This window comes from Aotus nancymaae, unplaced genomic scaffold, assembly GCF_030222135.1.
Source record: "Aotus nancymaae isolate 86718 unplaced genomic scaffold, 86718_ANA_hifiasm-v0.15.2.pri h1tg000043l, whole genome shotgun sequence".
Lineage (NCBI taxonomy): Eukaryota > Metazoa > Chordata > Mammalia > Primates > Aotidae > Aotus > Aotus nancymaae.
In genome coordinates, this window is record NW_026988457.1 from 8,896,463 (window position 1) to 8,955,646 (window position 59,184).

At 41.8% G+C, this 59,184-nt stretch overlaps 1 protein-coding gene across 2 annotated transcripts; it reads right to left on the reverse strand.

Annotated features, from left to right (window-relative positions):
* Positions 1-10,128: 10,128 nt before the first annotated feature.
* Positions 10,129-55,807, reverse strand: SMAD9 (SMAD family member 9). Of its 2 annotated transcripts, XM_012465580.3 has the most exons (10): positions 55,749-55,807; positions 54,847-54,984; positions 50,520-50,602; positions 49,955-50,036; positions 49,274-49,871; positions 42,992-43,249; positions 37,836-37,946; positions 35,700-35,921; positions 18,796-19,052; positions 10,129-13,784 (listed from the first exon to the last, which is right to left on the reverse strand). In XM_012465580.3, the coding sequence occupies exons 5-10, from the start codon at positions 49,683-49,685 to the stop codon at positions 13,641-13,643; spliced, it is 1,404 nt and encodes a 467-aa protein (XP_012321003.1). In that variant the 5' UTR covers positions 49,686-49,871; positions 49,955-50,036; positions 50,520-50,602; positions 54,847-54,984; positions 55,749-55,807; the 3' UTR covers positions 10,129-13,640. The 2 variants fall into 2 exon arrangements, with proteins under 2 accessions (XP_012321003.1, XP_012321004.1); XM_012465581.2 differs by lacking the exons at positions 37,836-37,946; positions 55,749-55,807 and having other exon boundaries at positions 54,847-55,083.
* Between the last annotated feature and the right edge of the window lie 3,377 nt (positions 55,808-59,184).

The window sequence follows — 59,184 nt, forward strand, 5'->3', positions numbered from 1 at the left end:
TTTCCCCCATTACCCTTAACAGAGTACTCCATCCTCCAAATAGTTGATTGGATTATTCTAAAGCATTGGAAGTGACCTTTTTAAAAAATCTGCAGCAAAATAAATCTTTCCTCTTCAGAGTTTTACCCTAGTAGCAGAAAAGGATGTAGCCTGTTTTAAGATGTATTCCATAAGCACAGATGCTGATTTTTATGAGCTATCTGAAGCTTGGGCTTTAGAGGACCCAGGAGTATATGCAGCATGAAAACAAAAACAGAAAGCTGAGGGAAACAACCAGAAGATAACTTATGACTAGTGGGATTTTCTGTTTCTTTTCCTCCTATAACTGCACCTCAAATGATTTACTGTTCTTAAATTGGAGACCACAGTCAGCGCTAATAAGATTTTATACCAGTTGCCTTTGAAAATCTAATAAGCAGCAGGATATGTTAATAGTAATATATTAATTAGCATTAAAATTGTGTTTATTATGGTAATATAGTTACATCGTTAAACTATAAATCCACACCTGCACTTCACCATCATGCTGATTAGAGTCATCTGCAGACACTTGTTGGGGGCACAGTGAGGGTAATTGTGACAGCAATACTGTTTTTCAGAAAATGAGGGAAACCAGCCACTGTAATGGCTCACACCTGTAATCCCAGCACTTTAGGAGGCCAAGGCAGGCAGATCACCTGAGCCCAGGAGTTTAAGACTAGCCTGGGTAACATGGAGAAACCCTGTCTCTACAAAAAATACAAAAATTATCTGGGCTACTCAGGAGGTTGAGGTGGGAGGATTGCTTGAGTACAGGAGGTTGAGGCTGCAGTGAGCCTTGATCCTGCCACTGCACTCCAGCCTGGGTGACACAGCAAGACCCTGTCTCCAAAAACAAACAAAAAAACAAACAATGAAGGAAACCAAGTATTAAAGAGATCAGTATTTTTCTAAGAAAACCTAAAATTGTCTGCCAATATGGAAACTCAAGTTTGCTTTATAGCAACTTGTGTTGAGACTCTTATTTTGGGGTTCTTCTTATACTTGAAGAGCTGGCCTTTTTTTTTTTTTAATTATCCATCATGACATGTACACCCTGTCTCTTGTGCTAGTTAAGTGGAACTTTTTGGCCAGGAAAATGCTTATCCAAGAAAAACCGAGCATTGCCGTCTTACCTGGGTGCCCTTCTCTGGGTAACATGCCCAAATGATATATTACTGTGTCTCCTCTATTTCTTGTTCACCTCTTTAACGCCAACAACAAAGAATCAATTGCCTTTTGCAATTAGTCCCAGACATTTGCTACCTTCAATGAGTTATAAAGTCCACCCAGTATCTCACTTTCCTCAACATGTCCTGCTTTGTTAGCAAATGAAAGTGACTCTGGCCCCCTGTATCACTATTATTAACACTAGCAGTGAACTATTACATTTCCCAGAAAGGGCACAGTGTAGGTAGTCAGGCAGAACTGGCCTCTGAGGACACTGCTGTTCCTGCCACTGCTGTGCTTGGCAGTCACCACAGTGGCCCCAGTATCTGACCTTCAGCATGCAGTCAGAGAGACACTCAGGGATTGGTGATCTGCTGCTCAGAAAGCGCTCAGCACTCAGCCTTCCTCTCCAAACTGGGCCCCTGAGAGTTGCTCTAAGTGTCTCAGTTTTTCTTCCGCTTCAGAATGGGCTAAATCTGGGTTCTTGTCTCATTGCCAGGAAAAATTAGGCACATTGAAGGGCAAGGAGAGCAGAATTTATTAAGCTAAAAGAAAGCTCTCAGCAAAAAAAACCGGGGGAACTTACCAGCAGGCTCCCATCTCACAAATTGAATAGCAAGCCATTGCAAACAAGCTGAAGACCAGGCTCCTCCCCTGCATGAGGCATGAATTCCTGGTAGCTACGCCCCAGTCCCTCAGTGCACATTGTGGGCCCTTAGTTGAGCCACTCCACATTGATTTATGTTCCTTACTGCGCACGTGTTAAGGGACAGAATTTTTTACTATGGGCATGTTTAGGCAAGCCCCCCAAGCACAATGACCTGGACGAGTCAGAGGTTCTCTGGGAACCTTTTCCTATCTGCCTTGGCAACTGGCTGTCTCCTGCCTCTACTGATAGGAGGTAGGAAGTGATGGGTTCATTTCTGGCAACCAAAATGGCAAGCTTTCTCACATAATCTTGGAAAAGGAAGTAAGAATTTTAAACAGAAATCTCTTCAATAGCTGACACACAGGCATAGCAAGTTGAACAAGCTATTGATCAGGACCAGAGTAGCAACCATATAATGAACTGCAGGTGCTGCCTGTATTTTGTGATAAGCTGCTTACCTGTGGCCTCTTGACGAACAGCAGGCAACGTTTTATCAAAATTCCAAACACCTGAATGATAAGCACAACTACAGGTTTGGGTACTATTTCAGCGTGTTAGATAAATGAAAAGCCCCAGAGCACAGTGGTTCACATAACAACCATTGTTTTTTCTTTTTCCTCACAATGTTGTGAGTTGGCTGAGCTTAACAGAGAGTTTCTTCTGAGAGTCTTGCTTGGGGTATCTCAGGAGGCCACATTCAGATGGGATGTGGCTGTGACTGGACAGTCAAAATGACCTCCCATCCTCCAGAACCGGAGGCTTCAAACCAAAGGCCCCTGAGCAAATCCAACCCATGCTCAGTTTTTGTACTGCCATGAGCAGTAGTTTCTACATTTTCAGTAATTAAATCGCTTTTACATTTTTTAATCATTGAAAAAAATTCAAAAAAATATTTTGTGATATGTGAAAATTATATGAAATTCAAATTTCAGTGTCCAAAAAGTTTTATTGGAACATAACCACACCACGCTCATTCGCTTATGTGCTTTTGCATTACAGTGACAGCGCTGAGTGTTTGTGACAATCACAGAGGCCACATGGCCCACAAAGCCAAAAGTCCTGACTGTCTGCCCTTTAGAGATTCTGCTGGCCCCTTCTCCAGGGACTCTGTCCACAGACATCTCTCTCTTTGTTTTTTTTTGTTTTTTTGAGACAGAGTTTTGCTCTTATTGCCCAAGCTGGAGTGCAATCTCGGCTCACTGCAAACTGCCTCCTGGATTCAAGTGATTCTCCTGCCTCAGCCTCCCAAGTAGCTGGGATTATAGGCATGTGCCACCACACCTGGCTAATTTTTTTTTTTTTTAATTTTTAATAAAGACTGGGTTTCACCATGTTGGCCAGGTTGGTCTCAAACTCCTGACCTCAGGTGATCCACCTGCCTTGGCCTCCCAAAGTGCTGGGATTACAGGCATGAGCCACCACACCCAGCCCACAGACATCTCTTCATCCAGTATTCTAACATGGGGGCTTGCTCTCAAGAGTGATGTTCCAAGAAGACATGCCCCATTCTGCAAGTACTCATTCTTACCTCTGCTTGCATAAAGCTTGCTAACATGCCATTGACCAAATTAGGTCACACAGCTAACCCAAAGTCATGTGGGTGGCCATCAACACTGGGATGTGTGTGGCTCATTGGAGGTCACTGAAGTAAAACCTACCATAGTTACTCAGTAAGTCTGTCAAATTCTTGGTTTATTGGACAGCTGACAGCTGTAAGAAGGACCCTGTGTTAAAGGAAATGGATACAACCTAACAACATTAACAATAAATGGATTTTAACCATTAACTTCCATTAATAATGGTTCTGATTAGAGCACAAGATAAACTAGTGAAATGAGAGTTCCCTTATCCCCCTTGCAGGGCATGCAACAGGGGTATGGCTCACTCCTCTGGTCTCCCTGTCCTTGCTCAAACCCCTAGGGGGAGCATGCAGACAGGCAGGTGCAGAGGCCGTGGGGAGTGCTTTTGGGCTCCGGCCTCATGGCAGCATCTAGGGATGGGTGTCTGTGACTCCTGAATCCCAAGTGGGCTTGTGTTACGTGTACTCTTTTCAGCTTTGCCATCTTCAGACAGATTATGTTAATCAGCTCGATAGACCCTCTATCTTATTGCAAGGGCAGTGGCCAGTGTGACAACTTTCTGTATCCCAAGTTCTTGCCCAGTGTACCGGAAGAATTGAATGACACGTGGGCTTGAAGGATGAGTGCAAGGTTTTATTGAGTGGTGGTGGCTGACAGCGAGATGGATGGTGAACCAGAAGTGTTGAGACACCTCTTCCCTTCTCTGCCGTGCCTCCCTGCCACTCCCACTCTTTGTCACTCTCTGCCACTCTCTTTCTCTGCTCCTCTCAATGTTCAACCGCTTGTGTCTGTGCTTGCTAAGGTCTCAGATTTATATCGGCACAGGATGGGGCATGGCAGGTCAGAGTGGTCTTGGGAAATGCAGCATTTGGGTGTGAAAACAGGAATGCCTGTTCTCACTTAGGTCCATGGGCACAGGCCTGAGGGTGGATCCTTCACCAGGGACCCTGCCTTTCTCTACCCAGCACTTCCCTGCCTCCCTCCAATATCAGTAGTAGAGACTTGTGATAGGCTGGATAATGGCCCCCAAAGATATCCATGTACTAATTCCCAGGACTTGTTGATGTTGCTTTATGTGGCAAAAGAGACTTTGCAGAGGTGCTTAAATTGAGGATTCGGAGATGGAGAGATCAACCTGAATTATCTGGATGGGCTCTAAATGTAATCACAGGTGTCCTTACAAGAGGAACGCTTGCTTCCGGAGGAAGAAATAGGAGATGTGATGATGGAAACGACAGGTTGGAGAGATTCAAGAAAAGCACAGCCAGTCAAGGGAATGCGGGCAGCCTCCAGATGCTAAAAAAGGCGAAAAACTGATTCCCCCTAAAACTTCCAGAAGGAACTAGCCATGGTGCCACCTTGTCATCCCAGTGAGACAAATTTCAAACTTCTGGCCTAAAGAACTGTAAGAGTGAGAACTGTAAAATATATTTATGCTGTTTTAAGCCAGAACATTAGTGGCACTTTTTTACAGCAGCAACAGGAAATTAATACAAGTCTCCCAGTGTCAGGGGGTGAATCTCATCACATTTCCATGCAAGCACTGCTTAGTATCTTGCTTATTTAAAAGAGAAATTTAGCTAGCATAAACAATAGTTACCAGCTAGATTGTATGCTATAATAATTGTAACTAAATGTAAGAAAAATTATTGCATACCCTTTTTTTGTTTGAGACAGAGTCATGCTCTGTCGCCCAGGCTGGAGTGCAATGGCACGATCTTGGCTCACTGCAACCTCCACCTCCTGGGTTCAAGCCCTTCTCGTGCCTCAGCCTCCCGAGTAGCTGGAACCACAGGCTCACACCACCACACCCAGCTAACTTTTGTATTTATGGTAGAGACAGGGTTTTGCCATTTTGGCCAGGCTAGTCTCAAACTCCTGACCTCAGGTGATCCACCCACCTCTACCTCCCAAAGTGCTGGGATTACAGGCGTGAGCCACCACACCCAGCCAATCACATACTCTTCGAATCAAAAAACCATTTCCCTCGTTAGAATATTCGATATTTATTGTACATTGAGTGCCCTCTACTGGTTACCTGAAGCTTTCTAAACCTTACCCAAACTCAGAGATAAACGCAGTGGGATAATTTCGAGCCTTAAACTCCCAAATTCTGAGATGTCTTCCAACACGATTTTCCAAAGCAATCTGTAGCATGTCTGAAGCAAGGGTGCAGGGGATCATGATTCAGGGAGCCCCAAGGAGGGTCTATCATAGACTGTTGCTTTTTAAAGTAACTAGTAGCAATGCTTTAAATTGTCTTTGTAGATTTAAGGACCTGTGGTCCAAATGTCGCAGTTTAGTATGCAAAACCCTTTACCTCCAAGCTCCCTCCTATTTCTGCCTCTGTCCTTTACTTCAAGGTATCACGATTTACATAGCATAATGCTAATGGCTGTTTCACAAAAGCTCTTTCCATTCCTTTTAGTTCTTCTCCACTCCTTCAGCAAGTTGCAGAGCCCTCTCTAGGCCCTCAGCACTAAGCTTTGTGTTTCCTTTTTATGCCAAACCAGGAGAAATGAATAGTAGCTTTGCCAACTTTTCTCTGCAAATCCCTTTCTTAGTAATCTAGAATCACACAAACTCCCTTAGAAAAGACATAATCGATTTAACATTTTTCATGATATCTGAAAGAAATGACTTTAAGTTAGAAATATTTTTATTGTGTATCATCATGTTTTAAACATTGTACTATAATCATTTCAGTATACCTTTAAATATTTATATTAAGACAAATTTGACTTTCCACATTAATTTAGTGATGGGCTATATTTAATTTGTTTTAAAATAATTGGGTCAGGAAAACCAAGTGTGTTAACAAATGAGTTGTAAAAATGGTATGATTGTATTTAGCTTGAAGACTGAATGTGTAAGAAAGTATATACTGTTATAGCATCAAGAGACAAAACACTTTCACAGTATGATGTTCAGAATATTTGAAATTATGCTTAAACATCAGTGGATTCTTTGATTATTTATTTATTTATTTATTTATTTATTTATTTGAGACAGAGTTTCACTCTTGTTGCCCAGGCCGGAGTGCAATGGCGCGATCCCGGCTCACTTTTGAACCCAAGCGGCAGAAGTTCAGACACCTCTTCCCTTCTCTGCCGTGCCTCCCTGCCACTCCCACTCTTTGTCACTCTCTGCCACTCTCTTTCTCTGCTCCTCTCAATGTTCAACCGCTTGTGTCTGTGCTTGCTAAGGTCTCAGATTTATATCGGCACAGGATGGGGCATGGCAGGTCAGAGTGGTCTTGGGAAATGCAGCATTTGGGTGTGAAAACAGGAATGCCTGTTCTCACTTAGGTCCATGGGCACAGGCCTGAGGGTGGATCCCTCACCAGGGACCCTGCCTTTCTCTACCCAGCACTTCCTTGCCTCCCTTCAGTATCAGTACAAACCTCTGCTGCCCGGGTTCAAACAATTCTCCTGCCTCAGCCTCCTGAGTAGCTGGGGTTACAGGCACCCACCACCATGCCCAGCTAATTTTTGTATTTTTAGTAGAGACGGGATTTTGCCATGTTGGCCAGGCTGGTCTCAAACTCCTGACCTCAGGTGATCCACCTGCCTTGGCCTCTCAGTGCTGAGATTACAGGTGTGAGCCACCGCACCTGGCCTATTTTGATAATTTTTAGGCTTTTTCCTTCCTAAATGATGAGACTAGAGAGAAGTCAGTCTGCCACTTGGAAACATTCTCTCCAAATAACACATTGCAGGTGTGAATTCTGTTTGGCTTCAAAACCAAACTGAATATAATTTTCCTTATATTTACTCCATTTACCATTGGCATTTAGATTAATAGAATCATTCTGAGGCCACACCTGACATTTTTATCAGATGCATGCAAATAATGGAACCATCAGTGGTCATGCAGAGGTAAACTTTCAGAATTAGTGTCTTTTTGTTAACTTGGTTTTATAACACCAAAATTCTTTACACTTCTTATACTCAAATTCACATTGTCAGAATAAATTAAGTGCTTAGAATAAAAGCAATTTTAACCATTTCTTGCTACTACTATGCAGCTGGATAACTGTTTCCAAACTGAATCACAAGCATGCTTCTCTGATTCCTATCTGCTGTGCATGGTTACTTGATATGCAGTTGGAGGCTTGCAATGTTTTGTATTCTGAAAGGGAGAAGCTAAATACCTACTGATATGTTTAAAGAAAGAATTAAAAACAAATACCATTTCTGCCTTTACAATGTGATCCCAAAAAGCCTTTCTAAACAAACAAGTAGCTAGAAAATGCCGAAAATGAATAAATAGTATTCCTGTCCGTAAAGACCTCCCAGCCTGGTAGAGAGATGGGTAAGTAAACAGTGTGGTGCAGGAACTGATACTGACCATTGATGGGCACAAAGTATTATGGGAAGACAGAGAGCAGGCACTAACCTGCTTTAGGAATGCCCAGGATTATTTATTTACTAAGAGAACTGACATGAAAGATGGCAACTTGGATCGGCCCAGAAGCCTTGCCTGGTACTCACCCAGAGCCTGATGTAGATGTCACTCGGGGGTGCCTAGCAGCTTGTCACAGCTGACAGCACACTGCTTATTATTGGTTTACTTGTTCATCTTTCTCCACAAACTGGTAAGCTCTTTAAAAGGAGGAACTTATGGAACAGAACAGAGGCCTCAGAGGCAACGCCACACATCTACAACCATCCGATCTTTGACAAACCTGACAAAAACAAGCAATGGGGAAAGGATTCCCTGTTTATTAAATGGTGTTGGGGTAACTGGCTAGTCATGTGCAGAAAACAGAAACTGGACCCCTTCCTGACACCTTACACTAAAATTAACTCCAGATGGATTAAAGACGTAAACGTAAGACCTAGCACCATAAAAACCCTAGAAGAAAACCTAGGCAAAACCATTCAGGACACAGGCATAGGCAAGGACTTCATGAATAAAACACCAAAAGCATTGGCAACAAAAGCCAAAATAGACAAATGGGATCTAATTAAACTCCAGAGCTTCTGTACAGCAAAAGAAAAAACAATCATTAGAGTGAACCAGCAATCAACAGAATGGGAAAAAAATTTTGCAATCTACCCATCTGACAAAGGGCTAATATCCAGAATCTACAAAGAACTAAAACAGATTTACAAGAAAAAAAGGCAAACAAACCCATTCAAAAGTGGGCAAAGAACATGAACAGACACTTTTCAAAAGAAGACATATATGAGGCCAACAAACATATGAAAAAATGCTCATCATCACTGGTCATTAGAGAAATGCAAATCAAAACCACATTGAGATACCATCTCATGCCAGTTAGAATAGCGATCATTAAAAAATCTGGAGACAACAGATGCTGGAGAGGATGTGGAGAATTAGGAACACTTTTACACTGTTGGTGGGAGTGTCAGTTAGTTCAACCATTGTGGAAGACAGTGTGGCGATTCCTCAAGGACCTAGAAATAGAAATTCCATTTAACCCAGCAATCCCATTACTGGGTATATATCCAAAGGATTATAAATGTTTCTATTATGAAGACACATGCACACGTGTTCATTACGGCACTGTTTACAAAGACCTGGGACCAACACTTGGCCCCCGAAGTGGGGGGAGTATCACACACTGGGGTCTGTTGAGGGGGACTGCGGGGGGACAGCAGGGCGTAGGGAGGTTCAGGAGGGATAACATGGGGAGAAATGCCAAATATAGGTTACGGGGGGATGGAGGCAGCAAACCACATTGCCATGTATGTACCTATGCAAAAATCCTGCATGATCTGCACATGTACCCCAGAACCTAAAGTACAGTAAAAAATAAATCTATATTAAAAAAAGGCAGGAACTTTGCCAGTGTCTACAGTGCCTGCTGATGCATGCGAACCGTAAGTAAATATTAGAAGGAGTCTGGGATGACGAAAATACGTCTTCTCTAAGATGGCTGATGTTTAAAGACAGTATTTTATGTCTATACCATGATATGTTTAAAGCATGTGTATTCGTGTTTGAAATGCCAGTACCAAATATTAGATGCAAGCATAGGGTCAGGAACCATGGGAGATGCAGAGACAAACAAGACACAATCACTGCTCTCCAGAAACTTACAGTGTAAACCGGAGGCTTCGTGGTCCCCACCTGGATCTAAACTGGCACATCTTTCATGTGTTTATAGTTTGGAGTTCCATGAGATACTTTTTTTGAATAAAGGGCTCTGTTTCTTTTTTTAAAAAATTGACAACTCTGATCAAGTATATAAGAAAGCTGTTTTCTAGATATAGAGATTCCCCCCTCTTTTTAAGATTAGAAGGACATTTAAGTGAAAGGAATTGAGAATTTACATTTTTAGATGTGTTCGTATTTCTTTGGATTTCATCTTAGTTTTCCCTCAACAGTTGCCTTTTAGCACCTTTCTAATAGGCAATCTGTAGCAATGTACAGATGTTTACAATAATAAAAGTGTTCATTCTTTCCTGTACACTGCAATATCACATATTTGCTACTATCCAGAAAAAGTTTCTACATATATCCTTTCTAAAGTTACTGTGAAGTATCTTCAAGATCTATACTTCACGACAGTTATTCTAAGATGTTTAATTCAAAGCCACTACTGAATTTCTCTATAGCATGTGGAACTTAACATCCCATTTTCAAAATAGAATGGTTTCAAATTAATTGACTTAAGGAGCTGCAGACCCATATACAGTGAATTTTTCCATGAGGTTTACAGGAAAAATGAGCCAAAAGACATATAGGTACAGTATTCTTTATTATAAACAATCAGATAACAGTATCAGTGTGCATCTGATGGATAACCGAAGCCAAGTTATTAAAATAGAAAGCATAACTTTGCTCAAATAGAAACTTTCTTTGTTGTTGTTGATCTGTTTTACATTAATTTGAATTTAACATATGCCAGGATCACCTAAACTTGTCATATATTTCTGCTATTAAAATCCTAACAGGGAAAGACAAAATGTGAAATGCATGTTATATTTTATTTGTTGAATATACATATATACATACACTAAATATTTGGGACACATTCAAAGTTAAGCAGGCACTCAAAGCCTATCGAGTGATATTTATGAAATGTTTTTGTTGCTGTTTTGTTGCTGTTACAGGAACATCCATATCCTTAAAAGACAATACAAAGGAGGATTCTAAATGCTAGGTGGTTGGCTAACTTTTCCTGATTTATACTGAGTTGAAAACAAAATGAAACAAAACATAAAGCATATGTGTTAAATAGTGACATCTTTATAGTTCCCAAGCACTGGCAACTATAAAAAAAATCATCTAGCTAAAACAAACTTTTCACATCTTAATTTTTTAACAGAAAAACAATAAACCAACAACAAAAACTGGTAAACGTTCTGGGTCTTGTGAGCAGATCAAAATGTTACTACAGTGTTCTCTATTGCGTGATCCTTGTCCACTGTCTGTGGCAACCTTAAACATGTGCTGCAGTGCTGATGTATTTACAGGCTTAGCATGTCTGCTTTATTAGTGATCCCGGAGAGAATGCTATTTATTTATTTTTTATTGTCTGCCTCAAGAAATGAGTGCTAAATGACCACATTTAGAAGCCTGAAGTCAAATACTGCATCATTTTTTGAAACGCTTGGTAGAAAAAAAAAAAAAAAAAAAGCTGATTAAAATATGATGATTATGTTACAGTGACTAAAGGGTTAACTTCTCATCAATTCTAAATTCTTCAAATTTTACAAGCATCTTAAGGCTTTTGATGAGACATGATATGATGATCATATGTGCTAATTTAATACTTTATTTGTCACAGAAAATTCAGGTTCACTGCAATATTGTGTCCTGGCTTCCGAAAGCCGCATAGAAATACAAGTTTTTTGTTCGATTTTTGTTTAGAGGCTAGAGTGTCTTCACCCAGGCTGGAATGCAGTCATGTGATCATAGTTCACTGCAGCCTCAAACTACTGGGCTCAGGTGATCCTCCTGCCTTGGCCTCCCAAAGTGCTGGGATTACAGCCACTGCAGACTGTTTTTTGTTTTTGATGTCATTTATGAACCACCAGTTTAGATTAATTAGGTAAAGGTGTAAGATTACCAGAGGATAAGTTAGATAACTGGTCAAGAGATCATGAAAGCTATGTTTGACCTCTGAAGCAAAAGCTATGTTGAAGTTCTCCCATGGAATGGTTCCCATATGAGATTCACCATATTAATGTCTTTTCCAAGAACAAGGGAGATATAGAATTATTGGAAAATAGGGAAGCAAGAGGAGAAAAAAAAAACAACTTTGAGACATGGAAAAAAAAGTAGCATTTATACCAGGAATCCATTACCTGGTTTTGCAGAAGAGTAGGGGGAAAAAAAAGCAGAGATAAGAAATCAATTACATTCTTTCAAGCAAAAGACAGACTGTATTATTTTGTTTTGTTTTACAAGTTCTGAAACATGAAGACGTCTGTGCAAACAGATTCACTTAGATTCTTGGCTCCATGAGGGCTGGGATGTCTCTTATTTACATTTGATTCTACAGTACCTAACATTGTACCTGACACCTATAGGTAGGTGCACAATACGTAGATGATGAACCAATAAACTACACGTTTTTCTAAACACTACATGTGCCACCTAGTTTCAATGTAAAATGTAATAATTCTTTTCTATGTGAATATATGGAAGTTTCTATTAGATAACACTAGTCATTATAAGAGGTGACAGTAGTAGCTCAATTATATATTTTTATCACATGATCATTTCTACCTTGAATACAATTTAATGAGAAAAACTACCATGTGCACTAAAGCTAGAAAGAGTTGAGACAAAATGTATTAATGAAGAAACTTCTTGGATTACTGAAGTGCTGTCTGTTACAAGCATAACTGCCATCTTAAATTATACGTTTTTTAAGAAGGTGTGAAATATTTTTCCAAGCAATGTAGTGTTTAGTACATGGCCAATATATATATATATATATATAAGTACCTAGAAATTTGGGGAATTTTCCTCCATCATCTAAAGTAAAATAAGAACAAGTTTTTAATATTGTGTATATTTTTAAAAGATGTCTTATTATTCGGTACCACTGCTTCCCAGAAATTACAGATGATTATAAAATTATTATAACTTTACTTGGGAATTTATTTCCGGGTATGAGACTTTAGATAACTTAATCACTAGAGATACTAGGTTAAATAACTCTTTGATCCAATAATGCATCTAGATTTTCTCAAAGTCTTTACTGTTGCTTTAGTAATCTGCAGAGTTAATAATTGCCAAAAGGCAGAAAAACGTGGCAAAGGAGTGCCTTCCCCAGGAGACTTGAACGTGGGAAGATGAGAAAGTGTAAGTCGATGTGTGATACTTTTCTCCAACCTTTGGTTTCACCTGCTTCTTGACACAGGACTGAAACACATGCTATTCTGGCACGCTGTGCAGACTCAAAGTTTGCAGGACTGCCTGACACGAACAACCAGGACAACAGGAATCCGATCTCCTCTGTGGAAAGCAGGTGTCTCCCTGGGTGGCTCTTGGACCAAGTTCTGGTCTTATCTTGTAATTTGGGAAACAGCATTTCATACTATTTTCATATTTATTTTTCCATATTAGACTCTGTTTTTACAGTGGTAGACTGAGGGAACATGACTTTTTGGCTTCACAGTTTTTTTCTTTTCTGATCACAGTTTGGTTAAAATGTACCACTGAATATCAGCACAGGAGCCCAGTTATGGGTATGTCAGCCTTAGAAGTAAAGTTTCTATGACTTATCTCATATAATTCATTGTCCAAGCTTGCCTTTTTTCTTGCCAATGGCACTAAAGTGACATCATTTAAACTGTAGGGGTTTCACTGCTTTGTTTCATCTGAGTGTTATTTGCTCTAGTGCCGCTAATTCCTGACTTTTGCTGTATAAACAGTTTCAGTATTTCTGTGAGGCCACACAACATGCTTTATGATGACACAGCTGACTAAAGCTGCCTTTTCTTCTGCTAACACCCTTCAAATACTTTTGACAATATTGCCCCTCAATTGTTTCCTCACACAAAAGTTGCCAATTATAGCACAGGCACAAATGGCCTGCTTTTCCAATCGCACTGCACTGGTATCAGGTTAACTAGAAAGCACAAAACAAATGGTGATTAAAAAAAAATAGGAATAGTATACCTTCTATGTATTTACACGTGTTTTTAGAAACTTCAGTTAGTTGCAAATCTGAAATGATACAAGCCACTCCCTGCAATAGCCTCTATCCTATGGAAACACAGCTTAAGACATGACTGTTAAGACACTGAAGAAATGGGGTTATGTGGAGAGCCCATCTGCGTCAGAACTTTGTCCAGCCACTGCAGCGGCCCATGAAGATGAATTTCAATCCAGCAGGGGGTGCTGGTGACATCCTGGCGATGATACTCAGCGCCCCAACCCTGAAAAACAAGAAAGAAGCTGAGTGATGGTGCCACACTTAAACTCAGCCTCCAGAGCCCCACACAGAGCTCAGTGGGGGCAGAGCCCACACCCCAGGGTAGCTCCTGAGACCTGAGAGGAAGAGAACACGGCCTCTACGTTCCTGTAAACACAGGACAACTCGTGCACCAACCAGAAGCCTTCGGATGAATCCAAATCAGTGCACTCCCTCAGGGTTCACAACTGAATATCTGGACCTGGAGAGGTTCTGGAACTCCAGTCACATGGGAAGCACTGACAAATAATTTTCCTTTCCACAAAGGAACAAACGACCTTTTGTTCCCCTCTTCATGCCTAGGACAGTGTTTTACACAAAATGGCTACTGTAGACCAGTGAATGGACCTGAAAGGCGTAAAAGAGAGAACTGGAAGGTGCGTTTGGATTTTCAGGGCTAATTATCAAAGCTTGCTTGTCTTCTCTCTCTCTCTCTCTGGCTCACTTGGCAATTTCCCTTTTATCACTATTCAAAGAAGAGACAGTAAAAATTTTTTAAAATTTTTGCATATTTTTCTCTGTATGTTATACATCAATGAAAAGATATTTTAAAATGAAGGGAGATCACAGCCAAGTAAATTAATTTTGTGACTGAGAACAGTGATTCTCTGCAGAGTTTTTTAAAACTTGGATTTCAACACAACCTTGCTGCCTGATTACATTTTACTTTCGTGACTGAGAACCTCAAGTGAACCTGTGATGCCCCCAGCACACAACCACAACCCACCCCCCAGTCCCTTCTCTCACGACCCCCTCTAGGTGACCGCTCCTCCCCACCAAAACCACCAACCCCTTTATCCCTGTCCACATCTGCAACTGATGGATTTATTTTGTATTTTAATGAGAAAAATGAAGACATCAGAAATGAGTTTCCATAGCGCCTGCACCCACATACTCGGCCTTTCTACCTCTTACCACAGATTAATTGTCTGTGTTTCCAAATAAGCTGGTCCACCCATTTATGCACTCTCAGACCTGTCTTCCTAGAGACATCATCCCAGCAAGTCTTCCCCTTGTCTCCTGCAATCTACTATATCAGTCCCATCAACATCTGAACACGCTGAAATATCTTCCATCTTCAAGACACTTCCCTACCCCCAGCAGCTACTGCCCTATGTCTTTATCCTGCTTCCAGCAAAAACCCTCAGAAGAGATATCCATACTGGTTGTCTCAAATTATCTCCTTCCATTCTCTCTTAAATCTATTCTGATAATCATTTCACTGCAGCTGCCAACCAAACTTTTCTTATCAAGATCAAAAAAGACCTTCATATTGTTAAAATGAATGATCCGCTCTCAGTCTTTGTGTTATGTGGGCAGCATTTGATTTAGTTCATCACATCTTCTCATCAATGCACTGTCTTTTCCTGGCTTCCAAAGCACCATACTTCTTGGTCTTATTCTACCTCACTGGTTGGTCTTTCTCAGTTTTCTTAGCTGATTCTTTCTCTTCTGTCCCATCTTTAAATGTTGAAGCGTCCCATGGCTCAGTCCTAGAGCCCCCTGTCTTCTCTGTTTATTTATTTATATTTATTTATTTATTTATTTATTTATTTTGAGATGGAGTCTGACTCTGTCACCCAGGCTGGAGTGCAATGGTGCAATCTTGACTAACTGCAACCTCTGCCTCCCATGTGGTTGCCAGGTTCAAGCGATTCTCCTGCCTCGGCCTCCCAAGTACTTGAGATTACAGGCACACGCCACCACGCCTGGCTAATTTTTGTATTTTTAGTAGAGATGGGGTTTTACCATGTTGGCCAGGCTGGTCTTGAACTCCTGACCTGAAGCGATCCACCCACCTCAGCCTCCCAAAGTGCTAGGATTACAGGCGTCAGCCACCATGCTTGGTCCTCTCAGTTTAAACTCAAACCTTTGGTGTTCTCATCCAGACTTAGGTAATTAAATATTGTCCTTTTGCTGACAATTCTCAAATTTGTATTTTGAGCCCAAACCTCTCTCCCCAAATCCAGACTCTTATATGGAACTAGCTACTCACAACCCCACTTGAATGTGGACGCACATCTCAATATACCTGCATCTTCTCCATCTTGACTGAAGGCAACTAACTTCATCTTCCTAACTCTTTCTCACCCCTGCGTCTAATCTGCCTTCACAATTCAGAATCCTTCCACTTCTCACAACCTGTACTGGAACCCTCCAGGTGGGAGCAACTCTCACCTGAATATTGCAATAGTCTCCTGACTGGTTTCCCTACTTGCAACCTGGCCTGTATAATATCTATCCTCCACACAGAAGGCAGGGCAATCCTTTTAAAAACAGAATCAGATCATGAAAATGGTTGCTCCAATCCCAGCAAAAGCTCACCAGCTCCTTAGAGTTGCCGCTGAACTCCCGGCAGTGGCTCAGGAGGCCTCGCTGTGGTTCTCCGAGGCTGCTCTCATCTCACTCCCCCTGCCCATTAGGCCCCAGCCATACTGCCCCTCGGAGTCTCCAGGCATATGCTCTTGCCTTGCTCTTCCCTCTGCTTCTGCTCTTCCGCCAGAGGCACCTGGGCCTAGCTCCATGTCTCCTTCCAGGCTCCGCTGACCTGTCACCTTTTCACTGAGGCCCACCCTGATGTGCAGATGACTCCACTGCCCAGTGCTCCAATTCCCTTCACCCCTGCCTAGACTTTCTCTTTCCATCCACCTTCTTTGTTATGGCTGTTGTTTATTATCTGTCTCTCTCTCCCAGAATACTGGTTCCCTGAGGCCAGAGATCTGTGAGAAATCATTGGTATGTCCCACGGCCTGGCCTGACACATGGCAGGTGCTCAATAAATATTTGTTGACTGACTGAATGAGTCCTAGAATCAGTAAAAATCAGAGCTGAAAGAAACCTTAAAGAGATCTGATGTATCAGCCTAGTGGTACCCACCAGTGTTTGCTCATCTACAATTTTTTTTTTAAAACTTACCATCTATAGTTATATTTACTATGGATTTATTTTAAATTTCCTGCAGTATTAGGAACAGTTTGTCTTCCGTATCAACTGCGTAGCTTTATGAATTTAAATGCTGCCTATCTGAGAAATGTATCTAGTTATCAGGAAAATCAGATTTCTATATAAGCTTATATTTAATTATAGTGAAATAACTACCTATGAGATATTGGCATTTCATCCTAATTTTAAAAACACAGACCCGGGAAAAAAAAAGCAAAACTGTATGATTCAAATGATGCCCTCTGCTGGTTCTAAAGCAACAGAATATTTTAAAAGATTTCCAAGTTATCTGTCAATATAACTTTATAATATATGCTTTTAAAATATTAAATTTGAATAAAACTGCTTTGTCACTATGAAAGAGAAATGATTTCAAGCAGCTGTTTTTTAAATTAGAAACTATTTTGTTCTGGGCCGGGTGCGGTGGCTCATGCCTGTAATCCCAGCACTTTGGGAGGCCGAGGCGGGTGGATCACGAGGTCAAGAGATCGAGACCATCCTGGTCAACATGGTGAAACCCCGTCTCTACTAAAAATACAAAAAATTAGCTGGGCATGGTGGCGCGTGCCTGTAATCCCAGCTACTGAAGAGGCTGAGGCAGGAGAATTGCCTGAACCCAGGAGGCGGAGGTTGCAGTGAGCCGAGATCGTGCCATTGCACTCCAGCCTGGGTAACAAAAGTGAAATTCCGTCTCAAAAAAAAAAAAAAAAAAAAGAAACTATATTGTTCTTACTTTTTAAATAATTACTAAGATTATAAACAATAAAAACATAATTTATAGAAAATTATTTATCATGGTAATTTTAAAGTGCAAATAAAATTTACTTTGGAAAAAAAAATGCCTGGACCAAGCCATGCTGATTCCTTGGATGGATGCATGGCAGTATGAAAACTGTCACGTATACCCAGGTAGTCTGATAAACAAGTCTAGATTTTGAAATATTAGACTGATTTGTGAGTACTTTGCAACAGATAAAATAGCAGGTGATGAAACTGAAGGCTTTTGCTTCCGTATACAAACCCAGTTGTTCTTCCTTCCCACTAAGAAACTACCTTGGTTCTCCAGCCTTCATAGCAACCTTAGTAAGATTCAATATGAGAAATTCAACAACCACTTATCAGCAGAACACAAACTACTCTCAGAATTAATCACACCCGCCTGTTGTTTCTATTCCAAATTATTTATACCTTTATAAGAGTACTTAATTTATTGTCTTGTATTAGAGCCAATCCTGCCTATTTTGTAGCTTATTCATAAACATTATCTACCCCATGTGCCTGAATGCTTTTTTTTTTTGAGAAGGAGTCTCATTCTTGTTGCCCAGGCTGGAGTGCAATAGCACCATCTCAGCTCACCACAACCTCCGCCTCCTGGGTTCAAGAAATTCTCCTGCCTCAGCCTCCCAAGTAGTTGGGATTACAGATGCCCATCACCACGCCTGGCTAATTTTTGTATTTTTAGTAGAGACAGGGTTTCGCCATGTTGGTCAGGCTGGTCTCAAACTCCTGACCTCAGGTGATCCGCCCATCTCAGCCTCCCAAAGTGCTGGGATTATAGGTGTGAGCCACCGTGCCCGGCCTGCCTGTATGCTTTCTAAGAATAAGGAGAGTATCTTACTGAATTCAGATAAATTCACCAACATTTACTAAGTGATAATAGTGCTTGGCAACTTGAAGGACGGAAAAATCTCTGTTGCATTACTCCTATAAAATTGCTGTTGTTACATAATGTCATCTGCATTAAAAACAACCAGCTACCTTACTTGTTTTTCCTCAAAACAATTTTCATATAACTACTAAACAAGAATTTTCATATAACTGCTAAACAAGTTACACGTAAGAATTTTCATATAACTGCTAAACAAGACAGTTCATACTCAAAGAGGAACTCCTCCTAAAAACAACAGAATTCAATAAAAATTGGTTTTGTCTATCTGAATTGACTGCAGAACTGCCGCATCAGTCAGGGTGCTTTTTTGTTTTGTTTCGTTTTTCACAGAACATTTTATAAAGTGGTAGCACGCAGTCCTTACCTTAACAAAACTCATCCGGATAGTGCACATCTTCGTCAGCTCATACACAACTTCAAAGCCGTGGTGAACTGACTGGGCCAGGAGCTGAGCGAAGAGCTGGTTGTTGAAGACCTTGAGGCTGCAGCCGCTGGGGATCTTGCAGACGGTGGCTGGGTGGAAGCCGTGTTGATAGTTGCAGTTCCGGCTCTGGACAAAGATGCTGCTGTCACTCACGCACTCGGCATACACCTCTCCCCCGACATAGTACAAGTGCACACCTGCAGACACAAAAACACTGCCTTCCTTCACTGCCCTTTCATAGCGTGCCTCCCCCACTGATTCCTGAAACCCTAAGAGATGTGACTCCCTCTTCTTAGGTTGGTTGTCAGATCACTGATCGCATGAATGACATGTGTGACCTAAATGCCACTTAGTTTAATTGTAATATGTGCTTTTTCCACAAATTCACTTAAAAGTGGATTGCGGCTGGGCACAGTGGCTCATGACTATAATCCCAGCACTTTGGAAGGCCGAGGTGGGTAGATCATTTGAGGTCGGGAGTTCAAGACTAGCCTGGCCAACATGATGAAACCCCTCCTCTACTAAAAATACAAAAATTAGCCAGGCATGGTTGTGGGCACCTGTAATCCCAGCTACACGGGAGGCTGAGGCAAGAAAATTGCTTGAACCTGGGAGGCGAAAGTTGCAGTGAGCCAAGGTAGCACCACTGAATTCCAGCCTGGGTGCCAGAGTGAGACGTCATCTCAAAAATATAAATAAATAAAAATAAAAATAAAAAGTAGATTGCAACCTATGTTAACAATCACTCCCAAGAACCAATCAGTAATGTCTCATATACTATTCCTCCTATCACTCCTGTTTATTCGTTCCAAAAATAAGGTTTTATAATATTAGAAATGAAGTGAACATATCATGCAAAAAATCAAATAATCCTTTATGTACATATACAAATTTTAAAATTTAAAACTGGACACAGTTAATATCATGAAAATGTTACTTAAGTGCACACATTAAACCCACTTCAGAAGAAACAATGATGCTTTAAAAATTTACCAATACTTATAAATCTGTTTCTCTTAACAAATACCTCAGAGACCTATTTCATTTACAAGTTTGTCATCCACTAATATAAATCATATAAATAGTCTATTTTTAATTTGTGAACAGTGAAATTTCTACCACATTTTCAGATACAGTAATATAAAAACTCATAAGCAAAATGTAGCCTTTATCACTTTATCTAACATTCTTGGAATTAAAGTTCAAAAGAGCATCCTGAGGCTGGACGCTCACACCTGTAATCCCAGCATTTTGGGAGGCTGAGATAGGTGAATTACTTGACATCAGGAGTTCGAGACCAGCCTGGCCAAAATGGTAAAACCCTGTCTCTACTAAAAAATACAAAAATTAGCTGGGCACAGTGACACACACTTGTAATGCCAGCTACTCAGGAGGCGGAGGCTGCAGTGAGCCGAAATCACACCACTACTGCACTCCAGACTGGGTGACAGAGTGAGAGACCATCTCAAAAAAAAAGAAAAGAAAAGAAAGAAAGAAATGTATCCTGAGAATGTTGTTGCTCCTACTAATTTCCATGACAAATTAAATTTTAGTTGATTCTTTCCCTCCAAATGTCTGGGTTTGAGATTTAATATAAATGTATATAGCAAAGGGGCTGATGTTTGAAAAAAATGAAGAAACTCTAGTCTAGTGAATATTAAGTATCAGAACAATTTTACTCCAACTTTTGATGGGAAAAAAACTCTCCAGCACTAGAAGTCAAATGATTATACATAGAATCACCATCCAGTTAAAAGGTGTTTGTAGAAACAATCCAGAATATACTTACACATTTGGGGTCTCCTCAAAATGAAACTGTGAAACTTTGAAAGAACAGAACTTACAGGCTTCCAGGGCTGTTCAGGGCCCGGTGTGCGTAACTTTGAATTTAGGAAACATTACTGATGGAGCTGCTGGGAGTTTCTTTGGTCAGGTCCTAAGTAGCACTTGAGGCAGTTCTGCATTATATGTGACTACATCCCACCATATTTATTGTTTCCTTTTCCCTTAATAAAATCTGAGAAAAGAATAATTTTAAGTAGTATGTATCCCAGCCACATCACTCTGAAGAAACTGACCCAGCGGTGCACAGCTAAAGCACAGCCTGTATACCCAGGCCACGGTTGTCTTGCCACTGCCTCTCCTCTTCCTCAGCCAGAGGCTGGCTCCCCGTCTCCGCTTCCCTCAGCCTTCCTCTCCCTTCTCTTTCTCCTTGCTGTTACTCTCCTGAATGGCCTTGGGCCCAGGCGGTGGTACCAGAGGGCAAAAGGATGGTCCTAGCTGGCTGGGAGAGTTACTTGGCTGGGCTCCTATGATCATAAAGAGAATGCTATGCTGGGGCAAAATGCAAGCACCGCTTCCTACAACAACCCCTGTGGGCTCCAAAGGGGAAAGGCCTGCCTTGTGGGGGTGGGTGGAGGATTTTTCAAGAGGGAAAGTAGAAGGAGCCAGAGTGGAGTACTAAGGATTTGGTCAGTATTAGAACTGAATGACTTTCAAATATATAATCCTCTTAAAACCTATTACATAAAATAAATATGATTTTTTTTTATTATGAGTCTGGTCTTTGGGGGGTGGTTTTCAATCCTGTTAAGGGCATCTGCAACTACAGCCCACTTTGGCAAAGCTACCAAGGCAGAGAAGAGCCTAGGCAGGTAGGCAGTCGTCCAGCATCCTGAGAGAGACGAGCAGAGCCAATGGGACGAGCACACGGAGTCCTCCCTGAACACCAGGAAAAGGCGGAACCCAGCCTCAGGTTGAAGGAGGCCAGATTCTGGCTAGAGACACCAGCATCGGAGGAAGAGTCAAGTAGCCCAAGGATGTGATTTGCATCCATTTGGTAGGCTAATAGCAGTTTTAAACTCTAGTATCAGATTCAAGATCACCACAGAGTAGAGCAGTGGTTCTTAAACCTTAGCTTGCACCAAGACCACTTGCAGGGCTTATTAAAACAGATCATGAGTTCAGTGGGTCCAGGGTGAGGCTGGACGACCTACACTTCTAATAGTTCCCAGGTGAGCCCAATGCTGTCTCACTGCACCACTCCCTGGAAACTACTGGATTGATGCTCAGGCTATGTTTACAGACCAGCTCGGGAATCGGAAGGGATGGACAAAATAAGTCTGTGATACTTGGCAACTACTATCAGACAAAAGTTTCAAGAAATTCAGTATCCCACTCTGCTTATAAATAATAGTAGAAGTCTCCTGTGTTTTCATATCTATTTCAGAATTTCACCTTCTGGAAGGTCATTATTTGTTAACTTTATGTTATGTGATATTCCTTTTTTTATTTTTGGACAGGATCTCGCTCTGTTGCCCAGGCTGGAGTACAGTGGCGCAATCTCAGCTCATGGCAACCACCTCTGCCACCTGGGTTTAAGCAATTCTCGTGCCTCAGCCTCCTGAATAGCTGGGACTACAGGTGCCCACCACCACACCCAGCTAATTTTTGTATTTTTTTTAGTAGAGAGGAGTTTTCCCATGTTGGCTGGGCTGGTCTCAAACTCCTGACCTCAGGTGATCCACCCACCTTGGCCTCCCAAAGTGTTGGGATTACAGGCATGAGCCTCCGTGCCCAGCCAGTAATATTCCTGTAAGGTGGTACAGGAAAAGCATGAACATGTGCAGATTTTACTGCAGCCTACATTCTGACAGTTCTGTAAGAAATGTTTAGAAAAGACATCACATCTATTATTGTTGCAATCAAATATGTCATTAATCTGTTCATTATTGTAATTAAGAAGCATTAGAAGTGGAAGGCAACGCTAGTATTACAATCCTGCAGCCTGTTCTAACTCCTAGCAATAAGGAATAAATGCTCCAAAGGAAGTACTACCTGAGATCACAAAGAGAACCCTGGCAATGCCGCGCTCAAGCAAGTTCTGCCCACATCCTGGATTACATATCTCCTTGGGCTGCACCTTTCTTTATCTAAACTTTCCATTTGTGTGTGACTGCCACCCACTTTTTAGGAGATTAGGGAGTGTGGAGTCCTGTGTTTGTGGTTAAGGAGGACCAGAAGAATTTTGGATTTAATTTGGGTTTGCTGGGTTGAACTACAAAAGTGTGTCTTTAATCCTCTTCTGTTGTCTTGAATGACAGGAAATGACTGGGAAGAGGGCAGGTTGGGCAGGCCAGTGAGGGTGTGCCAATCTCTGGAATCTACTAACAGAGGAGGAAGTCGGTGTCTCAAAGTGGAAGGAAGGTGCAGGGATACCCTCCTTACTGGGAGGGAGGCGAAAAGATCGCCATAAAAGGCAGAGTGTCCTGCACAGAGAATGCCGAAGCCTCTCCACTCCCCTCAGGATAAAACCTAAAGGTCCCAGCACAAGCGCAATGCCTCCTCTCAAGTTTGTAACTGATCTTCCCCTTACCTTTGTTGCCTTTTCTTCTGCACAGCTATTTTAGAAGCTTTAGGAAAATACAAAAACGGTATTTTTACAAATTCCTTATATAGTTAGATACAAACTCCAATAGATGGGAGAAAGGATATGAAGCTTGAGATTTGCTCTAAAATATTCTAGCAAAAATATCGTAGAGGGATAGATGAAAAAGAATGGCACAGAATATGAATCTTTATTGAAGCTGGAGATAGTAAGATGAAGACTCATTACCTTACTCTCTCTGTTTTTGTGTCTATTTGAAATTTCCCACATTTAAAAAAAAAAATGTTTTAATGGGTGGTTAAAAATAGTAATAATATAAAAGTACAGATTTCCAGATCCACACCAGGACCTAGGTCAGAGGATGGAGGTAGGTCCTGCACAGGACTGTGCCTAGGGTTGTGCACTGCACAACCACTGCAAACCAGGGTTTGCCTCCTAGTCTGCAAAGCTTTGTGTAATTATTACAATCCTTTCCCAGCAGATGGCAGTAATTTCTCTTGAGGAAGAGGCATCTTTTCCTAACTCACACAGAGCCACCTCTGGGCTGATAGCAAGGCTGGTCCTCCAAGACTGTCCCTGTTGACTGAGTCTCTCTGGACAATACAATGAACAAGCTTGTTTGGGTCCGACTGCCCTACAAGGCATGTCCCATCACTGCCATGCAAACACGCAGCCACTCTGCCCGGGCCGCAATGTGAGGCATCTCCCTTACCACTGCTGCTGCCTTCTAGGGCACCCTTACACACCATGCCCACCCATCCTCACAGGATCAAGAACGCCCTCTATAGAAAATTTAGAAAATACAGACAGAAAATAAAAACCAGCCACAAATCCACAGCCCAGAAATAATCAAAGCTAATATCTATTATGTATCTTTCAGTCTTTTTTATGTGCTTTTTTTTTTTTTTTTAATTTGAGACGGAGTTTCGCTCGTTACCCAGGCTGGAGTGCAATGGCGCTATCTCGGCTCACTGCAACCTCCACCTCCTGGGTTCAGGCAATTCTCCTGCCTCAGCCTCCTGAGTAGCTGGGACTACAGATGCATACCACCACAATTGGCTAACTTTTTTGTATTTTTTGTAGAGACGGGGTCTCACCATGTTGCCCAGGCTGGTCTTGAACTCCCAACCTCAAGCAATCTACCCACCCTGCGCTCCCAAAGTGCTGGGATTATAGGTGTAATCCACCGTGCTCAGCCATGTGCATTTTTAGGAAGAAAATTGGGATCATACTGTACAGGAAGTTTTAAAACTTGTTTTCAGTTAATAATATCTTGTGAACATTTTCTCAGGATATTAAGTATCCTGCAACATCAAGTGTAATGACTGTAACAGTGTGACATCGCACCCTATGTTAAAATGTTTTTTAGGATTTGCTTTTATTAAGATGAAAAGCCTTCCACCTGTTCAGAGGCAGAACAAAATGACTATTTTGAAACAGGGAATGAAATCCACTGGGAAAGGAAGCAAGCCAAATACCATCTGGACATGCAGACCCTCTGCCAAAGGTGTTTGAACAAAGCAAGTCCGTCTTGAGTAGAGGCTGGGTAAAATAAGGCTAAGACCTACTGGGCTACATTCCTACACGGGTAGGGATTCTAAGTCATAGGATGAGACGGGAGGTTGGCACAAGATACAGGTCATAAATACCTTGCTGATGAAACAGGTGGCAATAAAGAAGCCAGCTAAAACCAAGACAGCGATGAAGAGTGACCTCTGGTCATTCTCACTGCTACACTCCCACCAGCACCATGAGTTTACAAATGCTACGGTGAACATTGTAACCTCAGGAAGTTACCCTATATGGTCTAAAAAGGGGAGGCATGAATAATCTACCCATTGTTTAACGTATAATCAAGAAATAACCAGCAAAATGGGGAACCAGTAGCCCTTGGGACTGCTCTGTCCATGGAGTAGCCATTCTTTATTTCTTTCCTTTCTTAATAAACTTGCCTTCACTTCACTCTGTGGATTTGCCTCAAATTCTTTCTTGTGGGAGATCCAAGAACCCTCTTGTGGGGTCTGGATAGGGATCCTTTATTGGTAACACCTCTGCAAGGAGCTGACAGATGAAACCCTTATGTCAGGATAATTTCTTTCATCAAGCAAGAAGAATTACTAGAATTCTACAGAACTTGAGATATACAAGAAAATAAAGATCCATAAAAAGATTTAAAAAATCTAATCCCAAAAACAATGCAATGACTTTGAATATGTGATCATTATTTTCAGGATACACTTGATCTATCTCAGAAAGTTCAATAACCAGGGTTAATGGTTATCATTTTTTTCTCCCACAAAAGGAGAAATTTTTTTTTTCATTTTTTCTCCCACAAACGGAAGCACAGATGTCAGGCAGGACAAATGCCACATGTCCACGTCAGCAAAAGAGAAATGGTCCAGTCTTGCTCAAAGTGTTCTTGCATACCAAGAACCCAGCACAGGCTCATTGTAAGAGTTACCAGAGCTAACTTCAATGACAGCAGAAATTGTCACTGCTCAGAAATGTTGTACTATTGATTATGATTATATTAAGTCATGAATATCCAAGAAATATAATCCTACCTGAAGTTCTATGTTCATGCAGTCAACTCAAAGCTGTGGTTTGTATAATTATCTGGAAATTGAGGCCATCTTAAAAGCCAGTCTAAAAAAGCAGGCACATGTTATCCTCCAATTATCTAGACTGACTATTACATCATTCCCAGATCATGGGGAACTTGCCCTTTGCTTTCTTTTGTGCTGTCACGTATCTGTCATATCAGTATTATACATCAGTGGTTCTATAACCTTTTTCTGGAAAGATCCTTACAATCCTCCACAGAGGTACTGGAGAGCTCCTTGTAATTCTTTGTGTAGTACTCCCCTTCTCACACAATATTTTTGTAAGGAAAACATAAAACTGTTGTACTGGCTAGAGCACAGAAAGTCAACACCAAGACAAAAGTATGCCAAATTGCAGGGTCTTTATTGCCTGCGGCCACGGAGGACTCGCGTCTCTCCAACATGTGGCCCCGAAAGGAGGGTGTTAAGACCTTTTATACCCGTAAAACCACCTCGGGAGTGAGGGTGAGGGGCAGGGGTGGGGGTGACGGGCTTCAGATGTTCTGAGGGCTAGTGGATTCTGTAAATCACCTCCCGGACGGAGATGAGGGTGAGGGGCTCCGGACATGCTGAGGGCCAGGGGACGTTTGACATTCTGATTGTTACTTAAGTGGTTCACAAAAGTCAAGATTAGCATTTGTTTACACATTGTCTGGGTAGAGTGGAAACTACAGTCCTTAATTACTTATTACAAGTTGCAGGGGCCAAGATGGCATGGGTTTGGACTGCTTGCCTGTCACATTTGGGTTACAGAGAGCAGTTTCAATAGAAAGCCCAGGTATGGTTGAGGTATGCAGTTTTATGGGGCTTTTACCATGTCACAAAACCTTCTCTGATTTTAAAAGCAAAGTCTTGTAAAATTTCGGTACTTTATTATCAGTTGGGCCTTCTTCCAACATCGCAGAGTTGATTATGGCACACAAGGGCTGTGGCATATGATGGGCATTTTCACTCCATACTGAAAGATTCAATTCTACAAACAATGAACTATGAGCGGCACCAAGATAAAAGGGCAGGAGGGTCCGTCCCCTCTAGCAAAGGGGAGCAACTGGGCCTGAGTTCTCAGGGTGCAAGTTCCTGGCATCACTTGTGTGACCATGTATAAGCTACTGAACTCACGGCACGGAGCTTTAGCTGTCTCATCTGTCAAATGGAACTGATAAACCTAACTTGTACAATTACTATAAGGATTAGAAATTACATATAAATGCATACCAGCGTGTCTCTTACATATTAGGTAATCAATGGGGGGTGTAGCTATCATCATCATCATATTATTATTATTATTTGATATGTCATTGGAAAGAGCTCTGGTGATCTGCCTAGTTTCTTTTTTTTTTTTTTTGAGACGGAGTCTCACTCTGTCTGTCACCCAGTCTGGAGTGCGGTGGCGCGATCTCGGCTCTCTATAACCTCCACCTCCCGAGTTCAAGCGATTCTCCTGCCTCAGCCTCCTGAGTAGCTGAGATTACAGGAATATGCCATCACACCTGGCTAATTTATTTTGTCTTATTAGTAAAGACGGTGTTTCACCATATTGGGCAGGCTGGTCTTGAACTCCTGACCTTGTGATCTGCCCACCTCGGCCTCCCAAAGTGCTGGGATTACAGGCGTGAGCTGCTGCACCTGGCCACCAGTCTGCCTAGTTTCTAAGGAAGAATATGGATAGGTCCCACACTGGAATGCAATGTTCCAGGCCACTCAAGGTATTGCCTTTGACATTTAAGTGGTAGCTCTTGGTATGCTAGTGCCAACTGTTAGTAGCTATTTAACTTGCTAGGAGGTCAAAGTCATGGGTTCAATCCCTTTGTACCATTTACCTGCTGCATGGCTACCAATAAATGCTTTCTATGAGCTCCTCCACCTCACAGAGCTACCCATTAGATGGAAAGTGGGGTGAATCAGCACCCATCATCACCACTAGCGAAACCACGACTCAAAGTGCACAGACTGCTGACAGGGTGGCAACACGACCTTCCTTTAGCAGGGCCAGCCATCTTAGCTAATGTAGTCACTAAACAAGGAATACAAGCCAAAAGTGACTTAAAAGATAATTGATATTTACTGAGTAGGGGAATGGCTCATCATTAACTGTTGGCCTCCATATGCCAGCCGGACCCAGAAAATCTAAAGTCCTGCCAGCCTCGGCTGATCACTGCCCGCCCCGCATTCTCCATTATCCCTGATCGCCCAACGGAGCTTCCCTAGGACATCCACCATCAAGGGACCCTGCCATCTTAACTGTTCTTATAATAATGTGAATATTCTGCACCCCACCCTGCCATCTTAACTACTCTTACACCTTACCCCACCTGCCACTGTCACTGAATTTATGGTAATGTATATTCCTTGACCCTACCCCCACCACAGGAACTGATCTTACTCCATAACACCACTGCCCCCTCCCCAAAAACTTTGTCCCAAAGCTATAAAACCAACTCCTATCCCACCGCCCTTCGCTAACGCCCTTTTCGGCCTTAGCCCACCTGCACCCAGGTGAATAAACAGCCATGTTGCTCACACAAAGCCTGTTTGAGAGGCTCTTCATTCAAAGTGCATGTTTTTAACATTAACTATAATTTAAAAAAATTTTTTTAATGATATCTTCAGGCCAGGTGCAGTGGCTCACACCTGTAATCCCAGCACTTTGGGAGGTGAAAGCGGATGGATCACCTGAGTTCAGGAGTTCGAGACCAGCCTGGCCAACATAGTGAAACACTGTCTCTACTAAAAATACAAAAATTAGCTAGGCATGGTGGCATGCACCTGTAATCCCAGCAGCTACTTGGGAGGCTGAGACAGGAGAATCACTTGAACCCAGGAGGCGGAGGTTGCACTGAACCTAGATCACACCACTGCACTCCAGCAGGGCAACAGAGCAAGATTCCCATCTCAAAAAAAAAAAAAAAAAAGATGTCTTCCATCCTTGCCCATCACGGTCTAATTAATCTCAAAAGAACAGCTAGGGGATCTTTTCAAAGTGTAAACTCAGATCATATTGTAAACCAAAAATAAAATTTTAAGGCCCCACAACCGGTTGAATGGATGCCCACCTCAGCCAGGGTGCTCTAAAATTTAACCTGAAAGACTGGTTCAGGCCATGATGGAAAGTGGGGGTTGGACATGCCTCATTATATCTTTCCAGCATAAACATCAACACAGAGCTAGAGTCTGATAACGAACATTTACAGTCTACTTTCTCTAAAGCCTGCTACCTAGGGGGCTTCATCTGCATGATAAAACCTAGGTCTCCACAACCCCTTATGAAATCCAGACATTCCTTTCTATTGATAATAACTCTTTCAACCAATTACCAATCAGAATATGTTTAAATCTACCTATGACCTGGAAGCCAACCCCTCCTTTAAGTAGTCCCACCCTTCCAGATCTAACCAATGTAAATCTTACATGCCTTGACTGATGTATTATGTCTCTCTAAAATGTATAAAAGCAAGGTATAGCCCGGCCACCTTAGGCTCAGGCCGCCAGGACCTCCTGAGGCCACGTCACTGGCATATCCTTAACCTTGCAAAATAAACTTTCTAAATTGATTGAGACCACTGCTGGGTGCAGTGGCTTATACCTGTAATCCCAACACTTTAGGAGGCCAAGGTAGGCAGATCAGGAGTCCGAGACCAGCCTGGCTAACATGGTGAAACCCTGTCCCTACTAAAAATACAAAAATTAGCTGGTGTGTGGCGGGCACCTGTAATCCCAGCTACTCAGTTGGCTGAGGCAGGAGAATCAATTGAACCTGAGAGGTGGAGGTTGTAGTGAGACAAGATTGTCCCATTGCCCTCCAGCCTGGACAACAAGAGCAAAACTCCATCTCAAAAATAAAATAAAATAAAAATAAATAAATTGATTGAGACTTGTCTCAGATACTTTTTGGTTTACAACATAAACTCCTCAACCTAAATCTACCTTCCCATTTCCCACAAAGTAAAAACCAAAGCCCTTAAAATGGCCTCAAGGGGGAGACCTACTGGGCTGCATTCCTAGGACGCTGGTCATTCTTAGTCGCAGGATAACATAGGAGGTTGGCACAAGATACAGGTCACAAAGATCCTGCTGGCAAAACAGAGTGCCGTAAAGAAGCCAACCAAAATGCACCAAAACCAAGATGGTGATGAAAGTGACCTCTGGTCATCCTCACTGCTCATTATACGCTAATTATAATGTATTTGCATGCTAAAAGACACTCCCACCACCATCACGACAGTTTACAGATGCCATGGCCATGCCCAGAAGTTATCCTATATGGTCTAAAAAGGGAATGAACCCTCAGTTCTGGGAAATCTCCATCCCTTTCCCAGAAAACTCATGAAAAATCCACCCTTTGTTTAGCATATAATCAAGAAATAATTGTAAGTATTATCAGTGGGGCAGCCCATGCAGCTTCTCTGCCTGTGGAGTAGCCATTCTTTTATTTCTTTACTTCTCTGATTAACTTGCTTTCAGTGTACTCTATGGATTCACCCCAAATTCTTTCTTGTGTGAGGTCCAAGAAGTTTCTCTCGGAGTCTGGATCGGGATACCTTTCTGGTAACATCTGCTGAAATGTCACTTTCTCAGGAAGGCCTTCCCTGGTTACCCTGGTTTAAAGTCTCCATTCTCTTCCCCTGCTTTGCGTTTCTCTATTGGACATCCTGTATGTTGTATTTCTTGTCTGTCTTTCCCCTAGCAGCAAGTAATCCATGAAATCTGGGTGCTGTCTTTTTTTCCACTGCTGCATCCCCAGTGTCCAGTCTGGCTGAGAGTCAGTGCTCAGTAAATATTTGTGAGATGAATGCATATCACTAAAATCTAATGTCTATTAATTAATTCCACAGAGCAAGTTAACTCATTCGATAGCCTAGGAGTGCATTTTGCAGCTAACTTATTCAGGCTGGTGCTCCGGGAAGCCCTGCTGCTCAGAACCAGATAACCCATGGCAGCATCCGAGAGAGACTCCTGTGATCTCACAGAACAACGACTGCCCTTGCTTTAAAATCTCCCAAGCCAACACTTTTTTCCCTACCAGGCTTTATGGCAAAACTTGTAGCTTGTCTAAGAAATTTTTTTTTTCCACGCTGGAGTTAATTCCTAAGCAGCTCTGAGAAAACTGTAACTTTGCCTTGGGACCATGTGACCATGAGTACCCTTGAATCAAGGGGAACACTATTAGGTGCTCCAGTTTGGGGAACAGGTCATCAGTCCCGGCTCTTGCTCATGTGGCTTCTTAACCCTAAGGATGAGCTCTCAGTTAACAACACAGCAGCTACTGATAAAATTGGGATATGTGACTCCTCCAAATCTCACATCTAAATCTGATTCCCAATTCTGGAGGTAGGGCTCAGTGGGAGGCGTCTGGGTCGTGCAGGAGATCCCTCATGATCTGCTTGGTGCCCTCCTTGAGATCATAAGCGAATTCTCATTCTATTAGTTCCTGCCAGATCTGTTTGTTAAAAAGAGCCCAGCACCTCCCTCCCTTCTCTCTCTCTCTCTTCCCAGCTGACACACAGGCTGTCCTTTGCTTTACACAATGATTAGAAGCTTCCTAAAGCCCTCACCAGAAGCACATGCCGGCACATATGCTGTAGTGCAGCCGGCAGACCCACGAGGCAAATAAACCTCTTTTCTTTATAAATTACCCAGTCTTAGGTATTCCTTTATAGCAACAAAAACAGACTAACACAGACTCTCCATGTCCTCAGCAGGAGCACCTTGAAGAAGCAACTTGCAGACAGGTTCCTAAAACACGTTCAGCACTCCTTTAATATTTTAATCCTGTCTTTGGATCCACTGGCACCAGCAGATGTTGAATACGCAGACCAATCTGCAAAGCTCCTCAGCAAACTGCTTCACAATGTTATGTGTCAATGTTCTGTCTTGAGATTTCACTAAAGGTTCTTCTAAAAATCATCTGAAAGTAAAGGCATGCTCAAGAAACTTGTTTAGGAATTAATTCAAAGTATTATTTCCTTTGAGGAATGACTATGTTTCCCACTTTGGGATAAAAATTACATTCCAGGGCTGGGTGCAGTGGCTCATGCCTGTAATCCCAGCACTTTGGGAGGCCGAGGCGGGTGGATCACGAGGTCAAGAGATCGAGACCATCCCGGTCAACATGATGAAACTTCGTCTCTACTAAAAATACAAAAAATTAGCTGGGGAGAGAGATCCAAGATGGCTGATCACTAGCAGCTCGGGCTCCTAGCTCCCAGTGAAAGCGCAGAGAACAAGAGGACGCCACACTTTCAGACGAATATTTGTTGCTCACGGACCAGGAGATTCCCAGCAGAGAAGCCCCACGTGTCGCCAGGGCGACTCTTGTGGCCGGCGCGGCGGTTTTGCTGGTGCCTTAGCGTGCCAGTTTTTGGTGCAGAGTCCGGATATTCCCGGGCAGAAAAGCACCATCCATCTTAACACCGCGGTTTTGGCTGGCGCAGTGGACTGCTCAGATTTCGGCGCTGGGAATTAACAAGTTGGACGTCTGCTCAGAGACCTAGTTAGAAAGTCGGTAATTACAAAGACAACAGACGGATAAATATATAATGAAGGGAAGAAATCAGCGTAAAAAGGCAGAGAATACTCAAAATCAGAAAGCCTCTCCCTCTACAGGGGATTGCAATTCCTCATCAGTAACGGAACAAGGCTTAATAGATTACGAGTGTGTTCCAATAACAGAAGCAGGCTTCAAAACGTGGGTGATAAGAAACTTCTGTGAATTAAAAGAACTTGTTCTAACCCAATGCAAAGAAACTAAGAACCTTGAAAAAAGGTTTGACGAAATGTTAACGAGAATGGACAATTTAGAGAGGAATATAAGTGAATTGATGGAGCTGAAAAACACAACACGAGAACTTCGCGAAGCATGCACAAGTTTAAACAGTCGAATTGATCAAGTAGAAGAAAGGACATCAGAAGTCGAGAACCAGCTCAGTGAAATGAAACGAGAAGACAAGATTGGAGAAAAAAGGATGAAAAGGAATGAGCTAAGTCTCCAGGAAATATGGGACTATGTGAAAAGACCTAATTTACGTTTGATAGGTGTACCTGAATGTGATGAAGAGAATGAATCCAAGTTGGAAAATACTCTTCAGGATATCATTCAGGAAAATTTTCCCAACCTGGCAAGGCAGGGTAATATTCAACTCCAGGTAATACAGAGAACACCACAAAGATATTCTTCAAGAAGACCAACCCCAAGGCACATAATTGCCAGATTTATTAGGGTTGAAATGAAGGAGAAAATACTAAGGGCAGCCAGAGAGAAAGGTCAGGTTACCCATAAAGGGAAACCTATCAGACTTACAGCAGATCTCTCAGCAGAAACCCTACAAGCCAGAAAAGAGTGGGGACCAATATTTAACATCCTTAAAGAAAAGAACTTGCAACCCAGAATTTCCTATCCAGCCAAACTAAGCTTTATAATCGAAGGAAAAATTAAATCCTTTGCGAACAAACAAGTACTTAGAGACTTCACCACCACCAGGCCTGCTTTACAAGAGCTTCTGAAAGAAGCACTATACATATAAAGGAACAACCAATATCAGCCTTTCCAAAAATATATCAAAAAGAAAAGAACATTAACACAATGAAAAATTTACACTAACTAATGGGCAAAACAGCCAGCTAGCATCAAATGCTAGTATTAAAGTTATATATATTCTAATTGGATAAAAAGCCAAAACCCATTGCTATGCTGCATCCAGACCCATCTCACATGCAACGATACACAAAGACTCAAAACAAAGAGAAGGAGGAAGATTTATCAACCAATCAGAGAGTAAAAATAAACAAATAAAAAGCAGGAGATGCAATTCTCTCCTCTGATAAAGTAGACTTTAAAGTAACAAAGAACAAAATTGGCAAAGAAGGACATTACATAATGGCAAAAGGATCAATGTAACAAGAAGAGCTAACGATTTTATAGATCAACGAGACAGAAAATTAACAAGGACATCCAGGACTTGAACTCAGACCCGGAACAAGTAAACTTAATAAACATTTATAGAACTCTCCACTTCAAATACATAAAACATACATTACCACCTCACACCTATTCCATAAGTGACTACATAATTGGAAGTAAATCACTACTCAGTAATTGCATAGCATTTCATAGGTTTAAATGAAATATTGGTTGGCTGCTCGTTTGTTATTTTCTTCCCTTATTCCTTCCTGTTTACATCAAGTATAATTATTGGTATAAAAGAGGTTTTCAATACCCATTACTAAACTGCATTCTAGCCTGGGCAAGAAAGCAATACTCCCATTCTCTCTCTCTCTTTCTCTTCCTTTTTCCTCCTCTTCTTTATTCTTTTTCTTTCTTTCTTTCAAAAAAAAAAAAAAGATATGAATGGTATAAAATATTGTTATTAAAAAAAAAAAAAATTAGCTGGGCATGGTGGCGCGTGCCTGTAATCCCAGCTACTCAGGAGGCTGAGGCAGGAGAATTGCCTGAACCCAGGAGGCGGAGGTTGTGGTGAGCCGAGATCGCGCCATTGCACTCCAGCCTGGGTAACAAGAGCGAAACTCCATCTCAAAAAAAAAAAAAATTACATTCCAGAGTGAGTTTTTCAATTCTTCCCTCCCTGTCAGGAAACCTAGAGCAAAATCACCACCATCTTCTCTAGCTCTCTGTGTCAAAGCTGTTTGAACCAGAGCAACTCCATCTTGAATAAGGGTTAGGTAAAATAAGGCTAAGATCTACTGGGCTGCATTCCCAGGAGGACAGGCATTCTCCTATCCGTGTACTAACCATGCCCAACCCTGCTTAGCTTGGTTAACAGTGTTAACCCTTATGGATGACATATCTGGATTCTTCTCCCCTCCCACAAGCCCTGTTTCTGATTTTCTATTTTTCATTTATCATTTCACTGCAATGGTTTCTCGTAAGTTGCCTCAAAGCCACTATGGAGACAGAATATAAATAAACATAAAGTAACTGTCTCCATTAAGAGTCAACATCAATGAATAATTTCAGTCTGTTTCTAAACAATGGCTTTTAGGTTTACTCCAACAGGAGACATTTTGAAGGTGCGTTAGGAAGAATATTACAACGCATCACCAAAGGAAACAATGAATCTCCCCTGGAAATTTGAAAGAAAAGGCTCAGGCTACTTTCCTGAGGTGGTTTAAGTGCTAGATGGAGAAAGAAAAGGTCAAATGAGTGAAGGTTCTCTACATCTGGGACTCCATGGTATCACTCTGAGATACCAACTATTCCAATATAAAAGAAAATAATTTAAAGATCATCAGCCAGACCACACACTCAGCTGAGATTTGCTACCAACACTCACACCAATGAGATGGGCTTCAAACGCATCGCTGGTCAGAACAGAGACCAGTGTGACTTGTGCCCAATCAGCTGCTATAAACCTGCACACAGGAGAACCCCAATCACATGCCAAAGGCTTCCAGACGTAAATCAGTCATTCTTTCTAACTACCTAGCTGCTAAGCCTCCAAAGGGAACTTTACCTGATACAAATCATCATCCAGTCTGAATTCCTCTTCTTCAGAAATGTTCCTAGGTTGCAAGTTTTAGGCAAATCAAAAATAATGCATAGTACTTCTATTCACCCTGCTTTCTTCATATTTATCATCTCGCTTGTCTTCACCATCCCCATGCCACTCCACCCACCCCTAGAAGGTGGCATGATGACTTTAGAGGCAGAGGGACTAAGATCCTGACAACCCATGTGCTTTCCCCCACGGTAATGTCAGAGCTATCTCAGAGCTCACCAGCCCTGGGGCCCTTCCACGGTGGCACGTGACTGATATGTGAAGATGGTCAGGTGCATTTCTACATACATGACCATCGACATTTTAGCTAGATGACTAATGGAATGACATCTTTGCTCTTACCCTTTCCTATGTGTCTCCTGGTATTTTCTATTGTTGAGTTTCTGTTGACATTAGAAAGAAGTCCAAGACAGAATCTGTTTCTGTTATTTGAAGGGTCGGTGAACCCATCTATGAGCACGCTTCGGGAGGAAGCCTGGAATGTCTCCCCAACTCGGTTGTTCAGTTCGTAGTAGGCGACGGAGCACCAGTGCTGGGGCTCCTCATAACAAACTGGCCGAAAGTCTGGAAGAAAACAAACCAGATAGCACATGGCTACTGTCATACCTGGGCTGTGCAGCTCATGATTTCACCAGGAAACTTAGTTAATGCTTTTAACCACAAAGTCGGCTGCAACACCAAGTATGCAGCTCTGCAACCTTTTAGAACCTGTAGCTCTATGGGAGCTGCTTGGGGCTGGCTCATTTCACCAGTCCACCTGAGATGTACAGCCCACGGCCCTCGTTCATCTTCCATGGCTAGAGCATTTATAAACATATGTATTGGTAATGAAGGGGCCAGGGAAACATGACACGAACAGATGGACATAAAAAAACCTGTCAACCTTAAAGCAAGCACAGCTAAAAGGAAGCCAGCAGGTCACCTCTTCTTTCAGAAACATGTGAGAGATGGCACGTCGCTGTTATTGTGCCCTCTTGAATCCTTGTGGCAAAAAGTATCATTTTCCAACAAACTAGAGATGGAAAATAACAGTTTGGCTATGATAAAAAAGCAAATCAACCATGCTGAATAAGACATTAAATTATTTAAGGGAAAAAAAACTTCCACATAGAAGTGCTCACATTCTGCTTTGTGGAATATCTAGTTATGCATGACAAAAAAGAAAAAAAACCATTTAAAGAGAGCTGAATATTTCATTAGGAAACCCATGAATATTTTCACAACCAACCTAAAGTTAAGTCACTTTCCTGAAACCAACCAAAGTTCAGAGTTCCTTGTTTTTTTGCCACCCACACCCTTTCTCTGTTTGTCCACTGATCAGATTATCTTTCTCTTCCTTGAACATCCTTGTCATTCTTGCATCTAGAATATGTTCCTATATGCACTAAATATAAATTTATGAAATGGATAAATTTGGGGGTTATCTCTCTTACAAAAGGATCTTAACTTATAAAAAATATTCACTTGGAGTACTTCAAATGGTAAACTTCTTCAGAACCTCTCTATTCAAGATGTGGCTCACGGAACAGTAGCCTATGCATCACATGGGAGCGTAACAATACAGATTCTTGGACCCCACCCTAAGATCTAAGGAATCAAAATGTGCATTTATGCAAGATCACAATGTGGTTTCACAAACATTAAAGTCAAGCAACACTAGACTATTATAAGATGCAAATAAAATTTTGTAAAAACCTCATTTATGTATATTTCTAAGAGTACCTCTCTGGCCAAATGAAGGACACCACTGTAAACATATAGTAAAAACACAAATAGAATAAAATTCCTAACTTCTTGAGTTCCCAATTCCATACTAAACATCAAGAACTACAAACTTCTGGTCAGGCACAGTGGCTCACATAATCCCAGCACTTTGGGAGGCTGAGGCGGGCGGATCACGAGGTCAAGAGATCAAGACCATCCTGCCCAATATTGGCGAAACCCTGCCTCTACTAAAAATAAAAAACATGCTGAGCGTGGTGGTGCACACCTGTAGTCCCAGCTACCCAGGAGGCTGAGGCAGGAGAATCACTTGAACCCAGGAGGAGGAGGTTGCAATGAGTGGAGATCTTGCCACTGCACTCCAGCCCAGTGACAGAGCGAGACTCCATCTCAAGAAAAAAAAAAAAAAGAACTACAAACTTCTAAATGTGAAGTTAAAATAAAAAGTTAACTTACTCTGGTAATGAAGATGATAAACAAAACATTAATTCTGCGGTACTGAGGAACGTCAAAGTTAAAATGCAAAGCCATGAAAAAATAAAAATAAAAAAAGGCTGACGTCCTTTTTGGCCTCAGCCCACCTGTACCCAGGTGAAAAAAAAAAATGCAAAGCCATGCCATTTGCCTCTTAAAACACATGCCAAACAGCAGGCCAATCAATACATGTCTGGCTTTGTTTTTTTGAGTTGCTTTGTTTGGGGTTAATAGGAAATACTTTGGAAAATAGCTACATTTCACTGTTCATCTACAATTTACCTCCATTTGGTATCGATAGCACTAAATGTCTATCAGCTGTGGCATCTACAGGTTGGCCACTCTGGGTCTCAGAGGCTTCTGTGGCATGATAAGGCAGGGGTGGTGTGTCAACTAAAAGAAAGCAGTAGAACAAAGGAATTGTCAAATCAATAAACCAGACAAAGACAGCTGGATCCGACATCTTTTGCCATTAAACTCCTGGGCTTGGTGAACAGTGCTACTCCTACAGAGAGACCATGTTAATGTAACAAGGCTCTCCTGAAGTGACATTGTGAGTGCCCTATGAAAGAAACTGTTTGTTCTGGGAGCCTCACTAAAGGGTCAGTTCATTTTCCCTCTGACTTTCGAGTTATATCATTGAGTTTTAATGACTTCATGGCAAGACTCTGAAATGCAAGACCTCTTCTCCCAACTTGCCTCATAGCAGAATAGTCTGTGATCTGGCTTGCAAACCACAGAGAAAACTAAACCTTCTCTGAAATGAGCCTAATTTTCAGCTTCTATGTTGCCATGAATTGTATAATGACCACGGGGGTGCTCTATCCCTGAGATACTTCAGGATATGCCCCCAAAACACAGAATAGCTGAAACGTGATTATAACTTTGTGCCCAACTCAGGCTGAGAAGGGCCCTTCTACTCAAATGGCAGTTCTGTGACTGGACAGTGATCATGGTTAGGCAAATGGGATGCATTCCGTGGATAATAACTTACCAGGAAGTAATTCATAACACAATAAAAACTCATGAGAAAACGCTTTATGGAGGACCTCAGCACAAAACAACTGATTCTGTCAGTATACATGTCTTATATTAGTTCAGAATGGTTTTGTTACATCCATGGCAGAATACAACAGCAAAAAAGTTGCATCAATCTTCCTTTGTTGTATCGAATTGTCCATACAAGTAGTTCTCACACTTAAGTGTGCACAAAAATTGCAGTGCGGCTTGCTAAAAATGCAGATTCCTGGCCCCATCCTTAGCAATTCTGATTCAACAGATCAGTGGTTAAATCTAATGTAGCCATGTACATTTTAACATGCACCGATGGCAATTCTAATGCAGGGGTTCATGGACCATACTAGGAAACCATGGATAAGCTATGTCCTTGTGAGAAAATGGACTATGACTCCTATCTTCTGGTGAAAAGTTATATAGCAAGATGGCCTTTTTGCAGGTCTTTGACTAAGTATGTCTATTTACTCAAGGGGCAGAACACGCTAAGTACGGTGGCTCACACCTATAATCTTAGCACTTTGGGAGGCTGAAGTGGGAGAAACACTTGAGTCCAGAAGTTTGAGACCAGCCTGGGCAGCATGATGAGACCCCATCCTACAAAAAAAAAAAAATTTAAAAATTGGCTGGGGATGGTGATGTGTACCTGTAATCCTAGCTATTCAGAGGCTAAGGTGGGAGAATCACTGGAACCCAGGAGTTTGAAGTTACAGTGAGCTATGACTGTACCACCATACTCCAGCCTGGATAACAAAACAAGACCCTGTCCCTAAAAAATTAAAAGTAAAAAAAGGGGGACTGAAAATAGAATTACTATATGCTACAGCACTTTCACTCCTAGGTAAATACCCAAAGTAATTGAAAGTAGAGTGTTACTCACTAGAGCCAAAAGGTGGGAACAATCCCAAAATCCAATGACTTAATTTTCTAAATGTGGTATAGCCATACAGACAGATATCGTTCAGTCACAGAAATGAACTACTGCTGTATGCCACCAACAAACTGTGAAAACACTTTGCTAAGTGAAATAAGACAGACACAAAAGGGCAAATATTGTATGAATCTAGTATATGAGGCACCTGCAATAGGCAAATTCATAGAGACAAAGTAGATTAGAGCTTACCAGGGGCTGGGGAAGTGGGCAAATGGGGAGCTATTGCTTAATCAGTACAGAGTTTCTGTTTAGGGTGATGAAAATTTTTTGAAAATAGGTAGTGGTGATGGTTGCACAACATTATGAATGCACCTAATGCCATCAGATTGTACTTTTTTTTTTTGAAACAGGATCTCACTCCCTCACCCGGGCTAGAGTGCAGTGGCACAATCTCAGCTTACTGCAGCCTCTGACTCCTGGGTTCAAGTGATTCTTATGCCTCAGCCTCCTGAGCAGCTGGAATTACAGATGTGTGCCATCATGCCCAGCTAACTTTTGTATTTTTAGTAGAGACAGAGTTTCACCATGTTGGCCAGGCTGGTCTTGGACTGCTGACCTCAAGTGATCCACCTGTCTAAGCCTGCCAAAGTGCTGGGATTACATGTGTGAGCCACTTCACCAGGCCAGGCTGTACTCTTAAAAATGGTTAAAATGGCAAATTCTGTGTTAGATATATTTCACCACTACTTGAAAAAATTTAACATATGAAAAACCAAGGAATTATACACTTGAAATGGGTAGTTGTATGGTATGTGAATCACACCTCAATAGAGCTTTTTAAAAAATTTTAGAGGCTGAACCAGTATATCTCAAAAGTTCCTTTTATTCTTGTTTATCTGTGGGTCTGTTATTCAGGTTGGCATTTTGCTGTTGATCATTCAGACAAGAATTATTTTCTTTGAAATGAAAAGGGCTATGCCTTCAGTGAGAAACTAACCAGCTTCTGCATCATTATTGGGGTCTGTCCTGCATGGGTGGGAAGAGGAAAAAGAATATCAACCGGTCAGAGTAACCAGGGCAGGAATTCAAAGTCAGCACAGGAAGTCTTTGTAGCATAGAGGTGTGTTATGTGAATATATACTTTGCAACATAATTATCCTCCTGTCCCTTCACCAAGGCTCTGTCCTCAAATGACTTCTCTTTCTGTTGTATTTCTTCTCAGTGAAGTCAGCCACTTGCAAAACTTCAACCATCTGCTCCCACACTGAGTGAACAACTCTCAAGCCACCCTCCAGCATCTCTGCCTTCACCCCACAGTAAGTCCTGTTGAATCCCCCTCCTCTAATTCACTGCCCTCTTTCCAACCCCACATCCCTGTTTTAGTTCAAGTCCTTATAATCACTTGCCTGGACTGCTACTGGCTACCTGTATGTGATTGCTCTCAATAGCTACTGCCTCCTGAAGGTAAGAGACCATAGCAGTCCTTCCTTCTCCACCAGAGATCCAGTCCGAGACCCCCAGTGGATACCTGAAACTGTGGATAATATAGAATACCATATACACTATGCTTTTTCCTATACATACATACCTATGATAAAGTTTAATTTATAAATTAAACACAGTAAGAGATTAGGAACAGTAACTAAGAATAAAGCAAAACAATTAGAACACTATACCAGCATCACTACTCTTGCTCTTTGTGGTCACTATTAGATCAGAGTGACCTGAACATAAGCACTGTGATGCCTCAATACATAGAGAGCTACTAATTGACTCACAGGTGGATAGTGTCTACAGCATAGATAAACTGGGCAAAGGGACGATACAGAACCTGGGCAGGATGGCACAAGATTTCATCCCCACATACAATTTAAAATTTATGAATGTTTATTTCTGGAATTTTCCATTTAATGTTTTCAGGCTGCAGCTGACCTCAGGTAACTGAAACCTCACATAAGCGGGGACAACTACATTGTTTTAATCATCATTGCACCTCTAGCACTGGCCCAGTGCCAGATACTTAGCAGTTGCTCAGTCATCACTCACTGAGTCCATAAAACCCGTGCCTATGCTCTGGAGCTCCATGTCCAGGTTCTAAATGCCTGTCTGGGCTGGGAGCCTTGGCTCATGCCTGTAATCCCAGCACTTAGGGAGGCCGAGGCGGGCAGATCACCTGAGGTAAGGAGTCTGAGACCAGCCTGGCCAACATGGTGACACCCTGTCTCTACTAAAAATCCAAAAATTAGCCAGGCATGGTGGTGCGTCCCTATAATCCCAGCTACTCAGGAGACCAAGGTGGAAGAATTGCTTGAACCCGGGAGGCAGAGGCTGCAGTGAGCCACGATCATGCCACTGCACTCCAACCTAGGTGCCAGAGTGAGACCTCGTCTCAAAAATAAATAGATAAATAAATACAAATAAATAAACACTTGTGTGGTAATTTATTCAATAAGCAACTGATGAGCAACCACTGCATTTCAGGCTCTGTGCTGGACATAGAAAAAAGAAGACTCACTGTCTAATGGAAAAAATAGACCACACAGGATTTATATAATATAGTACAATAAATGTTATAATAGATGCTTACGTAACTTGCTGAGGGGCAAAAGGAACTACGTAACTCAGAGGGGAATAGGCAATCCCCTCTTTATCTTCCCACATTTTACAAGCTCTGTGAGGACACAGACTGTTTTTATTAACCTGTTAATGCCTCTTTCAGCAATCCTAAGGCAATGCTTGCATGTAGTAAGATTTTAATAAACAGCTGTTAAATAAAAGATTACAGGAATAAATAAATAAATAAATGAGGAATAAATAAATGAGGCAGATTGTAATATCTGGCACCAAATGTATTTATGCACACCTTTAGGAACCTGTCAGCTCCGCGTAAGATCTGTCTCACACTCATGAGGTACATATGTATCTTTTATTCATTATCTCAACTTAGATCCACTTTACAGGTGTGGCCGCAAGTGCAATCATGACAGCATGCTAGAGGCTCCCTTTCCATTCCATATGCTTTCTCAATTCAGCAAACTGAAGAGCTCTATATTTAAAATGCTGTCCTGGCTTCACATGGCAGAAAGGGAGAATGTACTGGCTAAAGCTGGAGCTTCACTCTCTGCCTCACTCAAGGGATGCAGGCATATGTTTTAGGCAAGGACTTCCTTTGATTGTTGAAAGAGGTAACCAAGGTAGAGGCTTAGGATTGCTCTTCCATGTTGCTTGTCCTCAGGCCAAGTCTTCTGCCTAGATTAAAGAAGTCTTTTAATCTTATTTCTACTGCCTTAAAAAACTCCTTGGAAATTCCCAGGGATACTATTCAAATCCATTTAGTTTCTGAGAGCTTTCATAGCAAAAACATGTTGTACCTCCAAGGTAACTGCCTCAAAATGGGTATAGCTCTAATCATTTTAGGGGTGATTGCTTTGTAAACTGTTGACACTATATGAATGACAGTTACAATGACTGTCATTGTGACTGTCCATCATAAATCATCATGTTGGGCCTATTTTCCCATATTGCCCCACAGACCATAGTTCTTACTGACCTGAATGCTGATACGGACTCTCTGGCTCAGAAGGACTTCCCGGGGAGTGAGGGTAGCTGGCCATGCACGGGGACTGCGAGAACGCGTGGCTGGGAGAGGGAGGGAGTGCAGAGCACGGAGGCTGCTGGAAAGAGTCAGGATAGGTGGCGTTGTGTGGCATGAGTGGCTCACTGTGCAGGGAGGCGCTGCGGAACTTGGCCAGGAGGCTGAGCTGGGGGTTATATTCACTGTGTCTTGGCACAAGCACAGGAGGCAGCACTAGGATCAAAAGGGAACAAGACAGTTAGAATTGAACACTGCTCATCCGTACACAACAGAGTGGATACTTGTCATTCTGATCTATTTTTTTGATGATAGAGCTGATTTTCCCCTTGGGAACTACTCCCATTAGTCTTTGTGCTCATCATGGAACAGTCCCCTAAGTTCCCATCTCCACCTAAAAAGTGAGCATGTGAGTCAAGCTAAGGCAACAGTCTTCTCCTTGTAACCTGAACCTTAAGCAAAATGTCACAATTCACAAAAACATTTAGAGGAGGATCTTTCTAGTGTCAGCACTCTGAAGAGACCTGCTATTTATTCCTACCTTGGAAATGACCAGAGCTGTCCTAATACCCAGCCTTCTGGCAACCTGATTGTTACATCTTTCTTTAGTTCTGCCAAATAAGTCTTTTTTTCTCCCCAAGGTAAAATCGGTTTCTATTGCTTGCAATGAAACCCTAAGTGATGCTCAGAATATTTTTCCTTCAGAGATCATGTTGAATTATTTAGATGACTAGACTCAATTTCAGGCTCAGTAGTGCTGCTGAAATAAAAACATTCTATGTGTCCTTACTGGAGAGATTTCAAGATGAGTAATTAAAAGTTATTAAGTTAAATACAAACAGTGAATAATAATAAAAGTGAGTAAGTAAAAGATAAGCAGTGCCTCATGCCTGTGATCCCAAGGCTAGAGGGAGGGGGAGGCCAATGCTAGGGGTAGGGGGAATCACCTGAGGTCAGGAGTTTGAGACCAGCCTGGCCAATGTGGTGAAACCCCATCTCTACTAAAAATTCAAAATTAACCAGGCGTGGTGGCGGGCACCCATAATCCCAGCTACTCAGGAGGCTGAGGAGGAGAATTGCTTGAACTCAGGAGGCAGAGGTTGCAGTGAGCCAAGACTGCACCATTGCACTCCAGCATGCGAGACGAGAGCAAGACTGTCAAAAATAAAGATAAACATCAGTAAGACAACATAAATCATGTTTGTTCATTTCAGTATGCTTTTTCTGGGTTCCATTTTTTTTTTTTTTTAAAGAACGTTACTGTTCTTCATTCTGATTCTATACACAATTTCGGAATAAATTCAAATTTTCAAGGGCAAGCTTTGCCCCAGCCCTCATGTCCTACCGACCTCTAGAAGGTGACAATGCCTGGCATAAAGTAGCCACTCCAAAAATGTTGTCGAAGAGCCATCTGTGGCCAATGTAAGTTCCAGACAGAAAAGCAAAGAAAACACAAGGGGGAAGTGGTCAAAGAACAACAAAAGAAAACTTCAAAGAGCTACAAAGGACATATGTCTTCATATTGAAAAGAGTCACAGAGTGAGCAGAGCTCAATTAATGAAAAAAGATCCAGACCAAGTCTTTCCATCTTGAATTTCAAACATTGTGGGATAACTGGAATATTCTAAAAGCTCCTAGAGGATCACTGCAAAGTCATCTATAAAGAAAAGAGAATCAACCGACCTCGACTTCCTACCCAACCCTGGCTACTAGAAATCAACAGCCCAATGCCCCTCTGAGGACAGATAATTCTTACCCCCGAATTCCACAATGGAAACCACTGGAATAACCAAAAATGAATACAAACTATGAACTAAAATACAGCTATCAAGGACTGAGAAGAGGAGGAAGGAAGAAGATAATATAAGTGAGCGATATCCTCATCTTTTATGGTAGAGAGTCAATGACATTATCTAAAGGTGATAAATTTGGAAACAGATATGTAAGGATTTATATATTATCTAGAGTTACTGCCATAATTCTTAGTAATAATAGAGAGAAATACGAAAGAACCAAGCAAGAATTGTTTAAAAGAGTTTGTCTCTGGGTATGAATGAAACAGATCTTGGTTCTAATCACACTAGTGATTTGTCAACCACATGCAAATATTAATAAAACCTCATAAAAAGTAAATGCTCTAAAACTGCTCTAAAAAATAAGGTCTTAAAAAAAGGTAAATGTTTTGGAATAAACAGACAATTACAGTAACAATGACATTAACCCCAAAGTTTGCCATCTGCCTTTGACATCATACATCTATCTCTTCCTTAACAAGCAATAGTTTTCAGTTATATGGACAGAAAATAAACTCTAAAGAGTAAATGAAAGGTTTTCAACTAAAACTGCTACAGGTGAGGGTAGCAGAGAAACAAATAATTTTGTCCCCTTTTACAAGCTAGTGTTTGCACACGTAGACTGCCTTATGACACCAGAGAACAAACATTCAATATCACTATGAAACGGTGACATGGATAATAAACCATTACATTTCCTAAAATGTATTAATATTCCACAACCAGGCAAGAAAAAACTGATGTACCTCGTGAACAGTCTGAAGTGAGGAGTTGACATGGCAAATGCTTATGGCTTCTTTGTCAATGACACTTCATCACAATGTTAACAATGTTCAAATAAACACTCATTTTTTATGAAGAATTTGAATAATCTCTGTGACTTCAGTTTTAATGTAAAATATCTACCATGTATAACACTGATAAAAATACACTGCCTCCTATCCGTCTGAATGCAGAGACTTCTATTTCTTCATGGCCTGCAGATCTGAGGCACCAAGAGAAAAGAAAGGATACATTTTCCTTTATCATAACAACTATCTTGATAACATATTTTTACCGTCTGGGTAAAATCAAAGCCAGTGGATGTCTGCAAAGAAAACTGATGGTCTTAACCTAGGTATTATTTGACCTGACTGGCTCAGTTGCCTTAAATGTGCACTGATCATATTTTAAAATACTTTCACTCAAAACACAGCAATCCCTAATTACTAAATTCCCCTTCCACATGTCAACTGCTGCTTGTAAATATGACAGTGAGCTTACAGACACTCATTCCTATTTTATGCCACTTTTAAATACCATGCTATCTTTACATCTCAGTGCTACACAGGGGGAAACAGCAGAGGGAGTTACAGAGTACATAGGGGTGCAAAGCAGATCTGGAAAAAAAAAACTTTGGTCTTTTTTTTTTTTTAAGTCAGTCATGTGATTTTGATATAATAAGAATATTTTATGTAAAGGAGAAATTATACTCCTGAAATAACATCAGGGAAAATAGAGTAAAATCATCATGTACCACAGCAATAGTCTTTCTTGGCATCCACCAGAACCCTGCCAGGTGAAGTGTGGTCTGAGGATTGGGGACCCTTCACCAACTGTTGGGTACCAGTCTGTGAAGAAATTAGTGCTTAGAAACTTTTCACAGCAATGTGACAGAGTTTCTATTTGTTGAAATAAATAATTTTTAAAACTAGGCTTGTATTTTCTAAGTCTTTTTAGAATTTTATTTGCCTAGTAATTCATCTGTATTACAAAAGTATTCAGTTGAAGGAATAGGAATTTAAAAAATAAAAACTGGTCCCTCACCACACATAACTTGGAAAGCATTGAAATTGATTATTGAAGTGGATGTGTGAATGAAAAGAAAATGGAAATGCAGCCTTCAATGCATCTAAATGAATGGCCAAAAAAATGAGATTTCAAAGGCAAAACTTAAGCTTTATGATAAATAGGAACTCAGCGAACTTGTTTAACATTAACATTTTATTATTCTTAAAATATTTACTTTATGGATAGCTAGCTGGATATAAAATCTACTTTTTCTATTAAAAAAATCAAAGTTAAGAGTAAGAAAAACCTCTGTAACTTAAATATTACCTTAAATTAATATAATCTTTACTCATCGTTCCTTCTGGAAATTCACACCTAAATTATGATAAAATGAAATCTATCTAGCATATGTAAAACATTCACACTATCATTCCTTACAGAACATGAAAAACTAAGGGCCGGGCGCAGTGGCCCACGTCTGTAATCCCAGCACTTTGGGAGGCCGAAGCAGGCGGCTCACTAGGTCAAGAGATTGAGATCATCCTGGTCAACATGGTGAAACTCCGTCTCTACTAAAAATACAAAAATTAGCTGGGTGTAGTGGCATGCACCTATAGTCCCAGCTACTCGGGAGGCTGAGGCAGGAGAATCGCTTGAACCTGGGAGGTGGAGGTTGCAGTGAGCCGAGATCTCACCACTTTTGCCTAGTGACAAAGCGAGACTCTGTTTAAAAAAAAAAAAAAGAAATCTAAAATGTCAATTAGTTCTTCAAAAATAGGCTTTTGAATATTCAAAAGGAAAACCAGATACATTTTACAAGATATTTCTTACATGTTGTTACATTTTACAACTATGTTATTCAGGAAGAGAGAAATGATTTCTTAATGAACACTTTTCCATTTGGGTATATTTTGGATGCTTAATGTAACTCAAATCTTTGAAACACAAAATGGAATCAAGTCATTTTTGCTATAAGCTTAGACATTATTGACTTTTTTTTTAAGTAAGCAGAGAGTCAAAGTGAAGCAGGGAAGAAGGGAGGAAAGCAACTCGCTCCGGGATTTAGAGAAAACACATCAGATTTGCCAAGCATGTGGAACCATCTAATACCTTCTCAGCCAGGACCTCAGTCCCTGAATGGGCTGTGGGTGGCATCCACACACAGGTAGATGACTTCCTTAAGTTCTGCAAGCTTGAAAGATCACTTAGCTGTGACTGAGGTAGGCTGGGCATGAATCACTTGCTGGATACTGTTTTAAGGTAAACTGACTCTGCCTACCTAGCTAGACAGGATCATCTCTTCATTAGACATGGGCAATTTCCCTGAGCTAATATGTCAGTGCTTTGGTTTCCTGGGATAAGGCAGATGGCCAATCAAAGAGAGAAAACTCTCCTAAAACTGTGTTCCTGTGTGGAATGCTACAAAAACACTCCAAGAGAATCGCACTGAAACCCTGTTATAGCCAGTGTGAAGGAACAAAAATAAACACCAGGCTTCAAGAGAAGGGGGATATACATATATACAGATACTCACACTGGAGCATGAGGCGTTTTAGAAAGGTACTTTCCTATACAGTCATGTACAGCATAATCATGTTTCGGTTGAGGGACCACATGTAAGACAGTGGTCCCCTAAGATTATGATACTGTACTTTTGCTGTACCTCTTCTACGTTTAGATCTGTTCAGATATATTCAGTACCACTGTGGTTAGGATTGCCTACAGTATTCAGTACAGTAACATGCTGTGCAGGCTAGTAGCTTAGGAGCAACAGGCTATACCATATAGCCTAAGAGTGTAGCAGGCTATCATATCTAGGTTTGTGTAAGTACACTCCAGGATGTTCGCACAAGGAAGAAATTCCCTACTGATGCATTTCTCAGAATGCATTCCCATCATTAAGTAATACCTGTCTGTATTTAAAACCATTTACAAAAAATAACTGCCTGGAATGATGTCCAGCAACTCTTTCATTGGCTGTTTTCAGACCCAGATATGAGACACCTTCTACTTACCTGAACTTGAACAAAGTAGCAGCCAGAAAACCGGCTTCAGTTCAGTTTAGTGCAGTTCAGTTCAGTTTCTTGGTGGCAGGGGGAGGAAGATTTATTTTTTATAGCTCATCATTATCGAGGCCATTTTAAAACCTTTTAGGACCCCAAGAACTGGTAAAAGATTCTATTGACTTGTCCCAGATACCTCCAAATAAAACTTTTATGGGAGTTTTCTCTCTTTGATTAGCCATCTGCCTCATTTTCAAAATCACACAAAGTTTACATGCATATTGGAATCAAATGAAAATACCTTCTTTCTAGATTTTTCCGACTAGTCTGGAGTTTATCTTCATTCCTTCACACTGGCTATAACAGGGTTTTACTTCTAATCCCTTTGGATTGAGTTCCTGTGGCATTCCAGGCAGGAACATTGTTTTCATGGGAACCTTCTTTGACTGGACATTTGCCTCATTCCAGGAAACAAAATTTTGGACCAGTCCCTCAAAACTGAACCTCCCTCTCTTCTCTGTCTCTGTCTCTGTCTCTCTCTCTCTCTCTCTCTCTCTTTTTCATCTCTCTCTTTCAGGAGACGTCTTTGTCTGCTGGTGCCCCATCGTTCTCCATCAATGGGTCACAGGACCTTCACTCTGAAGATAAACCCTGACGCGATAAAGACAGCCCACCTGGAGTCTCCACGCGGCGGTAGTGGTAAGGGTTGACGCACACCTCTTTCTGCTTGGAGCCAAACGGGAACTCACAGCACTCCAGTGGCTTCAGCTCGTGGTGGGACTGCAGATCCGGCCAGCGCCAGACGCGGCAGTAAATCACGTGGGGCAGCCCCTTGCGGTGGGACACCTGCAGCCGCCCGTCCAAGGAGCGGGGAATCGTGACGCACTTGCTGGGCTGCCCCGGGCAGCTGAGCGCCCTCTCCAGCTCGTCCATGGCTCCCTTCTTCTTCTTCAGCTTCTTCACTAGCGAGTCCACCGCCTTCTCCGCCCACTTTTCCTCTTCATCTCCTTGCTTCCAGCCTAGCAGTCGCTTCACTGCGGGGCTGGTGAAGGAGAAGAGGGAGCTGATGGGGGTGGTGGAGTGCATAAGAGGCCACGGCAGGCTCTGGCGCGCAGGGGAACCGCACAGCCCTTCACGGCCAAGTGGGCAGCGAGCAGCTCTCCAGGGGTGGCATAGGGACCAATTCACTCGTTCTTCTGGGAGCAGCTGGGACCAATTCAAGTTGGCAAGTGTGTAGACTGTCTCCTAAGCCCTTGAATGGGCTGGCCAACTCTGGAAAACACAAGACTTCAATTAGCTTAATCAGGGTAACGTTCAGAAAAAGTTGAAGTTGGAGAGAAAGAAGTGACGCACACCTGCAGTCCCAGCTACTCCAGACGCTCAGGCAGGAGAATCACTCGAGGCCAGGAGGTCGAGGCCGTGTCACTGCACTCTCACCTGAGCAAGAGAACCAAGCCCCAAGGTTGGATAGAAGGGAAAAAACATTCTTCAAATGTTTTAATTTGAAAACTGCTGTCTTTGTCTCTGCCCTCTCCTTTATTCCCTATACCCAGGTCTCAGGTCATTCTGCCTTCAAAGTCTTTAGAGTTTGTCCCTTTCTCTCCATTTCCACCAACACCTGAGGTCTGACCCACCACACCGCTCCTCTGAAGTAGATTTCTCTGTCTGTCTCTCAATTCTAATCCACTTACTCCCAAACACAGCTCTTATCAACTTATTTTCCCATTTAAGAAATGGCAGTGGTTCCTTGGTCTCCCAAGTGTAAACTCCTCTGCCTGGGTTTTTCCAGGGCCTCCATAATCTTTCCTCAACATGAGTATGTTCTTTCTTTCTCATTTTTACTTTGCACAAGTAATCCATCTTCTTGTAGAAAATAAATACTAATGAAAAGAAAAAAAACAGGATCGTGAATAATCTCACCACTCCTGGACAGCCACTCTTAACATAGTCTTCAAACTACTTTTCAGGACAGCGGCTCTCAAAGTGTGCCGTAGTGAAGAGATCTGCAGAAATATAAAACAATAATACTGTTCTCAATAACTTTTTGAAAACAATGTTTTCAGTAAAAATATTTTATGTTAATACAGCATAGGTTCATTTTTTATGAATCAATAAATATTTTTAAATTTCTTAGTTTCAATTTTTTAAATGGTAAAACTTGAGAGATACAGCCCACATAAGCAAGAGTTCATTGGCGTTCTCGATAATTTTTCAAAGTGGAAATTTTTACGAACCAAATCCCTGAGAACTGCTTTTCTAGAAATTATACACCATCACATACACAAATACATACACAAAAAAGCACAGCTGTCCCATTTGTTCTTTGGCCTAAAATCAGCTGAATTCTTCTTTGCCCTCTCATCCACAGGAGAGGGCAATTATTCAACAGTCTCATTTAAATTTCCTGAGGTAGAACTGTATTTCCTCTTCTGTGAAATAGCTGGCTTAAACAAAACATCCTCCTTCTTCCAGACTTTAGAAACCAGCTACCTCATTAATGTTTAAAGTGGCTGGCTGGTAACATTTTGGAGCAAGCTGACTCAAGCATTTTGGGATCTTGGGATCAATCTAGCTCATAATATCCAACAACTATTTGTTTAATATGCATTAAATATAATTTTCTCCTTTGCTTCCCTGGAGGGCAAGCTGTACCTTTCTGAGTCCAATTCTATAAACTTCTTTTGAACAAAGGTGCCTTATAGCCCCCTGCTAGGGTGATCATTATCAGGCATCTCGGGTGAGGAGGATGGCAGTGTGGTCCCACAAAAACACATGAGATTTAATGAGTAAAAGCAACAGTCACCATCACTTTGTTCCTCATCTGGCCTTTATCTGACATTGTACAGAGATAAACTATGACAAAAGGGAGAGTTGAGAGCTCCATAGCTGCTCTTTTTCACTTGGCAGTTTGACTTACACTCAGTTTTATTTGGAAAGATTGATTTTGCGGCTTAACAATCATGAATTTATAAAGTATAGTTAAGTCACTGTGTTCAAGTTCTGTTTACTTAATCTAGTCAGTCTGCCTTAAAGCAATGGCTGAGGAGGGTTAGGAGCTTTAAGAAGTCTCATGACAGAATAACCTGAACCTCAAAAGAGTTGTGAATTCTGCTTAGTTTTACATAGGATTCATTATTAGTAAGTTGCGGTATAGATCTTAAGCTGAAGTCAGTTGTAGAGAAAAGCTTTTTATAAAAATACTCAGCAGAGTATATACCTTTTAGAAACTTTTGCTCCATGAAACAAGTAACAGTTCACTAAACCAGGTTTGGTTTGGTTCATTTTTTTAAACTGTGGGTGCCTATCTACTAATGGTAGGTGAAATCAATTTATTGGAACAAAATAGCTTTTGTAAAAACAACAAAACAAAATAGATGTTATTGCAAGGCAGCTGAAATAAATTATAATAATCATTTCTTAAAAATTCTCATTCAAAGATGTGTGTGTGTGTGTGTGTGTGTGTGTGTGTGTGTGTGTGTGTGTTGGCATGTATGTGTCCAGGGTCACAATAGAAAATTTACTTAAGTTGGGTTACAATAAAAAAAGTTTGGAAAGCACTACTCCTAAACCATACATTTCTTCAAACTGTGTCTGTCTGAGGTTTACCTTGATGAGCGACCTTCAGTGACCACCATACTTTCTCATCCCTTGGGGAAATCCCAACTAGTCAGGAATCTAGGGTATGAAACAGTTCGGCTCTCTGCAGACCCATCTCACTGACACATTTCAAATCATTATAGTGGTCTCACAACAGTTCCAAAACTACGATTTTACTGCTGCAAGATACCGCTCCTGTCCCATTAAACACAGGCCCTTGCATTGAGGGAGGCCCCAAAGAGTTAAATTTAGAACCTCAAGAGTGATAAACACCCAATTCATAACAGTGGCCTCCAGCTAGGCTAGAAATAGAAAATATCAAAAAGATTTTAATTAGGCTGACCGGTGGGTATACAGATGTTCAAAATATTGTTTTCTATATATGTTTGTATGCTTATTTTTAATAGAAATAGGCATATTTAATAGACATATTTTAATAGAAAAATTAAATGTAAAAACTGAATCATGCCAGGTGCAGTGGCTTACACCCTGGGTCCCAACTACTCAGGAGGCTGAGGGAGGAGGATCACTTGAGCCCAGAGATTTCACTCTGCAGTGAGCTATGACTGCACCACTGCACTCCAGCCTGGATAGCAGAGTGAGATCCTGTCTCCAAAAAGAAAAAAAGCCTGGAATCTCACTAATCTCAGGTTCTTGTCCAGGTTGTTTCTGTTTGTCCAGGTAGTGCACTTTAGGGTTCACAAAGGTTATTCATTCTCATTCCTATAATGTTTTAGCCACTAGCAGAACAAAGGGCCAGTTTGTCTCCAGGTGGTCATCAACCTGACATTAACAGTGCAGGTTTTTGTGGTTTTTTTTGAGATGAAGTCTCACTCTGCCGCCAGGCTGGAGTGCAGTGGCATGATCTCGGCTCACTGCAACCTCTGATTCCCTGGTTCAAGCTAGTCTCCTGCCTCAGCATCCCGAGTAGCTGGGATTACAGGCATGTGCCACCAGGCCCAGCTAGTTTTTGTATTTTTTTTTTTTTTTTTTTTTTAGTAGAGACAGGGTTTCACCAGGTTGGCCAGGATGGTCTTGATCTCCTGACCCTGTGATCCACCCGCCTTGGCCTCCCAAAGTGCTCAGATTTCAGGCATGAGCCACCATACCTGGCCAACAGTGCAGGCTTCTTCACTGTGTCAACCTGGCTCAGAACAGCTTTCCACTGTCAGAGAACTGAAATGCCCACAGACTCTAAGCTCAAACCTACCGTCATCACCTGATAACTCCATGGCCCAGGTTCACCAAAACAATTAAAACAGCACTTTCAGAGTGTTCAGTGAAAAACAACTGGTTGCAAAAACAGGAGGAGGGACGATTGATATTTCTCGTAGTTACTCCATTTCTAAAAAGTGCAAAGGAGAATAAAACAAACGACAAGTGAGCCCAACCTGAGGGGGCAGGAAGCCTAGAAAGATTTCTGAGAGGATAACTGGGCTGCACTTAGAAGGATTTAAATCACAGTTAAAAAAATAAACTGGCAGGGCACAGTGGCTCACGCCTGTAATCCCAGTACTTTGGGAGGCGTTGGCGGGTAGATCACTTGAGCTCAGGAGTTTGAGACCAGCCTGGGCAACATGGTGAAATACCATTTCTACAAAAAATACAAAAATTAGTTGGGCCTGGTAGTGTGCACATGTAGTCCCAACTACTTGGGAGGCTGAGGCAGAAGGATCGCTTGAACCTGTGAAACAGAGTTTGCAGTGAGTCATGACTGCACCACTGCACTCCAGCCTGGGCAACAGAGGGAGACCCTGTCTCAAAAAGTAATAAATAAAATTAAAAAATTAAAAAAATAAACTGTGGTGGATTAGGATAATTTTCTAAGATTTTTGGTGTGATTACAGTCTCACTTTTGTAAGAAAATTGTGTATCCCTGTTACAGATCAACTGTGTGAACTTAGGCCTAAGTCGTGTTGACTCTCTAGACCCCTCCCCCTTTCCTCATTTGCAGATTAAGACGAGGCTCAGCCTCCAGAGAAGGGTCTTTCTGGGTGATGGGTCTATGACTCCATGGGTGTTGGCTGATGTACCACATGGGATCTCAAGACCTGCTCAGCTGCTTTGATGCTACTTGGACTACCCATAGCAGTCCGAGCACAACCTTCTCTCATGACACTCCACAGCATAGAGCAGGGTGAAACTACAGCTTCTCCAACATGGCTATCAAACTGACCCTTTTAATAACGAATATCATCTACCAACACGAACAATTCCCACTTCGCTCTCCGGCTCTTGTTTCATTTTAGTATTATTTTAATTACTGCAAAGGAATAAAAGTAAAAACGTATACTGGATATTCCTGTTTTTGAAACCACTGGTCAGTGCGTGATTAGCGTTCATAACCCTAGATCCCTCACAAAGCTTCCTGCTGTCCCTCAGAGCTTTCCTTCTTTGGGCACAGAAAAAAAAAAAACCATGACTGTCCTTTCTCTGGAAAAGACACGCTTCACACACTCGCAGCATAAAAACAGTACTTTTTTCTTTTTCTGGCATCGAGTTTTACAATAAACCCCAACTGAGTAAGCAAAACAACTTCTCATTTTCGAGTCTTTTAAATAAACAAGCCCACGTAAAAGAAAAGCAGCGCTGACCACATGTGTACGCCATGATTTAAGTGTACATAACTCCACACTAAAAAACAATTTACCCGGCTGGATAACAGTTCAGGAGACATGAGTTTTTTAATTTTAAGCTGACGGTTTTAAATCCAACTCCCATTAGCAGTTACTGAAGGTTATTTCCACTCAGTTGGTCTCCTTGGAAGGTTCCGTTGGTGATTTTAATCCTGGAGAAAATATAATTTTAAAAATACTGTTTAAGACGGAGCATTCCTAAGCCCTGGGAACATGGAAGCTTTGAGCAATCCTTCACAGGCACTGCTTTCAGGTCAATGTGGCCAAGACCTCCATCACCTACCAGGCCGCACAATGCGGTCAGCCCAGGGGGTCAGGGAGCCCTTGTTTGTTCAGTGACAGCCCAGCCCAGAAACAATCATCACAATAAACCATCATGATTTCCTTATTTGTTTTTATCTCAATTTTTCAACCGTATCAATTTTGACTCTCTAATCCACGACCAGCATTAAGTATACCTTGGTATCCCCTCTATAAAACAGTTTACTAACCAATTTAGAAAGTGAACATATTTGCTGAAGGAATATTTAACCCCCTTCAAGGAATATATTGTTATCTAGACTATTTCCGCAGCACTTTTTGTACACTGGTAATGAACAGCCACAATAAATGCTTATTTTACTTTATAATAACTTATTTGTACTTATTTATATTTTACATGTATGTATAAAACTATGTCCAAAAGAACATCTATCTAGAAAACAGTTGGCTGTTATTATCACCATTGGCACACATATATCATGTCTTCTTACCTTACAACTTGAGAAGAAACTGGGCTTAAAACACATAGACAGACATATATTTGATTAATTCAAATTTTTCCTCACTTAAACTAGCCTGGCATTCCCATATGTCCCAAATGAGTAGCAACCATAAGTTGTATTATAAGATATAAGTAATCACTTTATGCATATACCAGTTTGGTATCATGTTGGATACACACAGAAGTGGTATCATGATTTCATCTTCTGAAAAGAGAGTTTTCTAGCTGTATTCTGCGGTTTGTTTCCTGAATACTCGTGAAGGGACAGTTCTAGTTCTCCGAGTGGAATCCCTTTGGCCCACAGCACCAAAGAAGACAACAGAGATGCAGCTGTTTGTAACGGGAGCTCTATCCAGGGGGCCGCAGAGAGATTCCAAGGCATCTGTGGATATCTGAATTGTGTGCTCATTTTGGGTTACTGCACAAATACTGAGTTTTTCTAAGGCAACAGTCCATAAGTACTCTTCTTTAAATCCTCAAAAGAGCCTGTGACCCCCAAAAGATTTTTTAAAAAACACTGAATTAGAAAAAGGGGAAAAGGAGAAAGTAAGAGTGAGAAGGGGAATAAGCTAAAGGGACTGCAGAGAGCAGCTCACTATTCTCACCACGTGGGTGCTGGGGAGAGCCTGAAACGACTACAACGCATGGAGTTCACGAGAAGAAGGTAGAGGGGAGAGAGGCAGATGGCCAACACATATTGACTATCTTCATGATAAGTGCCTTAAGTACATTTACTCACTGAATCACTGTCACAGCTGCATGTGGTCATTAACCACAATTGACATGTGAGGAAACCAAGGCACACAGAAATTAAGTACCTTGTCCAAGGTCACACCAACAGTAAGCCAGGATTCAGACCCCTGTAGCCTGGCTCCAGACACCCTAAGCCACTGCACCATAATCCCGCTCCAAAAGGGGATGGGAGGAAAACAAAATAGGTGCATCCCTTGACAAGCTGAGACTGACAGCAAAAGACCCCCTGAACCCAAGGCTGGGCCTGAGCTGTTCTGAAATGCAGGAAGATGGGAGATGGAGCCCGAATGGTGGAAATGTGAGGGAGAAGCCCTCCAAGATCTCCTCAATCTCCACAACGTTGTGGCTCTAAAGGGGCATGAAGAACAACAGAGAAGTTGGCTCTGTGTCCTAAAGGAAAAGACAAACCCGAGCTGAGCGGCATGCCAGCCTTCATTCACTCGTTCACATATCTCAGCAAATGGCCCTGAAATGAACGCCTATTTATCATGTGCCCAGTGGGGAGCAAAGCAGACATGGCCCTTGCCCTTACAGGGCTTAGAAACTGTCTGGATATGAAACATGTAAATATTAACAAGCCATGAAGTCTCATGCAGGAACAAACATGACTGTGGGGCCAGGGACCTGTGTGGACTTCCTGGTGAAGACCCCCTGAGGAGGTGACAATGAGATCAAGAGGATGAGAAAGTGCGGCCACTCCAGGGGCTGTAGAGTGAGACCTCCAGAGAAAAATGCCAAGAGGGTGGCACAGGGGTGGAGAGAATTTCATGCATTTGGGTAACTGGAGGAAAAACTGTGGCCACAGAAGAGTGGCCAAGGGTGTGAGTGGCTAGAAGTGAGGCAGGAGGTGAAGACACAAGTGCCCTGTTGGAGCTGGAAAGCAGCATATGGAAAATGGGTTTTGTCTAAAGTGCAAAGGGGAGTCTTTGAATGGGTCTACTTATTTATTTATTGTAGAGACAAGATCCAGGCTGGTCTTGAACTTCTGGACTCAAGTGATGCTCCTGCCTCAGCCTCCCAAAGTGCTGGGATTATAGGTGTAAGCCACCATGTCCAGCCTGAATGGGTCTAAAACACAAAGAAGATAAATGATCTGACTTGATCTTTTTAAAAAAAAAAAAAAATGAGCCGGGTGCGGTGGCTCAAGCCTGTAATCCCAGCACTTTGGGAGGCCGAGGGGGGTGGATCACGAGGTCAAGAGATCGAGACCATCCTGGTCAACATGGTGAAACCCCGTCTCTACTAATACAAAAAATTAGCTGGGCATGGTGGCGTGTGCCTGTAATCCCAGCTACTCAGGAGGCTGAGGCAGGAGAATTGCCTGAACCCAGGAGGCGGAGGTTGCGGTGAGCCGAGATCGCGCCATTGCACTCCAGCCTGGGTATCAAGAGCGAAACTCCGTCTCAAAAAAAAAAAAAAAAAAAAAAAATGGAATCTTGTTCTGTCTCACAGGTTGGAGTGCAGTGGCGCAATCTCAGCTCACTGCAACCTCTGCTTCCCAAGTTTAAGCAACTCTCCTACCTCAGCCTTCTGAGTAACTGGGATTACAGATACACACTGCCACACCCAGCTAATTTTTATATTTTTAGTAGAGGGGCTAGGCTGGTCTCGAACTCCTGACCTCAGGTGATCTGCCTGCCTCAGCCTCCCAAAGTGCTGGGATTATAGGTGTGAGCCACCGCACCCGGCTGACTTGATCATTTTTAAGTGATTGTCCTAGCTGCTTAAACGGAGAATAGATCAGATGGGGGAGCAAGTAGAAGACCATGTAGAAGGACAGGTGAGAGAGCTGGGAGACCAGGCAGAGGTGGTAGTTACTGGGAAGCTAAGTTCAGTGTGGTGTGTTTTGTTAAAAGATAAGGCTTCTAGACAGAATCTTACTCATTTTACTGATTATCCATAAAAAGGAGAGATGCATGTGGCAAAAGATAGAAGTGGAACAACAGAAGGAAAGAGAAGTGAATGGGAGCAGATACAGGCAGGTTTATCTATCTGGTCACAGGAAGATGAGGGTGTTCCCTCTACAACTATGAGGTTGCAATGAAGTTAATGAGACAGGCAGGATGAGGGTTGACAGATTGGAGAAGCAAGGAGAAATTGGGAAATAGCCACAGTGCAGGGAAACAGAAGTGTGTTCTGCATAGAAAACAAAAGGCAAACTCCAACAGGGACCCATCAGTCAGAAGAACTGCAACAAAGCCACGGCAAGGGTCCCACTCTGAGGAAATAGGAGCTCTACTCTCAGAATAAATGAGCGCTGCTGTTTCAGGGTGCTCAGCCTGAAACCAGAGTTGGTTATGGATATGGTTTGGCTCTGTGAAGTCCTCACTTGTCAAGGGAGGGATCTGGTGGGAGGTGATTGGATCATGGGGGCAGATTCCCCTCTTGCTGTTCTCATGATTATGAGTGAGTTCTCGTGAGATCTGGTTGTTAGATAAGTGTATGGTGTGTCCCCCTTCTCTTTCTCTCCTGCCACCATGTAAGACGTGCCTTGCTTCCCCTTCACCTTCTACCATGATCGTAAGTTTCCCTAGGCCTCCTAGCCATGTGAAACTCAGGCTGTTTCTTTATAGCAGTGTGAAAATGCACTAATACAGTTTACTGCTGGGATCTTTTCACCTTTATGATATAGAAGGTGACCAGAGCTGGATAAAGAGGCAGAAGAGCCAGCCAAGTATTTGGGCACTTATGTATAACAGATACAAAAATGCCACTGCAATCAACTCCCAAATCATAAACTGATCACGTTATGATGAAAGTAGGCAGTGCCCTCAAGTGGGAAAAAAACAACACTCCTAAATATGTTTTGTGATGCATGTGACACTCAGCACCTGGA

Excerpts from the sequence above, each read along its gene's own strand:
- SMAD9 (XM_012465580.3), bottom strand. The coding sequence starts at position 49,685 with ATGCACTCCACCACCCCCATCAGCTCCCTCTTCTCCTTCACCAGCCCC. Across the intron at positions 35,922-37,835 it reads GCTATCGATACCAAATGGAG|ACTTTCGGCCAGTTTGTTAT; the intron begins GTAAATTGTAGA and ends GTTTTCTTCCAG. Across the intron at positions 13,785-18,795 it reads TCCGGATGAGTTTTGTTAAG|GGTTGGGGCGCTGAGTATCA; the intron begins GTAAGGACTGCG and ends CTTGTTTTTCAG.